We start from the raw sequence: 72,089 nt of genomic DNA, 5'->3' as shown, positions 1-72,089 counted from the left end.
TAGAACTCCAGCCCTGGAGAGGACAGGGTTGTGTCTGCCTTGAGGTCCTCTTTGTTGTATACTTTCCTCTGCATCAGCACCAAGAGTGAGCTGGCCTCCCTTTTGAATCATCCATGAACAAGCTTCACTTCCTGCAGAAGCTCCGTCTCCAGGCAAGCGAGACTTCAGAAAAATCTTTCTCTCTCCTTGGGTCTGAATTCTCCTCCCTGCAGCTTACTTCTAGTCCAGATCTGTCCTCTGGGGCCACCTGGACAAAGGTTTCCTTCATCTTTCATGTGGCAAGTGCATCCTAAATTCTTTGAATGAAACAAAGAGAAACAGCTTTCAACTAACTCTACACGCAGCACGTTAAAATCCAGATTAGACAACGGTAGCCCCCTACTGCATCCATTCATCACAAATGAATATGGCGAAGGAGGTACCATGCCACCTCTTGTTCAGGAACTTCCAGATCCATGTAAAAATGCTTATTTGTGGACTCAGTAGGGGAACTCAGTAATTATCTCACTCAGCTCCCACTTTTCAGAGAGTAGCATGATTCCGTCAGTCTAAAGTGAGGTCAAGGTCACAGTACACTAGTCATTAGAATTCTGGGAGCAGGACTGTAGTTTACCATTTCTGTCCTGCCTATTCTCAGAAGATATACTGTAACTATCATAAATTGTGGCCCAGGGAGTGGCACTATTTAGAGGTATGGCCCTATTGGAGTAGGTGTGTCACTGTAAGTGTGGGCTTTAATATCCTAGTCCTAGCTGCCTGAAAGCTAGTATTGTGCTAGCTGCCTTCAGATGGAGATGTAGAACTCTCAGCTCCTCCTGCACCATGCCTGCCTTGATGATAGCGGGCTGAACCTCTGAACGTATAAGCCAGCCCCAATTACATGTTGTCCTTATAAGAGTTGCCTTGGTCATGGTGTCTGTTCACAGCAGTAAAACCCTAAACAATTGTTTTCACATATATATGCTATATGTGTATGTGTGTATAATTCTTTCTTAACTCAGTTTATTGAAACTATTTTCTACTAATCCAACTTTTCATAGCATACATTAGAACTTACTCTTTTAGTTAAAATGTTTTAGATGTATTTATTTTTATTTTATGTGTATGAGAGTTTCGCCTGCATGGATCCATGTACCATGTTTGTCCAGTGCCTGTAGAGACCAGAAGAGGGCATCAGATTCCCTAGAACTGGAGTTACAAATGTAGGTGCTGGGAATCAACACCACCCTCCCCTTAAGTCCTCTGGAAGAACAAGTACTCCTAACCTCTGTGAAATCTCTGCAATCCTGGGACTTGTTCTTAAATTTTTATTTTTTCTAAAATATTTCAAAGCTTATATACCAAAAATCCCACCCAAAATGGCGCTAGGGAGATGGTTCAATATATAAAGTCTTTGACACAAAACAATGGGGACCTGAGTTTGGATCCCCCAATAACCACATTAAAAACCCAGAAGCAGTGGTCTATACAACCCATTTTGGGGAGGCAGAGACAGGTAGATCTTGAAGGTTATTGGCCAGCGGACCTAGCCCAATTGAAGAGCTCCAATCTCCATGAGAGACTGTGTGTCAAAAAATAAGATAGAAGTCAAAGAAGACAATGATATCTACCCTCACATTCACACGCATGAGTGCACAACTATGTATATGTGCCTGCACATACACATGTATACACCCACGTGAACCATAACAGAAAATTAAACAAAAATCCCACAAAGTAATAGTAGGGAAAAATATAACTAACCATTTTAAAATCTGCCCTCTCTTTCCCCCAGTCTATCAGGTCTTTAGGGACTCTGCATGCTTCAGGGACCATGAGCACACAGAATGATCCTGCTTCTCTACTTCTCCATTTTCCCCCAGAAACTGATTTTCATATAAATTCAATTTTACCATTACCAACAGCTATATGTAGTCAAGATACTCGGGCAAAGAGTCAATATTTGACCTTCCCAATGTTACTTTCTTGCTTGTTGCTTATTGTGATAAAATATCCTCACAAAAGCAACTTGAATGGCAAAGATCATTATAGAAAACCACAAACCAATCAAAATGGAGAGTTGTGAAGCCCAGTCCCAACTGATACATCTATGCCACAACTCCTGCATAAGGCTCAGGGTTCATTTAGAAAGATGAAGGAGAAAGATTGTTAAGAGCCATGGGAACAGGGAGTTTGCCATGAGATTGTAGAGTGTGCCATGAGATTGCAGAGTTTGCCATGAAATTTGTATCTGCTAGCATATCAGAGATGCTGCATCCATGAAATCTCATCAACACGGCTGCCTAATCATGACCTGAACAAGAATGAGCAGCAGATGTGGTAACATAAAGACAAAAAGCCCATGAGGCTTCACCCCTAGACAAAAACTATGGGCAACTAAATAGCTGAGCACACCAATTGGTTACCCAATACCACAAGGTCAGCCTGGAAAACATATACATATATGTGAGTAACATTATATAGACTGAGATAATTGTATTTGTGTGTTCAGCAATATATATATATATATATATATATATATATATATATATATCAACAGTTAAAAAGATGCCATGAATTTGAAAGAGATCAAGAGGGGCTTTTGGAGGGAGGAAAGGGAAGGGGGGAAATGTGGCTACATTCTCTCAAAAATGTTTTAATTATAATTTTAAAAAGCAATTTAAGAGAGACAGGGATGTTTTTGGCTTACAGTCCCAGGGAACTGTGGAAGGCAAGATGTGTCGGCAGGCAGAGACGATGACTCAGAATAAGGAAGGAATCTGGAATCTCAGAAGAGGAGTGAAGAGGAAGTGAGGCCAGGCCATAAACCACAAGATCTGTCCCTGGTGACCCAACTCCTCTCGAAAGGTCACTGGCCCAGTGCAAACGCCTATGGGGATATCTTACATTCCAATCACATGCAATAAACATTCAAATACCCAGAAGTTGCAATAAACATTCAAATACCCAGAAGTTCCAATCCAACATGGGGTATGTGTAGCCAACTAATACCTTGAACATGGCCGTGAATAGTTTTCGATAGGAATGCTGTGGTAGACACAGCATAGCGGCACACGAGAGCACCGGGCAGGCGAGTGAGAAGTTTTCCCAGAAATAGCTTCACCAAGATGTCCAGTGATGGGCAAAGGTTGGATGATGAGAGCCCCAACACCAGCAGTGGCAGTTCAGATGCAGACCAGAGAGACCCTGCCACTCCAGAGTCTGAGAAACAGGAAGAAAGAAAACCTCGGTCACCCAGAAGAAGAAAAACACCAAACTCTATAGCAAAATGACTGCTAGGTTATCCACTACTGCTGAGAGAATTCAGAGGGAGCTAGCTGAGCTCACCCTTGGTCTTCCTCCTAACTACAGTGCTGGGCCTAAGGAGATAACATTAAAAGAATGGAGGTCAACTCTACTTGGTCCACCAGGTTCTGTCTATGAAGGTGGTGGGTTTTTTTCTTCTTCTGGATTTCACATTCTCTTCAGATGATCCATTTAAGCCACCAAAGGTTACCTTCTATACCCGAATCTATCACTGTGATATCAACAGTCAGGGAGTCCTCTGCCTGGATATTCTGAAAGACAACTAGAGTCCTGCTTTGACTATTTCAAAGGTTTTGCTCTCTATCTGTTCCCTTTTGACAGACTGCAACCCTTCGGATCCTCTGGTTGGAAGCATAGCCACTCAGTATTTGAGCAACAGAGCAGAACATGACAGGATAGCCAGACGGTGGACCAAGAGATACGCAACAAAATTCACATAATTTGTATGCGGTGTGAAGGAGCAGAAGGCCTCTTCTCACTGTGCTGCGGATCTTTATAGCCTTTACAATACGGACATTGTGTGTATGTTACTCTGACTCTACTCTTGCCTTTATGCTCTGGAGACTAAGAGACCCCCCCCCCAAAGGTAAGCGCTACCAAGAGTAGAACTTCGTAGTTGTAGATTAGTTATGTTTAAAATGCCTACTTGCTTCTTTGGGATATCAAAATGTATTTTGTGATGTACTAAGGATACTGATCCTGAAGTCTACCAAATGTTACAGTGCACTTTAGCCTAATTCATTATCTGTACGAGGTGATAAAAGTATCTGTAGATGACTAGGAATTATGCCGTCTGTACTGAGCCCAGATCTATTTCTGAGTGTGTGGTTGATCCTGCTGTGAAAATGCTGTTTCACCTCTGTCAGTTTGAAATGAGCGGATTTCCTTCTGCCCTTTGTAGCTCAGAGAGCACGGATCTCAAACCCAATACACATGTGCCTGAAGGCAGAGTTTCTCCTCATTATGTTGAAAGGCTTGTCAGAGCGTGTGTCTGAGATGACCGTTGATGAAAAAAAGGTGTGGCTGTGAAGATTGATTAAGGACTCGTACAAATGAAGGAATTATTAAATTGAAAACTTTTTAAAAAAGGAATACTGTGGTTATTGTAACCACCACATTAAAGCAATTACACTCCCTTGCACTGCCACACTTGAGAATTTAAAATAATAGTAAAGAGACAAAAGGGCAGCGGCTGGCCGCTGCTTTCCACACATTTGCTTGTAGATCAATCTCAGTGCTGCAACATCCTTGCTCCTGCAAGAAAGGACTGGGACTGTAAATAAGGTAAGCTTTACTTCCAAATAGTATGCAGACCCCTTTCTCCTTAAAGAGGAACATTATTCCTCATAGATGAACATTAAAAAGCCAAGTCTGCTGCTCGAAGAAAGCAGCTAGCATGATTTCGACATGCTTGTCCAGTTTTCTCCCTGTACGTACATGTTAATATTTGCAAAAGCTGCATAGAACCATTGTCCATTAAACAGTATGTTCTATTTCCAAATCATTCATTTGTCTTCAGAATCATGACTCAGATTTTTCCCTTATGTAAATGCTTCAATATTTATGCAGCACATTCTTTGAGAAATCTATTTTTCCATAGTCTCGTTTCCTATTGTGTCAGACAAGGTCACTATTCCTGTGCCCTGTCCATCCCAAACTAAAACCAACACACACACACTCAGAGGAGGCGGGGGGGGGCAGAGAGACAGACAGAGAGACAGAGAGACAGAGACAGAGAGGACATCCTGTATCTGAGAAAGTTTCTTAGGAGAATTATACAATAGTTCTTGAAAAAAGAAATGTGTGTCACTCACTGTTTCTGGGGGGAAAAAAAACCAACAACAAAAAACCAAAAACTTGACTCCCAAAATTGTATGCCCTCAAACTGCAAGTGATAAAAGAGGAGAAATATTATGGTGAAAGAGAGAATAGAAAGTCCCCTGATGTCCCCCATGTCCTCAGCAACTGTAAGAAAGTGGGTAAATAACAACACAAAGGCTAACTACAGAGTGGCCTAGTTTCTGAGAGACAAAATAACCCACCTTGTCTTCAGTTAGAACAAACACTAGTGACTGGTGGAGAGGGATAATAGACACACACTTGACACTACACACACACACACACACACACACACACACACATCCCACATACTGTAGAAATCGGGAGAGTGGAAAGTGGTGGGTGACATACAATTGGGATGGAAACAATAAGAAGGGGAAATGTGGATAAAAAGCTTTGGAGACAAACTTGGCAGACTGTAGCTGCCAGTGGGAAATAAGAGGTAAGAAACAAGACTCTAGGGACACACTCAGGGCCTAGAGGACAAAGATTTGTAGAAGAAAGCTGCTAGAAGCCAATTTAGGTCCACAAGAGTACAGGGCCTGTTTCCAATATGACTCACCCTGATAGAGACTAGAGATGCCAAGTAAGTCGCCAATCATGGGGCCTAGAGGTTCCTGAGATTTTTTTTTTGGGGGGGGGGCTTCACAGAGTCTCTCCTGAGATGAAAGACGTGGTTGAGGTGGTCCTGGAAAGGTCACAGATAGAGAAAAGCAGAAGTTGAAAGACAGTCGGTTGGGGAATGTTAACATTTGGCTCGTGGCTTTCATACACTATGAGAAGACAGAGGCTAATAAACTCTTATCAGATAGTTGCTGGAAAGTGCATCATAAACAACAGGGAAGCTTGCCCAGCCTTCGTAGGTGTAGGTGTCCAGTTCCCTGGACAAAGACAGCAGCTCCAGACTCTGGTACCAAAAGGGCTAGAAAAGTGAATGACACAGGACTGAGCCACAAGGTTTGTCCAGCAGATACCTGTCGCAGGTCAGATTGGTACTTCCTTGTCTAAATTGTGCTGACTTACATTATAAACTGCTGTGAGCTATTTGTTCCAGACCCGTCAGACCGGTTTGGGATAGAGGATGGTTTAAATCTGTAAGACTGCAAAGCCTTCCCCATCTCTCTCAAATGAGTGCTTTGTCTCTAAGGTAATCTCCCTACAGAAATTGCACTTCACAAGTTTATCTCCCATGATCTCAAACTGACTTTTCCTCTGTTCATCATCCCACTGGTGACAGGCTTTCTTGTGTCTGCTTCAATAGTCTAAACTAAATAGAATCACTCAAAACGGTGATTTTGAAGGGATGAAAACAGCAACATTTTTTTTAAAAGCCTTTCTTTTTTTTTTTTTTATATTTTTTTTGTTTTTTGTTATTAAATTTTATTATTTCTTATATACATTTCGAGTGTTATTCCCTTTCCCGGTTTCCGGGCAAACATCCCCCTCCCCCCTCCCCTTCCTTATGGGTGTTCCCCTCCCAACCCTCCCCCCCTTGCTGCCCTCTCCCCAACAGTCTAGTTCACTGGGGGTTCAGTCTTAGCAGGACCCAGGGCTTCCCCTTCCACTGGTGCTCTTACTAGGATATTCATTGCTACCTATGAGGTCAGAGTCCAGGGTCAGTCCATGTATAGTCTTTGGGTAGTGGCTTAGTCCCTGGAAGCTCTGGTTGGTTGGCATTGCTGTACATATGGGGTCTCGAGCTCCTTCAAGCTCCTCCAGTTCTTTCTCTGATTCCTTCAACAGGGGTCCTGTTCTCTGTTCAGTGGTTTCCTGCTGGCATACATCTGTATTTGCTGTATTCTGGCTGTGTCTCTCAGGAGCGAACTGCATTCACATTTTGATCATCCGTCTTGAGTTTCATTTGTTCTAGGCATCTAGGGTAACTCAAGCATTTGGGCTAATAGCCACTTATCAATGAGTACATACAATGTATGTCTTTCTGTGATTGGGTTAGCTCACTCAGGATGATATTTTCCAGTTCCAAATTTGCCTCAACAGACATTGTTTTTGATAGCTGAGTAATATTCCATTGTGTAGATGTACCACATTTTCTGTATCCATTCCTCTGTTGAAGATCTGGGTTCTTTCCATTCTGGCTATTATAAATAAGGCTGAGAAATAGTGGAGCATAGATCTTTTATATGTTAGGGCATCTTTTGGGTATATGCCCAGGAGAGGTATAGATCCTCAGGCAGTTCAATGTCCAATTTTCTGAGGAACCTCCAGATGATTTCCAGAATGGTTGGATAGATCTGCAACTCCTAACAATGGAGGAGTGTTCCCCTTTCTCCACATCCTAAGCATTTGCTGTCACCTGAGTTTTTTTCTCACTGGTGTGAGGAAAATCCAAACAGTTTTGATTTGCATTTCCTTATGACTAACTATGTTGAACATTTCTTTAGGTGTTTCTCAGACATTCGCATTCCTCAGGAAAACAGCAACATTTTTTATAAAAGTCTCCATCATCATACATTGTATAAATGAACTTTTTCAAGGAATAAACAAATAGATAAGACAGGTAATAGAAAGATAGATAGATAGATACATAGAAACACAGATACATAGATACATAGATGATGGATGGATAGAAAGATAACAGATGGATAGATAGATAGATAGATAGATACATAGATACATAGATACATACATAGATAGATACATAGATACATAGATGATGGATGGATAGAAAGATAATAGATAGATGGATAGATAAATAATGGATGGATAGAGAGATAAATAACAGATAGATGGATAGATACATAGATGATGGATGGAGAAAGGTAAATACTAAGAGAGAGAGAGAGAAAGACAGAAATGGATGGATGATCAGACAAAAAAGGATCACAGAATAATTTTGGAGGAAGCCCGAATTTTTATTGAGACACTATGTTTATTCTATAGTTTCCAAAAACATAAATCCGGATTTGTAACATTGAACTTTAAATTCTCGAGGTTGTGCTTTTATAATGGTTCAAAAATATTTTAACAGCTAAAAGAAATTGTTTTTTGACTAGCAAAAAATAAAAGTTGAAGGTCTAGAGAGATGGCACTGATTTGGAGATTATATATATTTTTTGGAAATATTTATTCATTTATTATATATAAAGACACTGAAAGCAGTCTTGCAGACACACACAGAATAATTTGGAGTATCGGATCTATTTTCCACAAATGGATTTTCAACATTAGAGCCACCATGTCGGTTGCTGGGATTTAACTCAGGACCTTTGGAAGAAATTGTTTTTATTTGACTAGCAAAAATATCTCTCCATCCCAGGACTTTGGGATTTTTTATTGCAGAGGACACTGATCTGTATCACAGCACTGACAGATCCAAGTCAACCTTTACCTCCAGTTCCAAAGCCCTCTACTGACCCCTAAAATCCCAAGGCTTGTCTGTGGTGTACACACATGCACAAAGTCACAACACTCAAGGCACGGAAACCAAGAATGAAATAAATAAATAATTGTGTTAAGAAGATGCATTGAAAAGTGACTTGTTTTTTACAATAATTTGCCAAAGAAAAGATTCATGGCTTGTGCTTACACGAGAAGAAGGAAGTTATACAGGGAGCACATTGGGAAGGCCCATCAGAGATGCCCTTCCCTGTCGTGACAGAATCAGGGGCAATCAGGAAGCTGTGCTATTGATTCAGGTCAAGTCGGAAAAGAATCAGGTCGTCTCTGTGGATGTGCTTGATTATGAAGCTGTAAGAGAAAGGAATGAAGAGCTCTACAACTGTTGGTCCATGAGGACACAGCCACTGAGGAAGAACAGTAGGGTGAACTCCTCAGTTGCCAAGGCAACTGCTGCTCCCTACAATAAAACTCAGTCTGGTGCTGGTTCTGTTTCTTCCAAGGCAGAGAACAAAACAATTAACAGTGCAGTGAGAAGGTTCATAGCCTGAGTGCTAACCCACAAAGCCCCCTTCTAAAACAGCCACAGGACGGCCTGAACCGCTCAGGGCTCACTATCTGTGATGGCTAGTTTTGACTGTTGACTTAATACCATGTAGAAGCACCTGGGAGGGGAATCTCCAGGAATAGTCTGGATTGGGTCGGCCCGTGGGCAGGCCTGTGAGGGATTTTCTTAGTTGGAAGCCACACCCTGAAAGCGGCTGCACAATTTCATGGACAGGCCCCAAACTGATGGGAAAATGGAGACCCAGTTGAGCACTAGCGTGCATTCACTAATTCCTGCTTTCTGCTCTTGAACAGGAATGTGGGGTGACTAGCTGTTTCAAATTCAGGCATCTTGAATTCCCTGTAGTGGGAGTCTTGCACCTCCCTAGGAACTATCTTCGGATCCTTGAATGAAACATACACACTCACACACTCACACACTCACACACATCACTCACACACACACACACACACACACACACACATTAACTTTTTTAAAATGCCTTGACTACCTCAAAAGTTGGGTACTCCTAAACCTTCCCCTGCTACCTCAGGCCCATTAGGGGAAGTGGCCAATGGCTACTTACTGGAAATCTCACACAGCTGGTTGGCTTTATCCCCTGCCACTCCTGCATCTCATCCTTCTTCCCTAGGTCCTGGAAATTCTGTGTCCTCTCCCCTACAATCCTAGCCTGTGCAACTCTAAGGGTTACACCCCATCTCCCTTGGCCATGGGTTTCTGACATCTTTATTGATCAATCAAAAACCAATCGGGGACAAGAACCTTTAGCGTTTAGACATGCAGATTTCTGATTGAATCAAAACATTAGAACCGATCTCCAACATTTCCCTGTAGAGATGACTTGGAACTTGGAACTATGAACCAAATAAACCCTTTCCCATGAAGTTGCTTTTGCCTGTTGCCTGCTGGGTATGTTACCACAGCAACGAGAAAACAGAAACAAAAAGCTAAGACACTATCTAACACAGCACACTTCCGGGGATGAGCTAGACACCAATGTGCCCGACTGAGCTAGTCATGTGATGGGCAGTGCCAGGGTGTATGCAGGTTAGCACTGTGGTTAGCACTGTGCGTGCCTGTCTCAGATTGGGGAAGCAAGCCATGTAGGTACTGAGGCATGCGCATGCGCAAGGCAGGTGCTCAGAGACTTCGATCTGCTCCTTCTGATGTAGGTGCCAAACCTGAAGACCTAAATGGAGGGCAGGATCAAGTAACATCATCGCCATCACAATACTATGAGTAATATCACATAGTGTAGTCATAAAAGGTAATAATAAAGGAGTATAGAGTAAAATAAACTGTAAGTCCAGAAAACAAAACAAAACAAAAAACATGCACCAGCTTCTCAGCATTCTACAGTGGTCTAAGACGCCATGTCAACAAATATCATCATTCATTGTAAGAGAATATCCATTGTAAGTAGAAGTCCAAGAGAAACAATGGCTACATGCCGTATCATCACTGACATCTTCATATTTTTCCTTTATTATTCTTTGAACATTTTATGTATTACTCCTTGTGTGTGTGCACACGTGTGCTTATGTGAGTGAGCATGTATGTGTCTCAGCACGTGCAGAGGTCAGAGATGAGTTTGAAGTTAGTTTTCTCCTTCCACCGTGAGTCCTGGGTGTTGACCTCAGGTGGCCAGTCTTGGAGCAAGCTCCTTTACCCTCTGAGCTATCTCATGGGCACCTCATTTTGTTTATTAGCTCTCCATCCTAACAGCTGAAGCTGGAGAATTCCATAGGACCATCTATGACAAGCCAAGAGCAAGGATTCCTTAGATTTGTTCTCACGAGAAGTGTCAAACGTCACAGATAATGAGGTAATAATCCACTTACCTCCCTCTCCTCCCCACCCAGCACCAACAACTGCCACAGTTTAGATAGCCCTGTTTTCTCTCTACCCTCTATTTTGGCTGAGCTGTGGAACTCTCAGATAAAAATACATAGGCTGGTTTTTTGAAGCCCGGCTCTGTTTCCCTAGTCTACAAATATTCTTTCCATTTCCATAGCCATCATTCAAACTGCTCACGGCCAGGAGATAAATGCCTCTTATCATAACCTCAACTCCAGCCATCTTCTTTCCTCCCTGCCCCCAGACAAGGGACTGATACTCAAACCCGAATATTATGGCATGAGTTTCCAACTAGAGTCCACCCCCAAGGTAGCCATCAGTGTGACACAACACATTTGCCAATTACAGCAGGATGCACTTTCAATGGGTCCCATACCTTGCACACCCATAAAATGTAAAAATAATGTAAAAATAATGTCTATGCTCATTCTACCGTATTCCAGAGCTTCTGTCTCCTTGGTGTCGAGGTCCATTCCCATTCCCTTCACAAGGCTAAGAACTTCTGCTACTATCATATCTCAAAACTCTCAAAATTAAATTCTTACACCAAAATGGCGTACCTGCCCTGGCTACCAGAATGCCTTCACTGAAATCATTTCCCTCATGTGTCTTATGAAATGTAAACCAGGTCGCTTTCCCATTGATCCTACCCTGTTCAGCTCTCTTTTATGATGTGATATTTACTGGGCTCCTGACTTGTACCACTCAATACTCTAAAGTACGGCAGTACTTAAGATGAATTCCATCCGCCATAACTGTAGAGTCCTTGAACGGAAAGAAAAAGGAGCACCGAGTGTCTTTCCTGTTGGCCCAGGGTTCAAGAAGATGGGAAGCAGGCTAGTGAGTCTCCCTACCTCTTTTTAATCAAACGAGGAGATGGCTCTTTTGTTATTCTGGACATTGCAGTAGAAGTCCAGACAGAAGTTCTCTCTGGGCCACCCCAGTAGACGGAGTAAGAGAACTGCAGCACTATCCCTGAATTAAACCGTGTGATCTCCAGGAGTCCTCCTAGTGGAGCATTATAAATGCACATAGGTGAGTCCCTACCAACACCGTAACAGGACAGCAGCTCAACAGCATGGGATTCTTATCCAAAGGCCCGCAAAACATTACTGAATGTGTCGGGGTCCGATTCCGGGGAACATATAGTTTTTAAAAAGTACAGAGAACCCTGTGGGTAACTACGTTGTTTACTAATAGGGGTCGAAGGTTATTAGCTATGACACTGAAAGCAATTAACACTATTATTGCAGAAGCAATGATCTATGTCCATTTTGGGCTATCGCTTCTAAATTTCCACACTGCACTGTTGTGACAGACGCGGGTTTTGACTTGCTCCTTTTAGTTGTCTTTTTCACGAAAAACCCAGAACCTATGCAGTGACAGGTTGGACCTAATTCCTCCAATCCCGAGTCAGCCCACGTGCCCAGATACCCGGTAGAGATTTTTCCTTTACAGTGTGTTGTGGTCAGGATCAAAAGGGAAGAGTTAGGCTCAGGGTCACGTGGGTGTCACCACAGGTACTGAGCTGCGCTTGGGGCCCCGCCAGGTGTACCCGCCCAGAGGCGTCTCCCGCTTAGGGCCCTTCACCCCACCGGACACTGGAGTAGAGCGAGGTGAGAGACAGGAAGGTCATCCTGATTCCAGCCTCAGGCACGTCCGGGCGCGGCGATCGCAGGGGACAGATAGAGCGGCTACACCGCTTGGGCTCTGCCGCGCGCCCGCGCCGCACCGGGCCGACTCCGAGGCGCCCCGGGCTTGCGGTCAGAGCCTGGGGAGAGGTGAGGGCGGGACCACGCTGGGTGGGGGTCGCGGGAAGTCGCAGCTGCTGTCACTCTGGCTTCCAAGCCGCGCAGCTTGGCAGGAGGAGGTCCCCACGCGAGCCTGGGTGTGCGCGGCCTCGCGGCCGCATTCCAACTTCTCTACGGAGCCGCGCTCTAGCCCGGGAGCGCGCTTCTGTCTCGCGCGCACCCCTGCACACCCTCCTTCCCCCCCCCGCACCCCCCTCCTCACTCCCTCTCTCTAGTCCTCTCCCTTTCATTCTCACGTTCCTAGGCCGACCCATGGAAGTTGCATCCTGGACAGTCCGGGCTGCGACGCTGAAGAGCACCGAGCCAGTGCTCGGCCGAGCCTCCCGCCCGGATCCCCGGCAAAGCCCGCCCAAGACCTGCTGTTGACCTTCGTCTGCACTGCTCACTGGTGACCCGAGTCTTCGCTGCCCTAGTTGCAGCCACTTGGCATCCCCAAGACTGCCCGGGATCTGCAAACCTGGGTGAGTTACTGGCCTTCCTTGGCCATCCTTGTTATGGTGAAAGAACCTGTTTACCCTGCAAACTTGAGACGCAGAGCAGAGCAAAGCAGAGCAGCCTGCCTTGCAGGACATGCTTCAGACGGCAGGGAGGATAAACAGGCTCTCAGAGTCCAAAGCGACAAGCGCAGAGGTATAAAGGTGAAGACGGATTCTTGTTTCTGGTCGCACGTGTATCTTTCCCTTTAAAAGCCGTGACTTGGGAAATGGTTTTCTTCCCAGCAGGAGGCGGGAACTAAGATCACTCAGCAGCCTGAAAGTTTCCAAAGCTGAGGATGAAAATACAGTTTATTGGCAGGAAAGTCAAAATAGGATGGTGGGATCTATACAACGATACATGTCTCTCGTGTGCGCCTGTTTGCGTTAACTTGAGCTGTCGTCACAAATAACATGCTTGCAAGGATGCAAACAACTCCGGGCCCGGCGTCTCTTTATGTATTAGCTAGTGAAATCTTTAAAATGCACCTAGGAAATTTCGTGCAGGAAAAGGCTAGACTAGATCCGTGTCACTTGGAGATTAAAGTTATTCCCAATACACCAGCAAGGACTGGCATTTAACAACCCTCCCTCCCCGCCCCCGACTCCCAGATAAAAGCACTGTTATTCACACGACCCATTAAAGTATCTATTCTTTCTGCTTCCCAGAAAAAAAAAAAATGAGTGATTAATTTGTATGGAAGTTTAGTGAAGGGAGAGTTGTAGGATTCTTCAGAGATCAAGGACCCTGCCAGTGTAAACAGGGCAGTGTAAATAGCTCTGGTGGTGTGATCCATCACCTTATGGACGCTTAGGGTGGGTCTCTGGAGATGAGGTCTCTGGGGAGGAACGTCCAAGAGCCGCTGGCTGATTGTGTGTGTGTGTGTTATTTAAAAGAAGACCATGACAAGTTGCAAAGCATCTCATCACTAAGGAAACCATTCCAGAGAACTGCTGCTTTACCGATGCCACATTGGAAAAAGGGAGCCCTCTATAGGTTCCTTTCACCACCCACCAGGGAAAAGATAGCCTGCCTCTAGCAAGATCTGGTTGCTCTAGTGATGCTCTTTGAACATAGTTTGTCCTTTGTTATATGTCTTAGAACACCTAAGGTAGTTCAGGTATTCTGATGTTTTTCTTTGCCAAAGGGATTGTGACATTGAGAATGCTTGGTCTGTACCGTTAAGGATTTAACCTGATTCTAAACGTAGGGGCCAGGTAGCAGGGGAATCCCAGGAAATCTCAAGCCTCCATTTTGTGTTTTTGTTTGTTTCTTATAAAGCCTAATCTTACTGATGCTTGGAGGATTGTAAACAAGAAGTGCTAACTGGGCTTAGTCCTGAAGGGTAGGGGTGTCTGCTTCTGACTCTCAAGGTTCAGTCACTGCTTTGAAGACACCACAAGCCAGACCCAGCTGGCAATACACAGCATCTTAAGATGAGAGAAAAGTTCGTGATGGTGCTCTGGCTGAGCGTTTTAAACAGGACCTGAGCAAAAGATGTTATTGAAATGAGCCTTTGGCCTAACCAATTGTTGTGTTTCGTCGTCGTTGTTGATGGCCATTTGTACATTCCTGGTCTCACTCTTACACGAAGGAGGATTTTTTTTTTCCTCCATCTTTATTAACTTGGGTGTTTCTTATTTACATCTCAATTGTTATTCCCTTTCCCGGTTTCCAGGTCAACTTCCCCCTAACTCCTCCCCCTCCCCTTCTCTATGGGTGTTCCCCTCCCCGTCCTCCCCCCATTACCACCCTCCCCCCAAAATCACGTTCGCTGGGGGTTCAGTCTTGGCAGGACCAAGGGCATCCCCTTCCACTGGTGCTCTTACTAGACTATTCATTGCTACCTATGAGGTTGGAGCCCAGGGTCAGTCCATGTATAGTCTTTGGGTAGTGGCTTAGTCCCTGGAAGCTCTGGTTGGTTGGCATTGTTGTTCATATGGCGTCTCAAGCCCCTTCAAGCTCTTTCAGTCTTTTCTAAGATTCCTTCAATGGGTGTCCTGTTCTCAGTTCAGTGGCTTAATGATGGCATTCGTCTATGTATTTGCCATCGTATTCTGGCTGTGTCTCTCAGGAGAGATCTACATCCAGTTCCTGTCAGCCTGCACTTCTTTGCTTCATCCATCTTATCTAGTTTGGTGGCTGTATATGTATGGGTCACATGTGGGCAGGCTCTGAATGGGCGTTCCTTCAGTCTCTGTTCTAAACTTTGCCTCCCTATCAGAGGATGTGTTCTAAACATAGTAGCATGGAGGTGGGAAGCAAATCGCGGACTGTGTTGAAGGAGAGACCTGTGGACTAAAGCCAAACTGAGCTCAACGCATAATTTGGTCCCCGAGAAACCTGAAAGTGTAGTGACGCTAAGGGTCCAGTTGAGTGTCCCTTAACTTTTGTTACTCACTTCTCCAGAGAGCCTGAGAGAGAATTTTGCCTAAGGTCCTTTGATAAGAGGTTCTTCTCAAAGCGAGTAAATGCTGTTCGTTTGGGGGAACTTCTAAAGGAAAGTAAGCAAAGGAGCATGGAAAGAGGGCATTTTGTTGAGTTGTAACTAGGTGTCCTAAACCGAAGCCCAGCTCAAGCCTTTCCCTCCTCTGTGACTCGAGCATAACGGTTTCTCTGAAGGTGGTTGCGGGGAGTGGGGGAGTGGTGATTGTGAAATGCTTAGTTTGCCGTTAGTGCGAGGTGAGCAGTTATAAAGAGTGGGTAGAAGCACTGGGGAGATGGCTCGGTGGTGAATAGTACTCACCGATCTTTCAGGGAACCAAGAGGTCAGATCCCAGCATGGGAACACCGGGCAGCCATAAATGCCCATAATTCCAGGTGTCCAAGGGATTAGACACCTCCTTCTGTTCTCTCTGGGCACTTGTGTATACACACACACACACACACACACACACACACACACACACACACGGAGACGGAGAGGGGGGAGACAGACAGATAGACACCCCTGCACCGAGAGTTTACCTCCATTGTTGACTGAAGTGAAGATTTGCCTACAGAACCACCCGATTAATGGAATTCCAAAGTCAGCCCATCAAGATGCATGAAGGAAGAATATGTACTAGAAACCGAACACTACCTGTCCAAAAATGAGGGCCGGGAGAACTACTCAGAGCACAGGCATCTTTGACAGGAGCTGTGGGAAGGAGATAGAAACAGTAGAGCTGCCCTCAGAGAAATGTGTTTTTTTTTTTTTTTTCTTTTATATGATCTTAGTAGAAATCTTGTTATATGTGACTGTCTTTCATTGGGATTTATTCGGATTACACTATTAAACTATAAAAGGGAATTTGCAATGTTGAAGCTAATCTGAAATGAAATTTATCATAATTCATTTGCCAGTGGTTTGTACCACAGGTCTGGCCCTAAGGTCCCGTAGGGCTGGAAGTGTAACTCAGCAATCAAGCAAAGCCCTTAAGTCTACCCTGTTGTAGAAATTATTTAATCCCAACCCGGGGTTTCAACTAGGCCTTTGACCATTTAGTTCCCAGATAAAGACACACACAGCCTTATATTTACAATATAAAGCATAGAAGCTGGGCAGATACCGCCCCTCTAGGCTGCTAGATCTACTTTCCTATCGATAACCCTGAGTTATTGCCTATGTTTTTCCTCTGAGCTACTCTTGAGGTTCTCCTCCAACCCCAGTCCCAGGAAACCTAAACCCCACCTACGTCTCTTCTGCCCAGCTATTGGTTGTTAACATCTGTATTTACCAATCAGAAATAACATGGGGGCAGGGTCACATTAGCATCACGTGGGTCTAGTGCACACTCCTGGTCTAGCATTACAATAGACAGCAAGACCAATAGACAGCAAGACCAAACCTCACACCCCCAGAACCCTCTCCCAATGCTAAACAAGGTTTAGATTAATCTTTCTTGTGTGTGTGTGTGTGTGTGTGTGTGTGTGTGTATTTTTTTCCCCAGTTGGTCGCACAAACATTTTATTTGAATCTGGGGATCCATTAAGGATCCGTAGAACATATTTGTTTTGAAATTTCATGGGGAAGGCTCTGGTCTCTCAGAGGAAAGGACAGAGTAGAAACATGGCAACGTTCTCCCCTGATGGGCAGCTCTCCCATGGTCATTTGAAGGACTTGTGGTTGGTCATCTTCTGCACATAGGTGGATTCATTATTTTTCTTTGTCTTTCCTCTCTTTTCTTCTGTCTTTCCTTCCTTAGTTTTTTTCTCAGCTTGTCTAAGGATGTTTTGGCTTCAACTCCATCCCTTCATTTAAGTAACCCCACTCTGCTCTGTGGCCTTGTTCTCTAACACACAATTGTGTGTCCGATGGGCACAGCGCCCTTCATTTTTCTCCCAAAGCACTTCCTACCATCGGTGCAGTGAATGCTCCCTTTCTGGCGACAGTTAGAAAATTGTTGCAGTGACCTAAGCAGAAAGGGGCTTAGTGTGGAGATGAAGTGTTCCCAAGAAAGTTGGAGCAGGAGGTTGCTAACTGAAGGGAGAGGAGAGAGCCTTGTGGGCTCCATGAGATTCCTGCCAAGTGGCTGGACTGAAGTGGCCCTGGCGCTGCTGTCTTCATGGCCACCGTCTGAATTCCGAGACTCAGCCTCCTGCACAGATGCGGACTTCATGAACATGTCATTTTTCTGCATTCCACTAATCAGAGGAAATGCTGCGTTCTTTACCCCAGGAGCCAAGGGAGTGAACACTGTTGCCAATAGCAAAAACAGACCAGCCAATAGCATCCCTAGACACTTACTGCTTCCTTCCTCCGCCATTCTCTCTGGTAGCACGTGACCTCTGTCTTGCGCCCTTCAAAGGACTCTGGGAAATGGAGTCTACAGATTTCTAGCCTCAGAGTTGATGGAATGAACACTTGGAGAATGAGAGTTGAGTGACAGGCCATCACGTCTAGCACATATTTAAAATATAGTCTTCAGAGACAGATATTTCATTCAAAGTAGGCTAAGACTGACTTTGGGTAATATTTTGTTTTTTAAAAAGAAGTGAAAAAAGAAAGCAGTTGGTTAACAAGTTCCCTTTCAAATAGAAGTATATTGTAGGGATAGAGTTGAAATTTCTAAAAAAAAAAAAAAAAAAGCATTAAGTAAAACGTACTGACCAGTCACTATATATCTAAACATAAAAATATTCTTCCGTTGGATTGGTAATCAAAATAAAATATTAGGAAAATGAGTTTTTATATGTGACTGTGTGTTTCTATGGTGTGATGTGTGCATGCGTGTGTACAGGCATATGGGCCAAAGGTTGGTGTTGGGTGTCTTTCTTTGATGCTGTTCACCTTCGTTTGTTGACACAGGATCTCTCTGTGAAGCCGAAGCTCATCGGTTCAGCTATACTAGCTGCTCAATAAGCTTGAGGGATCCACTTGTCTTTCCAGTCTCTCCCAACCTGTGCTGGGACAGACACAAGCCACGATTCCTGACTTCTTACATGAGTTCTGGGGATCTCAACTCAAGTCTTCACGCTTCCTCGATAGTCACTATGGCTTAAGCCCTCTTTCTTGTCCCAGAAAAATGATTTTTAAAATGATCCTCCCCACCAAAGCTTCAGCTAACAGTACCCATTCATGACCCATAAAACAAAGGAAGACCACAGTCTATTTAGAAATCATAGTCTCTGGCTGGGTCAGTCATTAGATGAATCACCTGGAACTTGTATTTTTTGCTGACTCTCTCTTTCCTCTGCAACATTCACAGTACTCTTTTTAATGCTGACAAAGACAGAAATGATTTGTTTCTTGGAGAGTAAAATAAAAACATGCTTGGCGTTACTCCAATCACTTCCTTCATGCCCTGGCATTGATCAGATTCCCTCATTTTTTGCAAATCTCTTATCTTCTGTTAGTAAATTATGACCTTGTTTGCACTCAGAAATTGCATTAGGACATGAAGGAATAGTCTCTATCATTGAATAAAATCATCTTCACTTGGCTGCTAAAACTTGGGAAAGGAGAGATGGTTGGAGCATATTGGAGAGCGTAATGAATTTGTTAGTCTGTTGAATCAATGTTCTTGTATTGAAAATGTTATATCTTAAAAGATGACAACCATTTCATTATCTTCCCTAGTGATTGATGAGAAACATTTAAATGCAGAGTTTCAAATGCTACCTGGGTGAATCATACTCTCATGTGACTGTATTCTTCAGGTGTAGTGGGGACATCGGTAATTTAGCCACTCACCCTCTTGCCATCAAGAATGAACATAGCTAAATGTTGTTCCATGAATATCCCCTCAAGTCTTCTATCCCAAGGTGCCACAAGCTGTTGTTCACGAACCACTTTTGTTTCACAGTCTCTTGGTTATAGCTGTTTGACTCTAATACGAGTTGATAATTATAAAGGAAAAGTAGGAACTATTGACCTTTCTACTTTGTAGTGACATGTAAATGACTCTCCCCAAACCCCAAACCCCAACCCCCCACCCACCATTCCAGCTTCTCTTCCTTTCCCTAGTTTTCCTCTTTAAGTCATAGTTGAGCAAACACTGGGTGTAGAGCTCCTTGTTTCTTCCCCTGGGCTGTAAGCGTGATACATTTTTACCTTGTCCAAACATATTGAGTGTACTTGGAGATAACGGTGTTTACAAAACTGCTGTTGTGGACTGATAGTCAAAATGGGACTGAAAAGATGACTGGACAGTTAAAAGTAGTTGCTGCTCTTGCAGAAAGCCTAGCCTCAGTTCCCAGAACAACCCAGCATCTCGCAACCTTCTGTAACTCTAGTTCCAGAGGGTCCAATGCCCTCTTCTATCCTCCGTGAGCATGAGGTGCATACATAGCATACACACATACATGCAGGCAAATAGTCATAGACATAAAGGTTTAAGAAGTAATAAAAGAAAATCAAAATCAGTTTTTATTTGCTAAGTATTATATAATGTAGGCCATCTAAATGTGACTCTTCCTGGTTAAGTCACTGAGGTGCTGATTGAAAGGGAGGTGGTTTTGACCAATTAGAAATTCTGTTGGTGCAAGATGCATAAAGCATTAATTTGAGAGGTCTGAATGACAATCTGTCAAATACTAAGGGCATATATCTACGTCACAATGTGAGTAATGCCCCTGTCGTGTGCTCAGCAGAAAAGTCTCCTAGGTGACTCAGCACCTTCAGATGCAGACATTGCACCTAAGCTTTTAGCAGGTAGGGAGAGTGCACCCAGGCTTCTAAGTCAAGTAATCTCTCCTCGCCATGCAGTTTCATATTGGTTAAACACTTGGGGAGGAACCCGTAGAATCCATTTACTGATATGCATTAACCCAGACAAAATGCAAATCTGCCCATCATCTCAGCCTCCTGCCTGCTTCTGCAGGCCTGATCTGACTTATCTGGACCATTTCCTTTGGAGAAAGCTTGAGGCTTTGCGCCCAGTTAGCAGCAATGTGGGCAAGCTCTTATTTGGCGAGGGTGTGTATTGTGGTACCTATATAATGTGGGAAAAGCTGTCCCCAACATGAGTCTCATAAGCTACACAGACACCTCCATAAGGATACAGAATGCATAGAAATATGTGAGTAAAACTGTTGAGAGATCTACTGCTGAAAGTTTTTTTTTTCTCAGCCAAAGTAATTTATGGTCTCATGTCTGGTAGTCTATCTATTTTACTTGCTAAAATGTGGGCTTTTGGAAATGTATGGGCAGCGTGTGCACACAGAAGCTTTTTATCCTCATTATGGTGATGCATTTTCTTTGGTGGAAGCAGGACAGGTCTGTGTGTGACATACTATGTTACCGTAATTTTGAAATGTAGAAAGTCTGCAGGTTGCGGCGGCGCATGCCGTGAGGGTTTGCTGAAAGGTAGAAAGTCCTAGAAATCCCCATAATGGCACAACTGAAGAAGACGGACTTCATACTCCGCCATGTTTCACTATAGGCAAGAAGTATCTTGCCAATTATTTGTGAGACTACAAACTTTTCATGTGTAGCATGTATGCCTACTTGTATGTACGTGCACTGCGTCAGTGCAGGGGCCCTCAGCGGCCAGAAAGGGATATTGGATTCCCCGGAACTGGAGTCCAGGCAGTTGTGGGTGCTGAGAATCGAACCCAGGTCCGTGGCAAGAGTAATACATGCTCTTTGTCTTCATTGCTGAGCCGTCTCTCTGCTCTTTTCTTCAAGAGTGCCTTTTGAATTATCCCAGTGCTCCGGGGTCTTAGGATTTATCAATTTAAGTAGAAAATTGAAGATTAATTAATTGGAAAAAATGTAAATAAACAAAATATATACTGTTTCTTGACATGATTTTTCTTTTTATAGATCAGTAATGCTCCCTTAAAACATTAGTTACTGAATATGTGATACCTGTGTTAGGACTGTGCGTGGGTCACCCCTGCTCTCTGTTTATTTAAACCAGACCACTGCTTGGATACAATGAGCATTCAAGAATCCAGTGCTTAGTCCTTGGAACCTAGATGTGTGTTTTCTGTGCTGATGGCCTCTCTGGCATATGTGACCTTCACCCCTGGCATCAGTTTTGGTTTTGCATTCATTTGCCTATTTTTGACTTGCCTTTTCCCTGCATGAGCTCTGTGACATCTCAGTTCCTACAAGTTGAGGAGGCCAGGATCTGATGGTCAACATAGAATGTGGCACTTCCCAAGGAAGATTGAGAGAACCAAGTCATTCCAGCTCGTTTGTCAAGAATTTTCAAAAGTACAATGTCTTGCCACTGTTGAAACTACGCTTTTGCAACTCACCTGGTTAGTACACAACCGTGCCTTACAGTTTGTGACATATACTCTGCTTTCTTGACAATAAATAAATTATGCATAAGACAAAACAGATTGTAGCTTAGGTTCAACATAACGTTCTTTTCCGTCCGTTTGTGAGAAACATTTCTCTCTGCCTTGGGAGCTTCGGGTCGAGCGCTCTGTCTTGTTTTAAAGTTTTAAATTTGGAACCAGAGCTCTCTCACCCTGATTCCTCTGCTTGAAAAGTAGATTATAACAGCTTGCCCCGAAGGTTAAAAATGGTAGCAGTGGCTTTAAATCCGAAGTAATCAACAGCGTACAACTATCCCTGGGCTTATCTCTGAAGAAACCAAACACAGTCATAAAGTGCAACATGGAAACCGAAAAAAAAAATTATCTTTCCAAAACCGTCTGGTTTATTCTGGGCACCAACTTAATAACTGCCGCTGCTAGGAGAAGTGCAATTTGCTGCCACGGGAAGGCTTAAAATGTCAAACACGTTCTTGCAAAATACAATGCATGCTGCCTGCAAATGAAAGGACCCCTTCGACTGGCGCGTCTCCAACTTCAGTGCAGTTTCATAATTGTAGCACTTACTCAGAATTGAAAGCCTCACCGCATGATGTAAACAGTCACACCCCCGTGGCCCTGCGGAGGTTTTCATGGGTGCAGAGCAAGTGTGGGCAGCTGCAGACAATGGAGCCAACTGTAAGACCGTCCTACAAGGGTCCCAGTGTCACTACACAAGACAGAACCCAGAGTGTGGGAGTGGGGCGGGGAGCCGGACTGAGAAGCAGAAGGCTGTCAGGTCTCAGGGTGGAACGTGCGGCCAGCCTTTCAAGCATCTTCACCTCCTCGTAACAGTACAGAGCCAACACCGTCTGTACACAGTCAATATGGCTGCCGCCAAGTTCACTTATCCAAAGCTCTGTTACCTGTAAGTCTTTACTGTTGGTGTTTTAGTTAGGACTCCAACAAAACGGTCAACATTAAGCCCAAAGCAGATAAAATGTAGCAAATTAGAGAATGAAGGAGCCTGCTGGAGACCAAGGCAGGCTGCGGAGCAATGAGAACGCATCCCTTTTATCCATGGTTCCGCATCCACAGATTCGACCAATCTGAAACCAAAACTACTGTGCAGGGAAAGCCCCAAGTAAACTTTTTCCTTACTGTTATTCGCTGAACAAAAAGGTTTGACAACTATTTGCAGAGCATTAGCATCGAATTACTTACAAAGGACCTAGAGATGCTGTGATGCTTGCCGGGAGATGCGCGTCACCTGGGAGACGCGCGTCACCTGGGGTAGGTAAATGCCATTTTCTATGCCACCTGAGCATCCTGCTGATCTTGACACCCTCGAGGTGGGAGTTCTTGGATGATTCTCATAGATAATAACAGGTGATTGTATTCAAACCAGGTAAGGCCCTAGAGAGTTCCACTATTTTACAACTCGCTGTCCTAATTTGTCCTCAGTTGGAAAAAAACTGGTATTTATCAGCAGCTTAGAGAGAGTGAAATTATTTAGCACAAATAGAAAGTGGTTTTGTGAAAGCCCTTAAAATAAATAATACCTCAGTACGGAAACAGATCCATTTCAGCTGTTTCCTTCATTAAATATTGTGACAGCTTCTTCTTTAACTGATCTAAACATCAAACTCAGCACGAATTTATTTAGCAAGGACTCCAGATTAATACAGCGGATGGCACACGCCAACACCTTCTAACTTGCAAGAGCTGTGTTTAGTTTATTTTCCACTGCTGTGATAAGACACCATGACCAAGGCAACTTATAGAAAAAAGAGTATCTCGGGTGTGATAGTTTATATATGCTTGGCCCAGGGAGTGGCACCACTTGGAGGTGTGGCCTTATGGAAGGGAGTGTGTCACTGGAGGAGTGGGCTTTAAAACTCTCATCGTAGCTGCCTGGAAGCCAGTCTTCTCCTAGCTGCCTTCGAAACAAGATGTAGAATTTTCAGCTCCTCTTGTACCCTGCCTGCCTCAAAGACTCAACCTCTGATCCTGTCAGCCAGCCCCAATCAAATGTTATCCTTATAGGAATTGCCTTGGTCATGGTGTCTGTTCACAGCAGGAAAACCCTAACTAAGTCATTGGATTGTACAGTTACAGAGGGTGAGCCTGTGACCAGCATGGCAGAGAGCATGGCAGAGAGAGAGCATGGCAGAGAGAGCATGGCAGAGAGAGCATGGCAGAGAGAACATGACAGAGAGCATGGCAGAGAGAGAGCATGGCAGAGAGAGCATGGCAGAGAGAGCATGGCAGAGAGAGCATGGCAGAGAGAGCATGGCAGAGAGAACATGACAGAGAGCATGGCAGAGAGAGAGCATGGCAGAGAGCATGGCAGAGAGAGAACATGGCAGAGAGAGAGCATGGCAGAGAGAGCATGGCAGAGAGAGAGAATGGCAGAGAGAGCATGGCAGAGAGAGAGCCTGGCAGAGAGAGAGCATGGCAGAGAGAGAGCATGGCAGAGAGAGCATGGCAGAGAGAGCATGGCAGAGAGAGCATGGCAGAGAGAGCATGGCAGAAAGCACGGCAGAGAGCATGGCAGAGAGAGAGCATGGCAGAGAGCCTGGCAGACAGCATGGCAGCAGGCAGGCAGGCATGGAGCTACAGCACTAGATAAGAACTCACAACTCGAGCTACAACCATGAGTCAGAGAGAACTAATTGGGAATGGCAAGGGAGTGACATGCCTTCTTTACCAAGACCACACTCCCCCAATCCTTTCCAAATAGTTCCACCAAAAGAAAAAGGGACCATGTATCTCAACATATGAGCCTATGTGAACCATTCTCATTCAAAGCAGCACAAGATCAGGGACAAAAGTTTTCGGATGCCTAGAGAGCAGCTCGCTTTTGTCATCTGGATCAGGGAATCACCTATTGAAGATGGGGCTTGAGCCTGTGGTGTTCAGTACCATAGAGCTTGCATTTCATGGCGTTCCTTCTCATTTTTACCTTATGATAGTTTATAATCCAAAGACATTCTGGGCCCTGATAGTATCCAACATCATTAGACCCTCAAAATTGTTCATCCTCCAGAGATATAGAAAATGGTCTTAGTCAGGGTTTTATGCTGTGAATAGACACCATGACTAAGGCAACTCTTATAAAGGACAGCGTTTAATTGGGGCTGGCTTACAGGTTCAGAGGTTCATTCCATCATCATCAAGGCAGGAACATGGCAGCATCCAGGCAGGCATGGTGCAGGAGGAGCTGAGAGTTCTACATCTTCAATCTGAAGGCTGCTAGCAGATTACTGGCTTCCAGGCAGCTAGTATGAAGGTCTTAAAGCCCATACCCACAGTGACCTACTCCAACAGGGCCACACCTAATAGTGTCACTCCCTGGGCTGAACATAGCCAAATCATCACAGAAATGTAGGTAAGTAAATCATGGGCAACATGAAAACAAGTTTTTCCATAGCTCAGGAAGGATTGGATTGAGAAACAGACATGTTCTGCATGTTTTTACTCAAATACTGCTTCCCTCTGGAATCGTGAACATCTTCCCTGATGTCTTTGGTCACTTAAATAATAAGGTGGTGGGTGGAAACACAGAAAGAAGGTCACTCAAGGTTAGTGTCATGTGTCCCATGGTGGGAATGCATGGTGCCTCTGGGAGTTGACCCTGGGACCCCGAGTCTGTCACAAGCTCTTGCTCAACTCCGCAGCTCTCACACAAGGTTCAACTCCATTGGACCGCAGTTAGGTGGCAGGGGTGGTGACTTTAAAGGCAGGGTGGTGATATTCTTCTTGTGTTAAAAATGACACAAAAAGACGCCTTGTTCCTGTTAGTATTGGTGCATCTTAGGGTCTGGCCTTGAATTGTTTTTAACTTTTTCTCAGCAAAGCAGTAGAAGCAATGCATCTGTTCTAATTAAAGCTGCTCTTTAAAATTGGCAATGCCGCCCGATTCCTCTAGTTTTTCTGTTAAAGTAGTCACTTTCCCACTATAATGACAAACATTAATCCACCCAGTGCCAGATGGTATATTCTCAGTGGATGAGGGATTGCTGTGCTGTAATGTTTCAGAACATTGTATGATAAAGCCATGCCGATGGTAACCGGGACCAAGCTTAGCCACTGGATTTCAAGCATTGTTACAAGTTTAACTTTGCCACATCGCTCCTCAAAGGTCGAGGAGCCTTTTGATACAGCTGCTTTTTAAAAGATGGTTATGTGCACCGATGGATTGGATGGCTTAGCCAGGAAAGGTGCTTGCTAGCCAACAAGAGATCAATCCCCAGGTTCCACATGGTAGAAGGAGAAAGCTGAATCCCACAGCTTGTCCCGTGGCCTCCACAGGTACACCGTGGCACACAGGTGCACACACATACACACAATAAGGAACGTAATTTTCAAAAGTCAATATACACTATTTACATAGTGAACGAGAGATGCTAGTCCAATTATCAATGTTATCTATGATGTCAAGGGACTGTATGGAAGTCTGCAAAAGTAAGGAACCTTCCTGGGCTGTGGCCTGTTCATAAGGATAATGTCAGAAGGGAACAAGGTCCTCAGATCTTTCTGTGTCTGATCCTTTACTCTAGCAGCAGGTAGGCTGGCCCTTTAGATGGAATGACTCCATGTGGATTTTTCTCTTCTAAACGAATGCTGTCCAATGACAGACAATCCCAGTTTCTTTGTCATCGAGAACTAGATATTTCTAATTAAGTATAAAACAATTGGTTCTGGCTTTCTAATCTGCGGGCTGAATGTTGTTTACAAATTCAGTCCAGGAGAACTCCTCCCTCCACGTGTTTAGCTCTCAAGCTCTCACTGGATCAGGCAACCACTCTGGAAATCAGTGTGGCGGTTCTTCAGAAAATTGGACATAGTACTACCTGAGGACCCAGCTATATCACTCCTGGGCATATACCCAAAAGATGCCCCAAAATATAACAAAGACACGTGCTCCACTATGTTCATAGCAGCCTTATTTATAATAGCTAGAAGCTGGGAAGAACCCAGATGTCCCTCAACAGAGAACGTTGTATATAAGTTCTGCATCTGGATCACTTCTGCCCCTCCCTTCCCTCAACCCCTCCTGTGTCCCCTCCCAAGTTCATATGTGTGTGTGTGTGTGTGTGTGTGTGTGTGTGCGCATGTGCGTGTACAAACATGCCCATAGTGCCTGCTGCGTCCACCTAGCACACTTGTATGGACTCATGCCTAGGGTCGACCACTTGAGATTGTTGTTAGCACTTTTTTTTCATCACGCCAACATGTGACTTCTACTTTGAATTTGTATGGGGCTTAATATATATTGGTATTTCAAACTGTACCTTTGCTGGATTTAAAACGACTATTATTAAAGCACCTACCCTAAATTATTCCAGCATATGGCTGAGATTTAAAAGTATTTTATTAATTTATTGAGCATCGTATAGATAGCTTGTTGTACATCAAAAGAGAAACAAAACAAACAAAAAACTGGAGAAGGTGCTCTGACAGAAATTAAGAAATAGGATTTGGTTAGCAAGGTGGCTCGGCAGGTGTAGATGCTTGCTGCCAAGCCTGAGAACCTGCGTTCAATTACCAGATTCCTCATGATAGAAGGAGAGAGCCAACTTTCACAAGCTATACTTGGACCATCACACACATGCTAGAGTATATGTATACACACACACACACACACACACACACACACACACATACACACACGACACATGACACACACACACACTAAATAAATGTTTAAAATAGTAAATAAGAAAATAAATGGAAGGAAGTATAAAGTGGATATTCCTAGAAACTTATGAGCATTTTCCAAACATCTGAGTTGGAGGCAGGGGCTGATACTCAAGACCAGGGAATAGCAAGGGTCCCAGATCCACATCTCCTAAGAAGGCTCTTGGTTGCCCCTTGCGGTGTCTCTTAGGGGAATAAAGAGCTGAGTCTGGGAGAGTGGAAACAATTAGAGACGGACCAACTGCTCCTAGAAATGGAGGTTGTGCGGAAGGACTGTTGCCAGGCAACTCTGGCAGGAACAGGAAGCTAACAGAGAGAACTGCTCCTTTCTCCGACTCTTGCCTTTAAAGTCCCCTGTTGGCATTGTCACCTGGCAAAGAAGACCTGTTGTTTGTAAAGCCCTGCCCTCCAAACACAAAGCAGGGGAAAGTTTAGAGAGGGAAGCTTTTATTTTGATAACAGGCGTGGCCCCGAGTGTTTTGGTGGCTGTTGCTATCGTGATAAGGCCGGTGGCCACACTACCTAAGCAGGACTTGCAGAAGTGACTGAAAGATTTGTCTTTATTTTAACCATTTCTAGATGCACATTACAGTGGCATTACATACATTCATGTAACTGTGCAAGCATCACCACCAGGAGAGTTTTTCCCTGTCTGAAAGTCAGTGAAAAAGATCTGTGTCTCTGCCCAGGCCTCTTTTAACAGCAGCAGAATGATCCCCATAGATTCCATCTCCAGGTACATGAAGTCATCTACAAGTCCTCCTTGTCCACAGTTACCGTTTGGCAAAGGAACACTCTAACCGTAAGAAAGCTTTGGTGAGGAGTTGGGGATTTAGCTCAGTGGTAGAGCGCTTGCCTGGCAAGTGCAAGGCCCTGGGTTCGATCCCCAGCTCTGAAAAAAAGAAAAAAGAAAAAAAAAAAAAAAGAAGAAGAAAGCCTTGGTGAGAATGGAGGAGAGACTGTTGTAGCTTATGGTTGTTCTGCATGGGGTGAAAGCAATGATTTAGAGTGGGAGCAAAGGAAGGGGTGCTATGACACCATACACCTGGCAAGCAAACACATAGGTTCTCTGGTTTAAAGGGGGGAGAGAAAAATAGCAGTGATGGGGACCTTCTCTCCCCTCCTCCTTCCCCTTCCTATCTCCTCTCCTACCCCTCCCTCTCTCCTCTCTCCTTCCTTTCCCTTCCTTCCCTTCTGACCTCCTTTTTATCATTTTTTAATTCTTATTATTTTTCTCCACGCCACCCGGTTTGCTGGATGACAGCCACAGACCTGGCATTGCCAGGTGTTCTGTGATCATAAATGTAGGGTTGGCAGATGAGAGGAGAGGAAAGCCATCAAGCTGGGGCAGCTTAATTTAAGAACTTGGTCCTTAGAGGCAGCTATGAAACGAGGGCTTAACCTAGACCATGATCTATGTTCACACATGAAAGGACTGTTCATTTTTTTAGAGCTTATCGGAACACACTTTACACTAATGAGAGGATCTAGGAGCAAGGAGAAAATTGATGATTGAGAAAAAAGCAGGAGGAACTCGTTCACTGTCAGAGCTAGATTCAGGGTAGGGCCATGGGATGGCTTTATAGGACAGCATAGTTCATCTCCTGCCCTTTGAAGAAGATAGGAAAATCTTATGCAAATATGAAGAAGGTATGCAAATACGTTAGTGGAGTGACTCGCATGAACTTATCATCTACCAATTCCTTCAAGGGTGAGAAAATGAAACTCTTGGGAACTGTCGGGACTGAAGCGTCAAGCTGTTGGGGAACGCTCATCTAGCACCTGTAATTATCCTGGGTTTCCCTGTGGGTTTGGCTTTGTAACTGTCCTTCGAAGGATGCCGGACAGTTACCACAGACCTACGGGCTGTGAGAATCAGAGGAAACATGGGATTGATTGAGTTGCCTCTCATTGATAAACTTCTTTGGGGTGGGAGTAGGTCTGCCTGAAAGGTCTGCTCCTTATGCAGGAGAAGAAGGCACATGTCCCTAAATTCTAAAGTCCAGCTTTTATCCTGAATCTTAGAACTTCACCTAAAGTACTCGGCAAGGTGCGAACGCTCACGCCCTTTATTAACTTCTGAGTTCTTCGTCGTTGAGCTTTAGTAACCTAGTGCAACTTCAGTGGTTCTGGGAATCATGCTGACAGCTCGAGTTAACGCCTTAGTCATTAGAGTCTAATTTTCTCCTTAAGCTACTCAAGTGCCTTACCACCTCCTTAATTCATTCCCCCAGAGAGAGCAGCACTGACTCCTAAATGCTAACTCCTCTGTGTGGGCACCCAATTCCTACAACCCAAGTGGTTAAGCCACTGGAAGCCACCAGCTCACTCTCCGGGTCATTAACTATGCTGCTCGAAATTTGTATATTTCACCGAGTGGATTGGAGCACAACTGCCAATACTTTAAAACTTAGTCAAAATTGGGCTTTAGAGGTGTGTTTCAGCAGTTGAAAGCCCTCCTGTGCTTGCAGAGAACATGGGTTCAGTGACCAACACATGGGAGCTAATGACCATCTATATAATTCAAGTTCTAGAGAGCCTGATGCCTTCTTCTGGCCTCTGCAAGTGCTTCTCACATGTGGTACCCATGTGGAAGGGAATCACTCACATACAAAAATTAAAATAAATGATGAATAGGGTTTTTTTTAATCAGTTAAGATGGGCAGCGGAGATGGCTCAGGCCACGAGGACACTAGTCTCACAAGCCACGCAACTCAGGTTCAGTCTCTGGAACCTACATAAGGAGCACAAGACTCTTCAGTGGCTGAATATAGGTCTCATGACTACATCATGCTATTTGATTTCTAGGGATGCTATAATATAGGGCCACAAAGTGTGTAGCCTAAAATAATAGAAATGTCCTCTTTCAGGCCTCTGAAATCCAAAATCAATTGGTGAAATCCAAAATCAATTGGTGAAATCCAAAATCAATTGGTGAGCAGTGTCATGTACCATGGAAAGTTCCAGAGGAAATCCTTACCATTTTGATACCATTGCTAGTGGCTCCAGGCATCACCGTCTGTGTCACCGTCCCTGAAACCATAGTCTCCCATCTTCCCCTTCCTTCCTTCTCCTCTGCCATGTGTTGTAAGAACACCTCCCTTTGGATGCAGGCTGGATGTGGATAACCAGGATAATCTCATCTTGAAGCCCTTAAGTACATCCGTAGACTCATGTTTTCCAAATACACCAGTTCTTGCAGGTCCCAGTGATGAAGACATCTTTTGGAGGACCACCATTTAACCCACTAAAACATCCCTCCAGGAAACAGTGAATGGGGAAACTCCCCTGTTTCGGTGATTAAGGAGACAGACATGGCCCCCCAATCTCACCGGCTTTCCATACTATGAGATTAGTATGGAAATTACATACTATAGCTCAGTGTTGGACAACAGTAGAACCTCTGAGCAGCCACTGCGGTGGGAGTAGCCCAGTGTATCTGAATAACATAGGACGGTATAGAGAGCGTCTATACCGACCTATATACAGACCTGTACGGGTAGATGTACACATCTATACAGATAAGTGTTGCTTATCTGTGGGAGGGAAGAGCTCCACAGAGAAGGTAGCACAAGGTCAGCCTCTATTATGTGTCTGCAGTGGTCCAGGGGAGAAAGAAAACTGCAGGCAGAGAGGGAATCCTGTGAAGACACAAAGTGTATTCAGATCATAAGCAGAGAGTGAAGGCAGAGCTGAGACCGGAAGTTTGTGCCACAGTGTACATGGTTCTTCGTCCCAGCCATATCTTCTTCATGAGAGAAGCTGTGCGTTGATTTCTATCCTGATATGAAGTTCTTCTCTCCCTGAAACCAAGGGCGTACCATCTTCTGCCAGGGGCTACGGCAGAGTGCAGATGTCTAAGGCAGTTGAGTCATGAGCAGAGCTACCCAAGACCAAGCTGGACTCAGACTGGGGCAGCCTTTCTGTAGCGTGCTAATGTACTAGGATTTCTGTTCGTCAGCGCTGACCGTGGCAGACTACCAGGGCGAGCTTCAGAGTATAGGTCTATGAAAGTGGGAAGTCTGAGGGGGTGGGGGTAGGACGCCATTACCGTTGTTTCCCCAAATCCAGTTCTTTATGACAGGGTTAGTTTGTGAAAATGTTGTCGTCAGGGTACAGTGAGATAAAAACGTTTACAAACACGATTTCATTTATCTTTTCATGCCGTTCATTTTGAAAGGACTCTTCTTTCTGAAACGACAGTCTCTCACCTTCTGTGGAAGTGACGATCTCCCTCCATCTGAGCAATTATGGTGACGGGAAATGCTGAGTTTTAAAAATCCCTGTGTGTCAAGCTATCTGTCATCCGTGTGATCTCCCCAACTCCTGTCCCAGATTTCAGTGAAATACCAGCTTTTCCTAGTTAAGCAAATATCCCCTTGAGATTTCTCTGACTGTAAAACCGCCTAGAGAAGAGGACTCCTGGGCTAGGTCAGTACCTAATCTCAGGCTAAGGGAATGGAAAGGACTAGGGGAGACACACAAGAGGCAGGTTGGGGGAACCCACAAAATGAGGTCCTTGCCAGTCAGGTTTTCTGTACTTGGTACACACAAGGACTCATCCTGAGGTCCAAGTATGTTATGTCTTCAGCTTTGTGCTTTCTGTGAGAAACCCAGAGTGCCTGCTTTAAAGCTAATTGCATTATAAAATATATTCTGTGAAAGATGCTGACACAGCCTTGCATTTTCCCCTCTATTTCATTCTAGAAAAGAAAAAAATCACGACTATTTGTGCATTCCTTGTTTTCTAGTTAAGCCCTACAGTCTTCATTTAAATCTCTTTGAAGACCAATTCTCCATCCCCCAGCCCCGGGTGACCATTCATCCTGACAGCAAAATGGACCAGTGATGAATGGCTGTGCCTGGTCTAGCTGTCCAGAACATTAGAATCATCTTCTTGAGGGCTGCTCTTGTAAGATCTGGTGCTTTGATCTCTGCACAGACTGGAGGCTAGTTTCATCAAATTGACACCAGCAGCGGATGCCTGGGGGAAGCTGGTCACTCTGTTTCTATCTCCTTTAAATTTCATATTTGATTTTCTCGTTCTTCTCTGGCATTTCCTAGTCTGTGAACTCAGAGCAAATTAGATAACCTAGTTAGCATGAAAGAAGACCCGGCCACTGCCCGTGGAGGACCAGCTGCATATGCCCGTGTTCTCCACCCAGATGTCATTCTGCTGGCTTTGATTGTGAGGATAATAGTCCACCCTGAAATAGAAGTCCATTTAGACAAAGAATCCTGGGAATTTTTGAAGAAAAGAATAAAGTTTTGTTGGGGACATGTCAGGTCTTTTTTCCTTAATAAAAAAAAAAAAGAAGCACATTTCCTATTTGACTCCTTCACTTCGATATGCATCTGATAGGCATTGTGATTGCAGGCAGAGCGTATTCCCCCTGGGCCCTGTATTTTGTTGTTGGAAGCCCCACTTCGTAGGCTTTCCGTTGTTCCCTTTGCTGCCATGTTCACTGGGATCTTTCTGGCGGATCTCAGGGAGTTTCTGTGCAGAGTTCTCAGCATTAATGAGATCATTTCACTAGTCTCCCTACTTAACAGAATTAGAGTTCCTGTCACGCCCAACTGTAGAAGCAGCTCTTGCCTCGTGGGCGAGATCAGTCAGTCCTTGCTTACTTGTTTTGTACACAGCCATTCTTGAATGATCTCTCTCAGGCTAGACTCTCAACAGTGGGAAAGCTCACTTCTACACACCTTCCTTTTCTCGTCTCATGGTCACCAGTGGAACTCTTACCTTGTATCTGCCCCCTCATTCTTCTTTAATGGCATTGAATCCTCTGTCACTCTAGTAGAGGTGGCCAGCTGACATCTGTGGAGATCAAGTGTTAGCAGCCCGTGTGTTCACGCCTTATTCTTGCTCACTCTGGATGACTCTCCTCTGATAGAGCGTATTCCCATGACCCTAGTTGCCAAGTGCGAGGATAATGTTTTATTTTGTTTCTTTGTTGGGTTTTATTCTTGTTGCTGCTGCTGTTGCTGCTGTCATGATCTCTAACCAGTCCACAATCCAAAGCCTCAAGTCCCTTTTACGTGTTCTTCAAATTCCACAAGAACCACCTGCCCAGGCCTACACCCAGAACCTCCTCTTATATCCCCTCTGATGGTACATCACAGCATTGACCATCCTAGAGCCCTGACTGGGAGGAGGGTCTGTTTAATCTTTATCCTTGGTGTTTTATCTGTACACAAAAGCATATGAACCCTGAGAATACTCCATTAGTTTTCTGTTAAATAAATGATAGCTTGGTGCTAACTCAGTAAAGAAAATCCTTTAACCCTAACACTGCCTTTGCTCTGTGGTCAAGATCTGACCCTCTTCCTGGACAGCTCACGCACATGCTGCACCTCATCATTTCAGGAGGTTTGTGTCAGAAAATTGTTTCCCAGTAGCACAAGGAGAAGTGGAGACAGTGTATTTATTTTAATATCAAATGCCTGACAGAGCTCAAGGACTCATTTGAATTCAGACTTATAAAGATAGATACTACTGTGTTTCAGTTTTACTTGATAACTTCCTGGAGGAGATAACAGGATTCAAATACTTTAGAGAGAGGCAAATTTGGATCTAACTCAGGACAACTAAGTCAGTAACGTAGAGGCATATGGAGAATTTGAATGGAGCCTATAGAAAATCCAGGTTGCTCACCTGTACCTTCTACATCGCTTCCAACTCTTTCCATCAGCTGCTCTTACTGAGTCCTTGGAGAAGGCTAACAGGTCTGCCACTAATGCTGAAGAAAAAGTGCATACAGAGCCAAGCCAAGGTAACAATGTGTGACCAGACTTGGAAGGGTCATCCAGGTGGGGAAACTTTGCATCAGACATAGCCTATGTAACAGATTTATCTTATTATGACTAAAGCACTTTGGGAACAGGTACGTAACTATCCAGGAGTTTCTCAAAATCTCTCCCTAATGTACTCCCTAAGGAGTCCATTTTTGATGCTCAATAGCACAAACTAGATTCTTGCCTGTGACTTTCAGATATCTCAAGTTCAAATGTCATTGCAAAAGACCAGAGACTCCTCAGAGATCCTTAAATAGGGATGGTTCTGTGCAGTTTAGAGAATGACCTACCATACCCATTGTATTTTGAGTTTTGAATAAGTTTATTAATTATATAGCAAGCAAAAATAATAGAACAGTAATTAGCAGAAAGAGAGAGAGAGAGAGAGAGAGAGAGAGAGAGAGAGAACAAATTATTAGCAGACTGAGTGTTCACAATGTCTGGCAGACAACCAGAATAGCTGGACTGAGGGAAAATTGCAGTCTTATAGACATGCACCAGAAACTGACCAGGAAAATTAAGGGAGTCAGCTAGAGTTCCTGACCAAGCTTTCTCTCAGTGGCTGAATGGCCAGCTTCTTTCCCTCTGTGGGCATTTTTAGGTCATGGGATAAACAATAATAACCATGTTTGGTAGTGGGTTACCTTCTAGCTGTTCTTGAAAACACAATGTTTTTATTCTTGAGGCATTTTGCTCTTCTCTTTCCTCCTAGTTTCAGAATTAGGGGAGGGGGGCAGACAGTTCCCAGCGGATGGGTCTGGAGAGCTCTTTGAGATGAATCAGCTTGAGTCTGAAATGGAGGGACCAATCCCACTTCCCGTGTCAGCTTCTCGGTGAACTCAGAAGTCACTTGGGAATAGGTCAATACAATGTACACTGCAGAGACCAAGATTGGGGTGGGAAAGAGCAATAGCAAGCTGGGGGAAGCCACGTGGGTCCCACTCAGTCACCTTGATAATCGTCGCATGTACCAGAAGGCATATGTTGTGCCCTTTCATGTGTGCAGAACATAGACGAAGGATCCGCTCAACACAGACAACAGTGGCTGATGGAGATTGTAGTCTGGTGACCTCACTTCTAGATAAGCAATGAAGACAGAGTGTTTACTAGAGAGTGGGCTCTGTCTTTGATGTCAGGCTGCTCTTGGAATCTCATTCTCTACCCCACAATTTCTATGTTACAAAGAGACTTTTGCTATGTGGGTTACTTTTTTTTTTATTGTTGAAAGTCTTTTAATGAATTTCATGATAATATTATAAAAATAAAAACAAAGTATGAATATTGCTGGTTGACCAGGAGGACTTGTCACAGTAGCTGATACTGTGACCGGAGACTGCTGCCCGGTCTCTGTGAGTTCATGTATGCTGTGTCAGTCCTGTCTTGTTTGGAAGGTGTGTTTCCTTAAGTGTCGTACAACCCACTGTCTCTTATAATCTTTCTGCCTCCTCTTCTTCAAAGTTTCCTGAGCCTTGAAAGGAGAGGATTGATGAAGACATCCCATTTAAGGCTGAGTGTTCCAAGGTCTTTTCTATTCTGGACTCTGTCCAATTGTGGGTCTCTGTATTCGTTCCCATTTCCTACAGGAGGAAGATTCTCTGATGATGGCTGAGAGACAGTGGTCTATTGGTGTAGCAGATTGTCTCCAGGGGTCATTTCATGGCTACAATCCTGTAGCAAAGCAATAATATCAAGTAGTATACATCTTAAACCACTGTGTTTGAGATGACTCTCCATGCTTAGAATTTAGCGTTAAAGTACTTTTGTTTACAAACTATCTTGATAATTCTAGTATATTCCACATACTGGCCTTCCTTTGTAGCCCCCTCCTCCTTTAGTGGGATGCATAGGTCAAGAGACCAACTTGACAATAGCAGGTTTTATATTCTTATGTTGTTAAGTGACCCGTTTTTGTTGTTTTTCCTCATAGGGCTTGGATTCTCTTCAGAGACTCATACTGAGTGGTGGACCTTGTGAAGGGCTCACTAACTCAATTCCTGCTCCTTTCACGTGTGTTATATACTGAGAGCCCTGAGAAGCAACTGTTCCTCGCTGAGGAAGGAAACTGCCGTGATTTACCAAAACCAGAAATAATCCACATGATCACAAAATGAGTCAGGTTAGTAGCTGCCTTTCTTATTGTATTTCAAAGACTGTGGGGGGATTGAGTGGTGGGCATATGTATCAAGTCCCATTAGTCTAGTGCCTATAGTTTAACATGTATGCTGGAAAGTAGATTGAAGCTTCATTTTTGCACTGTGTAAGGGAAGGAAATAAAAACTATACAAACCTATTTGGTATTTGCTAGTGCTTTTCTAAGATAATATATATATACACATATACATATATACATACACACACATATATATACATACATACACACACACACACACACACACATATATATATATATAGTGTTTTGAGATGGGTTTTTTTTATCCTGGAACTCACTCTAGACCAGACTGACCTCAAACAGATATAGCTGTTCTGCACCCCCGCCCTACACCAGTGCTGGGATTAAAGGCATATACCACCACTTTCTGGCCTAATATAAACATTTTTAAGTGAGAGGTTTTGCAAACAGTAACAGAGATGTTTGAAGCGCCATGTGTTTGAAATAGCAATAAAGGCCACCTATTCTAAATAAGTCTTATCATTGCTCTGATCAACTTAGAGTCTTACTTCAGAATTACAGTTGGGTATTTTCAATATCTTGGAAATTTAAAGCAGATTTTGATGCCAAATTTTTATAAAAGACTGTGTCTCTGGCGTTAATAATAATATTTATATTTATTATTTATTTAAGATATGTGGCAGCTATATAGCTAGGTGTGTCTATAAACCTTGTCTTTCAATAGACAAACAATAGTACAACATAGTCCCAGGGAACCTGAGTCTTAGCTCTGCTCCTCTCAGAGCTTTCTGGGCCTTGGGCAGAATATTCACAGCTTCAACCTAAGACCTCCTTGCCTCAAGTAAAGTATTATTGTCTGGTGAGGGGAGTCAAAGCAACAGCTATTAATTCATTTACTCTGTAATTATCTAGTGAGGCTCTGAATCCATACCGTCTGAGGCAATTTTGTTGGTGTATGTATTCTATATGTGTCATGCATATCATGTATGTGCAGCACATATATCTCCCGTCCCAGCGCCCACATTCTAAGTTTATACTCCAGTTGAAAACACACACAATTGCAAGTTGAAAATCCTTCAAGGGTCTCTCTTGCCTCTGGGGTAAAGCTTGCATTCCTCATTCGCCCGTTTATGTAGCCCCTGCATCTGCAATGGCTTGGCTAAGATATGAGTGTGTCTTTTGACGGTTCACAGGCTGGAGCCTGGTCCAAGTGTGGCTACGCTGAGAGATACTTCAGGAAAACTGCTCCAGCTTTTGCAAGAATAGAGATTCCAAATTCATGGAGGGAAAAATGACAGATTATAGCCAGCAAGCCAGGGATGTCACAAATGCTGTCATGGGACTGGAGAAAGAAGTGCTCTAGGGAACAAGACTAATTCTTCCCAGAGTTCTTTAGACATCTGTGGGTTAAGGGTGATGTCCGCCTCCTTGATGGACCAGCAGGAAGGCCTTGTCTTGGGAGCATGTTCAGTCTTCCTAGCGTGTTTACCCATGTATGGAAAACTGGGTGTGTTTTTATGGACCTTCAAGAAGTGCTATACCTGGGTGAAAGAAAGCAAACCTCTCATTTTGTTTTAATTTTGGTCATATCATATACCTAGAGCTTGCCCTTGAAATTGTGGCTGTTGCTCCTCCCTCTTTTTCTCAGCCCAGGAGGCTGGCATTCCCAAAACTAAGCACAGTGAGGGTGGAAGGTAGTGCTAGCTACAGACCTTCCTACACAGGAACTGAAGGAAGGACACCCTTGGGTCGAGAGGTAGGGTCATTGTCTTAATGGTCTGTGCGGCTTCCTCCATGGCTACATGTAACCAGACTTAACGGATTAGGTACTTTCGTTCTGTGCAGGGTTTTGCTTGTCAGCCAGGCCTCTTTTAAAATTCAAAAATTAAAAAGAGAACTCGCTGAGTTGCCTTGAGTTTTTTTCTTTATTTCCTCATTAAACATGTTATAGGATGAGGTGTGCAGGTCAATGATAGAGAAGGGGTGAGGAAGGGTGAGAGCAGCAGAGTGCAAAGTGTACGTGAGACCCTGTATTCTGTTCATGTGACACCCCCCCCCAGAGAGACAGAGAGAGGGAGAGAGAGAGAGACAGAGACAGAGACAGAGACAGAGAGACAGAGAGAGAGACAGAGAAAGAAAGAGAAAGAGACAGGCAGACACAGAGAGAGACAGACAGACACACACAGAGACGCAAAGGCAGAGAAAGAGACAGAGACAGACAGACAGACAGACACAGAGAGAGAGAGAGAGAGAAACACAAACAGAGACAGAAACAGAAAGAGACAGAGACAGACACACACGACATAGACAGAGAAATACACACAGAGATAGAAAGAGACAGACAGAGAGAGAGAGAGAGAAAGAGAGAGAGAGAGAGAGAGAGAGAGAGAGAGAGAGAGAGAGAGACTATAGACTGAGGGAGTGTTAGGGTTGTACATCTTAAAATAATTCAAATTGATATGTTGTCTCTTTCACACTGAAGTCTGAAGTCACTATAACTTCAGAAAGGGCCATTTGGCAGCAAAACATAAAGGTTGTTTTGAGGGACATGCTCTGCCTACCAAGGCTGGACAGAAAGTAGCCTTGTTACCACAGAACTCACTGGAAGTCTAACACATCTGTATAAAGGCTTTGAAGGAACCCTTATCTTCCACACATACTCTCCCACCCTCACACACATCTCTTGGTAACAGCCCTGGCCTTTACTCCCTGGCTCCAGTCTCTCATTTGTCCTGTCCTTCCTTCACATGCTTGCTGCTCTGTGTCTAAAAACCATAAAACCATCATGGGCTCTCCCATAAGGATCCTGTTGTCTGTGCAAAATTAATAAAACTTCCCTTTTGGAGACAAGGGAAAGGGATCCAGCAAGCCACAGGCTGCTTAAAGATTTTTTCCACTCAGAAGCCAGCCTCTTCTTTTTGGATCATGATTGACACCCACAGACAGTCACGTGACTTTGCCTGACTGGAGAAGATGAAGTGTTTAATCACACATGCAGAAGAGATAATCCAAACACTTGTGATTTCTTAATGAGGGCCCTGCTTCCAGGAGCAGGAATTGCTAATGTCCTAGCCAGTCCCCAGCCAGGCACCTGCTCTGCTAATTTCCCATTGTTTCCTCTTCTCTCTTTCTTGCTCTGAGGAAGGTTGAAGCTCTTCCTGTCAGGAGTAGCTGGACTGACAGTGAGAGATCAGAAACAACAAGCTTACATTGAGGAGGCATTGACTCTGCCCTGGAGGGTTAAGATTAACTTGTGGGGCCACAGGACCCCAAACCACAGAGACTGGAATACTGCAAGGCAGTATCCCGCTACCCGGACTCTCTCCTCTCCTCTCTCTTCTCTGCTTGCCTTCCCTGACCTCGTTGCCTCTACTTGGAGATGAGTCCTTTCCATATGGTAGGAAAGATGGAGCCACAGCTTGACCCTTTCATGTTTCCAACTGTGACATCAGAGGGGAAGCCACTTGCTGCTCATCTCCACACTGAGATAATCCTCAGAAGGACCCACGAGAGCCTGGCTCACCTGCTCACCCTCAACAATGAAATGTGTTCAGGGATGTGGGACGCGTGCACAGGGACATCGCAAGTCCATCTGAGTAGTGCAAGATGCAAGAGATCAGAAGAGGGACAAAAAATAGTTCTGGGTTTCAGCATGTAGTTTATTATGAATCCTTCCTACTTTTCCCATCTCTCCTGACTCACCGATGAGTACCACGGGGGCCTTTGCTCCCCAAACGTGTTTCATTCTAGAGGGCACTGAAACCGGGCATGTGCCTTACCCTTACAGTCACTTACTTTCTCATCATGAGTGGTCCCCCCTTCTTCCCTCTTCCTCCCTCCTCCTCCCCCCTATTACACACACACACACACACACACACACACACACACACACACAAAAGCAAGCAACAACAAAACAAGCAATAGCGAACAGCTACAACGTCATCACCAAAATGGAGGAGTGAAACATGATATAGTTCTTTCTCTTCTTACCTGCCAGTTCTCTCTCTACCCCGAAACTCTGGCAAAGCACTGATCTCACTTCAACTTTATTTTATTCCACTGTACTTTTATAATTAGAAAACACAGTTTACATATCCAGAGTTTAAAAAACAAACAAACAAACAGACAACAACAGGAAAGGAACTCTGGACCATAAGCAAGATGTGAGCAGTCGATGGAAGCCAGGAGACCCAGCTTTTCTAGAACCACCATGGGAAAGAGATTTATTAAAAATAAAAAGTGGGAAGCATAAAAAGTAGCAAGCAGCAGTGTGATCTGAACACAGCTTCTGAGACCTATGGTTGGGTGGGGGGTCATTGTGAAGGCCAGTGGGGTTTGAGGTCAAGGGAAAAGAACACAGAGATGTCAACATCCGTGAACCTTTTCTGGACTTTTCTTGCATTCTTCCTGCCAAATGCCCCTTTTGATGTTGGTACCAGTTGGATCTGGGCTGTCCCTAAAGTCATGTATTGTGGTGATTTGAATAGTTTTGGCCCCCATAGATTCAGATTTTTCAAAGTTTGGCCACAGGAAGTGGCAGTATAAAGGAGTATGGCTTTATTAGAGTAGGTGTGGCCTTATTGAAGGAAGTATGTCACTGTGTAGGCGGGCTTTGAGGTCTACTATGCTCAAGTTCCACCCAGTGTAGAATACAGTCTCCTCCTGGCTGCCTTTGGATCAAAATGTAGAACTCCCTGCTCTTCCCACACCATGTCCCCTGAACACTGCCATGCTGCCTGCCATGATGATAATGGACTAAACCTCAGAAACTGTAAACAGCCCCGATTAAACGTTTGCCTTTATAAGAGTTGCCTTGGTCATGGTATCTCTTCACAGCAACAAAACCCATAATTAAAACAGCAGCTTAAGACTTGGGTGCTCCTGATGGCAAAGTGGGATTGGAAACCTTAGGGAGCGGGTTCTGGTTAGAGAAAGTGGGTCACTCTGGGTGTCCCCTTGAGGTACATATTTCATCCCAGTCCTTTTCTCTAGCTCTTTCCCTTGGCTTCCTGAATACCATATGGTGATACTGCCTAGCCACGGGCTCCCAGCCGTGATGTTCTCCCTCGGCTTATGAGCTCAAAGTAACTGGGCCAAATGTCCATGGAAATGTGAGGCGAAAGAAATCCTCCCTCCTTTTAAGTTGTTCACATCAGGTATTTTGTTACAGAAAAGCTAACACATCCATGGAGTTGCTTGTTTTTTGCCATCATCATATTTATTATTTTCATTATTATTATTCATGTTTGACTTTGTTTGTTTCTACCAGGGTTACATTGTAAGTTTTATAGATTGCTTAACTAGTGACACTCGCTGTCACTCTCCCTGGAACACGAGTTCCTTGAAGAGGAAAGCAATCATTTCTAAATTTCTGTCATTTTGAAAGAAGCAATTTAATAGTCTTGTTTCTCTTCAAATAGAAGAGAACAAAGTAAAAAGAATCAATTTGTCTGTCTTAGGGAAGATGAGTTGCAAGGGACATAATGAGGCTGGAAAGAAGAACGCCGTGGGGCTGACTAGAAGGCACTTGAAATTCCAGGTTAGGGACTGAAGAACTGGACTCGGCCAGCACTGTGAAGTAACATTTGTCTTGGAGTCAGATGACCTCCAGGCAACAGTCCAGACCCCACAGAGGAGCTAGAACTAGGTCATAGAGTAGGCTGTCCGTTCCTCCTGCTCTCTTCCCACCAGCCTCTCTGGTCTCCTGTGCTATTTAAAAGCTACCTTTATTTTACAGGATTTTTTCCTCTCCCTTGTTCTGTTTATGTGTGCATGGTTCAAACTGGACTCTGAAACCCCAGAGGCACCTGTGCTCATATGATTCTCCTGGTTCTTTGAGATTTTCAAGGCTGAGCCACTTCCACCTATGACCTTGTTCCCATGTCACCCTGGACCCAGTGAGTGTAGCAGAGAGAAGCCTCTCTCAGATTGCCAGGAATGACAGTGCAGAGTCTACAGGCACAAGGGCCACTGAAATGACATGGGTGGAAAGGGGGTACTCAGGAAAGGCTTCCTCGGTTTTAGGCACTTCCTTGAAGTGGAAATCACCGGAGTAACATTTCCCAAACACTTTGTGCGGAGTCTTAGTCTGTGGGAAGAAACAAACAGTAGTGTAGGTCCAGTGGGTTTGAGAAATGGACAGTTTTGCAAACCAACTTGGACTCTTTTCTGAAACCCACAGGGCGCTGGAGGGCTTTTACATCTCACAGGGAAGACACACCACTGGGGCTTTGTCTACTGAGCCCTTTGATCTAGAATATTTTGCAGGTCTGAAATTTGGTAACACACAGAACAGGAAGCCTGGCTAAGATCACGTCCACATCCCATTCTCCAGCTAGAATCCACTGCTGGCTTCCCCTCTGCTCTCATTAGCTTCAGAAGCTACCAACCTCAGAAGGAACTGGCTTGTTCAGCATCTATCAAATTCCCTTGGAAATTACTCTCAGAAATTCAGGCCCACAGAATTTCAAGCGTGTTACACTCACAGCCGATGATTGACTGCAGCATTTAAACCTTGCGTGTGATACAATAAGAACAGAATGGATTCGCCCCACTCGCCCAATCGAAAACAGCAGTTTCCAAGGCTACTTGTTTTTGGTAGAAGCCAAGCAATTTGGGAGAGAACTCAGAGAAAAGTCTCCAGGGGGGTGTCATTCAGACTAAATGCTCTGCACTTAAATTGGAGTCATTCCTTTTGAACTGATATTTTACGTCTGGCCTTTTTTAAAAATTCTTCTCTTGTTCATTACATCTTGAACTCAGTTTCCCCTCCCTTCACTCTTCCCAGTCTCTCCCTCACCTCCCTCCTCCCCCCTGATCCATAACTCCTCCATTTTTCCTTCTGAAAAGAGCAGTCCTCCCATCAGTATCAACCAAAACATGGCATAGCAAGTTACAATGAGACTAGGCACATGCCCTCATCTCAAGGCTGGACGAGGCAATCCAATAGGAGGGAAAGGATCCCACACTCAGGCAAAAGTGTCAGAAGCGCCCTCCACTCTCACTGTTAGGAGTACCAAAGAACACCAAGCTAACAATCCCTGTATGCAGAGGACCTAATTCATAGCTGTACAGGGTCCGGGTTGGTTGCTTCAATTCCTATGAGACCCTGTGAGCCCTGCCTAGTTGACTCTGAGGACTGCACTCTTGCCGTGAATGTGCATCCGGGAGGAACCCAGTCTATGTCATTCGCCATTTAAATTTTGCCTTATTGTGCTTGTCAGTGTCATCTGTTTTAAGGGTCTCCAAAATACACAGGGCCTGACTGCTTCTGTAAAAGGGGTTTGGCGTTCAAATAGACAAATTCCTGAGATGGAGATTTTTTTGACTCGAAAGAAAAGTATGCAGGGGCTGGGAAGATGGCTTGGTGGGTGAAGCGCATGCAAGATGGGAGTTCGGGTCCCTCACATCCATATAAATGCCAGTGTGCGTGTGAGGAGGAATGCCTATAACCTAGCACTTGGGAGGCAGAGATGAAGGGTCGCTGGCACAAGCTGTCTAGCCAGCCTGGCCAAGTCTCGAAACTCTGGGATAATGAGAGCCCCTGCTTCAATATGTAAATTGAAGAACTATTAATCTTATCGAGTATACCCATCATCAACCTCTGGCTTCTACGACTGTGTGTTCGCACACGCAAACATGCATATATAGAAGCACGCATACTGCACATAACACCCATAAATAGGTAAACAAACAAATGACCAAGCAGAAGAAAAGCATGAAGAAAGTTGAGGTTCCTCCTGTGTGGAGCGCGGTTTCCCTGCGTGGCTGCAGAGATGAACCCGAATAGGATGATGAGGGAACAGAGAGAATGTGAACCCAAACAGATGGGAATAGCTGGGCTCAGGTGGACTAGGCTCTGGGATGGAGAAACCACAAACAGAGTTCTGGAAGCTCCGTATGTTTATTATTCGGCGTTGAACATGGAGGCGGGGTTATTGCTTACAGCTGAACGAGGAGGAGGAGTTTTGCACACAGATTAACAAGGAGGCATTGCATAACCTTCTGAGCCAGATGAACTTAACTGGATAACTGTAAACACTTTTGAGGATGCCCAAGCTGAGAAGCAATGTGATTGGATGTACATTTCAACTTCAGAGATTTAAGTAGCTATTATATAACCAAAATGGGGCGAGGGGGACATTAAAGGGCCAGAAAAATCTGTTTGTGGACTGTTGATATCACTCAGGTCAAGAGCTATTTACTCAAAAAGAAGAAGCAGTAGACATAGAGAAAGTTTTAATATCCAAGCATCTTTTTAAAAAGAGAGATAATTCCCAAAGCCCCTTGCGCATGCGCTTCTGTGCCTGCGTGCCTGCGTGCCTGCTTGCCAGCCTGCCTGCGTTGCCAGCCTGCCTGCGTGAGTGCCTGCGTGCCTGCGTGAGTGCCTGCGTGCCTGCGTGCCTGCATGCGCATATAGGCCAGAGGCCATTCTCAGATGTCATTCCCCAGTTGCTGTACTTGCCAATTAGGCTAGGCTGGTTGGCCAGGGAACTCCAAGGATCTACCGGTCTAAGTGCTTTTACCAAGTGAGCCATCTCCACAACCTCACAGTGTTTCTCGTTTGGAATGATAGCATCCCATTATGACATTTAAAAATCTACCTCGAATTAGATAGAATTTTTATCCAAAGGAAACCATTTGATACTCATGACCCCCATGCTTCCGAAACGAAGAATTAATTGATCCTGAGCAGAAACTTTCGGTGATTAACCCGTCCCCAAACCATTGGTTTCTGAAAGTGGGCAGACGAACACTCCACACTTGACAAGGTTAGGCTGTTGGTATTGAAGCGTCAGTGGTGGTACCAGAAAGTACAAAACCAGCCTAACTTTTGCAGCGGTAGGTTCCATTATCGGGAATGCTATGCACCCCTTTATCTGTGTCTGCTTCATTCTCTTACCTGTGCGCCTCGTGTTGGCCCTGCTGTCCCCAGGATGGATCCCGAAGCGGTGCAGCTGGAGAAGCAGCACGTGCACAAGGTCTATGAGAGCACCGCCCCCTACTTCAGTGACCTTCAAAACAAAGCTTGGCCCCGCGTCCGCCAGTTCCTGCAGGACCAGAAGCCAGGCAGCCTCATCGCTGACATTGGTAACCCACACTTTTGTTTTGCCGTATGTGATCTCTTGTGTACCCATTTACACCGACCCAACCTTCCTAAAGCCGAGATCCTTTAATACAGTTCCTCGTGTTGTGGTGACCCCCACCCCAACCATACAATTATTTTGTTGCTACTTCATAGCTGCAACTTTGCTACTGTTATGAATCGTAATGTGAATATCTGATATGCAGGGTATCTGAGATGTGACCCGCAGGTTGAAAACGGCTGCTTTAAAGTGTTCACTTTAGAGCAAAAATTCACCTCATCAAAGTCACCAAGCAGAAAACATCTCCCAACCTATACGCAGAGATCCTTTATGTACATCCTCCATCAACACCAACCTGTCACAGATAGAATCAAATAAGGACGGAAACGATGCCACGTTAGACGTTTTCAGTTTAGAGACTCTCACATTTGGAAGACGAGTTTTGTATTCTTGGCTCATGTTGAGTGGTTCCATATTCTTTTATGAAAGAACCAGACTTGTGAGGTTATGAACAAAGTCTTACACCCTTTCATTTCTCTGATGGATCTCTCTCCTTCCCCAACCCCTGTTTATAGGCATCTTATTGCTAGGGTATGCCTTTAATTGAGTAGTACCTCCATAATTGTTGATTTATCTGGAGAACTTCAGCATCTTTCTGAATTGAGAAGTAGTCAACCACAGTTGAAGACTGAGGTTTAAGGCGTGATTGGACTCCACGTTCCAGGAATCACAAGCTTGCTACAGTTAACTCACTCTTAGTCTGGGTTGACATCAGTCTTAATACTGACTGATTAGGAGAAACTGCTGGGTGTGTGCCCAGCATATGACAGAGGATATAAGCAGTCCAGAGTTTAAAAAGAGGTACCTACCATGCTGAAGGTGGGAGTCCAAAGAAGCTTGCTAGCATGTCAGTTTTTAAAACCAAATACGGTTTCCTGGGGTCGGGAATGTGGCTCAGGGATAGTATGTGTGCTCTCTGTGTTCAGAGCCCTGCGTTCAAATCCCACTGCCACAAAATGGAGAAAGGTATCTGATTTTAGAGACTGCAACAAGCTCAAAGGTCCTACTGTCCACCGTCCGGTGTCCATGCAAAGTGTAAGACTTTCACATGGCTGGGGAGGAAAGGGGCAATTCACTAAGGAGGTTTGGGAGAGCAGCATATAAAATAAGGTGGTGTTTTTCTTTTATCTTATGTCTAAATAAATTCTAAAATGCAGCAAAGGTTTAAGTGTAAGAAAATGAAATTAAGAAGGTTAGTGAAATTACCTTTAAAATTATCCTGATACAGAAGGCTTCTCTGTGCCGTTTGTATGTTTGTTTGTTTGTTTGTTTGTTTGGTTGGTTGGTTGGTTGGTTGGTTTTTGGTTTTGGGAACGGGGCTTCCCTGTGTAGCCCTGGCTGTCCTGAATCCCACTACCCAGATCAGTCTGGCCTCTCTGCTACAGAGAACCTCCTGCCTTTGCCTCCCAAGTGCTGGGACTAAAGGTGTGCACTACTCTCTCCCAGTGCCTCTCTCTACCTCTATGCATCTCTCTTGCCCATGCTTTAAAAAATCGTCTCTAAGAAAAATAAATTGGTTGTCATACTTGTGGTGTGTTCTAAATGTATCATAAACACTGGATTGGCGAACACTAACTCACTGTCCTGGGGAAGCCTCTGGGGAGGGAGATGCAGCTATGCATTGATCATGCATTCTTGTCAATTACCCTTGTTTGCTTGGGTTTCTATTTCAGGGTTTCTTATTCACTGTGTCTTTCTGATTTGTTGGCACTGGACTCTCGGTCAACATATTCTACTCATGCTTGCACAAAGTGTTGTCTCACACACTCTACCCACAGACACTGTAGCCTTCAATCAGGGAACACAAGAATGCTTCAAGGAGGAGGGGTACATCTGTAAAAAGCAAAAACGCACAAAAAAATTTGCAAAAACTTAGGCATGAAATAAACTGTGAGAAAGACACTTAAATAATATATATATATATATATATATATATATATATATATATATATATATATATATATTATTGTTAGCTGACATAGACTCCACTTAGCCAAGGCCAGAGGAACCTTTACTTATCTGGGCTTTGTTAGGACAGCAATGTTGGAGACACCAGATCCAGAGAATATACTCTGAGGTTTTATGTAAGTGTCACTGGTGTTACCAAAACTGTGAGGAAGTCATCAATTATACCTCTATTTTCTGGGCTTGTGACTGACATGGTAAGAGTTTACAGGAGAGGAATTAGGCACAGTCTGTCTCTGGGCAGTTTGTGAGAGTTTCATAATCTTTTACAAGCTGGTGGGTTTCATCGGGGAAAATAGCAGTTGGCATGAGAGCATGAGATCAGCCTGAACCTGGGTGGGTACCAGATAGATTGGTTCCAAAGTTCACCTGTGATGGTCCTGATACATGCATGGCTCAGCCGGGCCTGGCAACTCACTAAGTGTCCGGAACTAATTAGTGCGCTTGGATTTTCTTCCCGGACAACAATCTGAGGGCCACAGCAAGTCACATTGTTGTCTTATAGTGCATCTTCCACAATGACCAGGCAAGGGCTGTCAATGCTGATTTTAGGGATAAGAATAAAGTTGCTAGAGAAACAGCTAATATGGAATGAGTCAGTAGTGTAGAAAGACCGTATTGAAAACCTTGCTCCTATAAACATTTTAGTCTAAAGATCTAAAAGCCAGCAGAGAAATATATAAGCAGTATTTCTAATAGAAACCCACATGTACAATGAAGGTACGCTAATGAAAATTCAAAAATGAATTGTCGGAATACTAAGGAAATATGCTAATGCAACCCCCACTGTGACCCTGTCCACAACCAGAACAGGAAAGAACAAAATCTTTTCTTATTTCACACGATGTTTTTAAAAATTTTTGTAAAGTCCCAGATCCTGTCATTGGTGACAACGTGTCCGAACACAGAAAACATGATGCTTAATGAAATAAATCAGACACAGAAAGACAAAGGTTACATGACCACCATTAGATGTGTGACTTAAAAGCTCTGAACTCCCAGAGTCTAGGGAAGTGATTATCAGGAGGTGGGACAGAGATGGGCTGGGAAGAAGATGTGAATTGTGAGGCGTTAGTCTAATGATGCCGGGGTTCAATTAGTCAAATCGAAATGATAAAAAGAGATGAAGCAGCCCAAAGCCAAATGGTGAAAGGATATAAATAAATAATTCCATGAGGTTGGAGAATTCAGATGTGCTTTAAAATATCTTGGCAGATAATCTACACACAGGGCTTTAGTTACAAAGCCATGGAAGAGTAAGCAATGGAAGAAACCACTCCAGCACATCATGTCTCCAGTCACTAAGTAACCCATGCTAGGGACAACCCTTCTGACCAGCTCGCTATGCAATCTTGACCTGTTTGTGTGACTGCAAGAGCCTTGTGTCGCTGGAGGCATGTGGCTGGATTTCCCTTTCATGGACACACAGATAGTTTGTCCAGCTTCAATATATCACATATTCATCCGTGTGAGCTGCCCAGGATTAAAAGCTGCATAGGATACCAGACTATTTTTTCCCTGTATTTTGACACCACAAATTATAGGATGACTGATAGTCCTTGAATCCCTCTCTACCAATCACTAGATATATCTGTAGTAAATACATTTTTTACCCATTCGATTCATATATGATTTAAGTATTTAAACGAATCAGAAAACAGTAACTCTTTGATTACAAAATGAAGGGTGTGTTTTAAAGTAAAATGGAAATTCAAGAAGAAATAATGTTATTCTAACCGGCAATTCTTCCGCTGTGCTGGATTTAGCATAAATAGTTCGGCTGGTTGGGGAGGGAAGAGCTCCGTTACTAACAAGGCAGAAAATTCAAAGATGGGCACGTTCTCCAGACCCAGGTCCCTTAGCTAGGGGTTTTAGGCACAGAGCTTTTGCAGGATCTTTTAAGACGCCGTATTAGTAAGGCAGGCACTGAAATAGCTATAATTTTAGGGTGGTCTGTGTTTTCTGATAAATGGTTGTTGCTATCTGTAGATCATTGAGTGCACTGGGCTCTATAAATCTAAATAAAAGTTTTTAATTAGAAAGCTGTGGTTCGTCTTCTATTTTAATCCCTCCCCGCCCCCGGAATAGCTAATTCTGCAGCTAACGGTTGGGATAATATGGGTAAAGTGTGTGGTGTATCTGAATGAAAGCACCATGAAAAACATCACTTTGTATGAAATAGCCTAATAAAAATTAAAATCAACTTGTTGGAATATAGAAAGTGTGTATCCCCCACCCCCACCCCTCTCTCTTTCCTACACACACCCCACAGGAAAAAAAGAAAATGGCTGCTTTTATCACAGGGTGGAAGAAGACAGAGGAAAACTGCTTTCACATCCCCTGTTTCACATGGTCCAGAGAAATAATCTATGATAGCTGTGTTTATGGCTTGGAAGTCTGGAGCAAGCAAAAGGACAAGGACACGTAGCAAGTGGTATCGAGACAGAAGCAGAAAGTAGGTAGAAAACATCATGAAATCAGTTTACAACATCCAGCAGCGGCGTTGGGGTGAACGAATGTCTCACCGTATAACCCAGACTAACCTGAACTGGCCATCCCCCTGCCTCAGCTGAGATGACAGGTGTCTGCCCCCATACCATTCGGGAAACTGGATAGACATTAAGGGAACATGGAGACTAGCATGAACAACGCCTTCCGGGGTTCAACAGCAGCAACACTGAGACATACAGGAAACAGTGCAACTGACCCATGTGGCCTTGGCAGTTTACCCAGAGTGGGCTGGTCCATTTCACGTCTATTGTGTGTAGCATGGAAGGAAGCGTGTGGGTTGAAGTTGTTACCTAGATGAGTTCAGAAAGTAAGAGAAAGACCAGAGCTGGATTCTTACCCAGCTAGATTCTGCTCATAATTAACTCCGGAAAAAACACTTGCCCTAACGACACCGAAAATGATATTTTTGTGCAAAATAAGACAAATTAAATTCTTCAGTCACTAAGACTCCTCTTGACTTTTATCTGGCTGCCTTCAGTTTCAACGGTCATCTCTCATTGGCACTAATTCTTTAACGATTATTCATTCATTTGATGCAATGAAAGGTATATGGCCAGTGACAGATCTCTTCAACTCTGGACTCAAAAAATGAACTTAAAATGTGCATTACATTTGTCTCTTACAACAACAACAACAAAACAGAAAAAGAACTCTTTTAGGTGAGATATTAACAAAGAGCAAAATGTTAAATGTAGTTGTTGTTTGTCTGGGGATGTACCTAGGTGGCAGAGCCTTTGCCTAGAGATGGGGTCCTGGGTTCTATTCTAAGTACAAATGGAAAGCAGAGTGTTTTTTTCCCACAAACATTAGGAAATTTTCACTTTTGTTATTTTCAGCAAATATTCACCCATCTTGATGGAAAAGACTTTGATGAATTGGAGCTGTTAACGTCCGTAGACACTTTCTGGTACAGAGTACAGAACTGAGAAGATGTGAACATTCAGACACTCCCCTGTGTCTCTTCAGAACTTGATTATTAACGAGATTTTGAAAGGAAACAGAAGCATTATGGACTTGCCGTGGTATCACGGATGCTCAGTGTACATCTGAGATCACGGGAAGACCTGCCTTGTTGAAGGACTTGACTTCCTTGTTACCGGGAAGGCTTCTCCTTGCCAACATCTCAGGCTCAGAAAGGCGTCATGTTCAGAGGTTCCGTTCGAAGTGATGTCATTAGAAAAGGACATGGGAGGATGAGTCGAGAATACTACAGAGCTGGGCACCAAGAGAAAAGAAACCGAGCCTCTTTGTTATGAAAGGCTTTCTGAATATCCCCTACCATCTGTCATGATTTATGAACATGCTCTCACCAGAATCCCCGAAGCAATTTCCTCTTTCTTTGCTCAGAGTGTATCTCCCAAATGAATGAAAGGAGAAATGAATTTCCAAGATACTTATTAAAATGAGGCTATCATCTTTGACGTGGACAGGACTTGAATGCTGAAATACAGTGTCACTTAGACTTTCCCTGTGACTGCCTTCAAATAGCAGATACTTTTCTCCCTAAGCATTAGGAGCGGTGGCTGCAGGATCTAAAGTGAGCATCTAAGCCCAACCATTTATATCATAAGGATAACACTGGGAAGCTTTTCCATTTATTATTCACCTCCTCTCGTCACAGCTGGCACCAGGGAACCTTCACGTTTTTTTTTCTTGCCTCGTCATTTTGAAACAGTGTATTAAGGTGGAGTTATTAAAGGCTGTCCCAGACTTATGACTCAGAAGCAGCAAACTCTGCATTTAACTAGTGACTGATCTTTTTCGTGTCCCAGAAAAAACCCCAAATAAGAAATGCCAGTACATTAAAAAATCAGCTCACAGGCTGGAGAGATGGCTCAGCGGTTAAGAGCACTGACTGCTCTTCCCGAGGTCCTGAGTTCAAATCCCAGCAACCACATGGTGGCTCACAACCATCTGTAATGCGGTCTGGTGTCCTCTTCTGGCATGCAGGTATACACGCAGGCAGAACGCTATACATAATAAATAAATAAAGCTTAAATTTAAAAAAAAAATCAGCTCACTTGATTTCTTCACCCACTTGTGGGAAGGGCTTAATTTACATATCCGAGACTAAAGGTCATGCTAGGAACCAGGTGCATGCCCCTAGCATGCCAACTTCTAGGAAGAAGTGAATTGGTAAAACTCACTTGAACCCAGGAGTTCATCCTGGGCAATACAGAGAGATCCAGTCTCAAAAGAGAAGTTGATGGCAGTACGAGAAGGGTGTAGCAATTCGTCATCCATGTTACTCTCTGTCATACTATAAGATTTGATTGACCTCAGTCGTTGGACCAGGTACTTGGACTCCTGCCACTAGGAAATGAATATCAAAAATGGTCTTTTTCCCCCTAGACTCCCTGTTAGAGCTGTAGACTGATCCAACACAGATGCCTTGTACCTACCATTAACCTGAGAGCGCATGGAAAGATGTCTCCAGTCTCAGCCCTATTTTTAAAAGCCGCATTTTATTGTCTAGATTTTTCTATTCATAGACATCGAAAAGTTGTTAGCAGTCATTTGTTTAACACGGTCAGAGACTGATAAGACCCGTTGAAGCAGATATTTGACACAGCACGCAGGCACGAAGTGAAATGTGTACATCACCATGACGACACCGACCCCCTCATGGTCCGCCTCAGTTTCTGGATGCTGGAGCTTGTGTTTCCCAGAGACAAGCCAGCTCATGAGTTTAGGTTGTGCTGATGTGCTGCACTCCATGGGCAATGCTTCAATAAATATTCCATATGTGTTTCTTATGTCAATACTTGACTTTCCTCTCTTCTGTATGAAACTATGTCATTCTTCTCTGAAATGTTGCATCTTGGTCATTTAATATAAAGTTTATCCGTTATAGCACACATTAACTTGCATTGTTCCAGTAAGGACAACATGTGACACTGGCTTTTCTCTTACAGGTTGTGGAACTGGAAAGTATCTTAAAGTGAATAGCCAAGTACATACTCTGGGCTGTGACTACTGTGGCCCTCTGGTAGAGATTGCCCGGAATAGAGGGTGTGAAGTCATGGTATGTGACAACCTTAATCTCCCCTTTAGGGACCAGGGCTTCGATGCTATCATCTCCATAGGAGGTAAGGCAGCCAGGCCACAATCATACTTTGCCATGAAAAACCACAGTCACACAACTCACGTGACTCAATGTCCATTCCGTGTAGAGGTCTATGCAATGCATTTTTGTCTAATTTTAAAATATGTGCACTCTGCCGCATGACTTATTTGACTCCTACCTAATGCAGTTTTGATATGTAAGTGGTTTTAACTTTCAACTTTCAGGCAGTTGCCGTATTATTTTTGATAATTCTGTTCCCATGTGTCTTGCTACCTGCAAAAAGAGTGTTGGGCGCTTACTCATTGAAAATGTACTTTGCTCTATTGAGATAAGGTCAGATCCTCCTGACACAAAGGGATTGATTATTCAGGTTTCATATCAACAAAAACAGACTCCAGCAGTGCCCTTGTTAACAGAAAAGTCTAGAACTAATGTATTGACCATCCCCTGAACAAGTACGTCATCCACTGTCACTCAAGTTCCTGGAAAAGACAGGCCCTACCTGGTCTTAGATTTCATTGTTTTACCATGTCTTTCTGTTCCTAATTCTAGAAGTTGATGATGAGTACAGGGAATTTTTTTCTCACATTTCACAAGCCTCCCAAGTAAACTCCATGCCAAAGCAAACAAAAGAGCAGAAATACCTGCAAAGTCCAGGCTTGAGGCATGCACAGATGCATGCGATTAGCTCATTTTACCCAGTACTCCTTACTGGGAAACCCCAAATTCAAGCAATCTTCCAGCCAGGCATGGTGATACACATTTCTCCTCTCAGCATTTGGGAGACAGAAGCAAGTGGATTTCTGGGAGTTGAAGCTGGCCTGGTTTACACAGCAAGTTCTAGGACATCCAAGACTACATAGAAAGACTTTGTCTGAAAAATCCAAAAACTAGAAACAAACGAGTCTTCTGCTAAGTTCTTTTCAGTGATAAAAATCTTTTGCAGAGCAAATTACTTGATTCACCATATTTTTTATAACTAGCCTTTTGACAAAACAAACTTTACCAAACTACCAAAACAAGGTGATCTTATGGAAGTTGACTACCAATCATGATAGTTAATGGTCTCCTCAGATGAGAACTGTATCTTGGAAATGGTCAGGAACAATGGAAGACGGTTGCCATGGGAACCGCCATTATGCTGTCTTCCGGAACTTAAAACTGTTAGGCGCCTTTTGTTGTAAGCATTGGTCTGTGCAGGTTACGCTAACAAAACCTCATGGATTCCTGTGTTTTAAACAGTAGACTTTTATTTCTTCCCTCAAAGAACAGCCATGCCAGCTCCACAGATGAGCCTTCCCAAGGTCCCACTTCCTGTGGACATAGTCTTTGTTGTAGTGACACAGATATATCAAAGGGTTCATTTTGACCTACGCAACACCATGCTGAGCTCTGAATCTTTAGCAGGAAAAAAATATTTTTATTTAATCACCTTTCTAAAGAACTAGAAATTAAAGAGAGTTTGGGAAAAAGTTGGAGTCTTTGTTCTCGTAAACACAAAGCTGTTTGGGTTGGTTTTAGAGTCCACAAGGCTCAGTGCCACTCAGCTACGGTGACAGAGAGGGCGGTGTTGACTCCTTGTCTGTTTTGGAGAAATGCTCTATGTTCCCGTGTCCTCAGCCTAAGGGTCCCACCTTTCCCTCGCAGAAAACAAAGGATGCTACACTCTCATTTGTGTCTGTTCCAAAGCTTATGTTAGAATTCATCACGGCTCTCCTGAATATATGAAGCCCGTTATAGAAGTGGGTTCATTACCACGAGGTAAAAAGTCTCTAAACCACAGAGTTGGGGAGAGATTGGCATAACTGTTTCCAGAAAGAGGTGAACCGCAGACAGGACATCTAGTACAGTCAGGTTTCTGACAGGAGCGTGGGAAGATTTATTTATTACATTTGTCTCTCAAAGGCAACTTACCACTGAGAAAGCCCGCCCAACATAGCTGATAACTCATAAGTGACTCATAAGTGAGTGTGACAATGTTCAGGCAGCTTCCCTGAAGAGTCTCCTCTCTACCAGCCACTACTTAGTCTCTGTATAGTCTCAGCGAGCGGGTCAGAAGTCTTGGAAATTTTGTGAGCTTCTGGTCTTCCTGAGTCTCATACTGCACCTCCCTTCAAGTTTTCAATTCAGACGAAATATCTACAGTGTCCCCCAAGCTCCCCACACCTCACTCAGTGCCCTTTATTATGTGTGCGCTAAACTATAGGAAGCAAGCCAGAATCCCCTCACCCAAGCTAACCCATTGGTTTGAGGAATTGCAATCATCTGGAAACACAACCCGAATAGATTTCTACTGTTTATAGTTTACGTAGTCTTTAGCATTCGGCTACAGTAACAGAAATGTTCTGATATACCCCATTACGATTTAATTGTGAAGGTCTTCTGAGGCATGGTAGTAAGCACCTATAACCCCAGTCCTGGGCAGGCTGAGGCAGGAGAATCATGAGTTTAAGGTCAACTTGGAGTACACAAAGAGGTGTTAACTGAAAATAAATTAGACAAACAAAAAATGTCCCTTTAAGTTCCCAAACACGCTTTTAGGAACTATAGCTAGGAGGTAACATGATGAGGTCATCTTTATATTTCCCATGTAGAATAACACGAGAAGTTTCAAAAGTCACTCTTACATTCATATGTAGTCGTTCCCAAGTTTGAATTGCATGTTTTGGCATTTCTTGCTTGTCCTGACATGAAGACATATCTTTTTCCCCCCTTCGTTATTTTCTTGCTTTTTGGATTCTCTCAATAACAGAAAGGCCGCTGTCATCCCCGGCTATATACCCATCATCCTTCCCTGGCAGGTTCCGAGAAGGAATACGTTTTGCCCTTAGAGCAATTTGGCAAAGAAGTCTAAAATAATCCAGCAATGTAAACTGGTGTGAATCAAATACTCACTTCACACCAGGCTCTCCAACACCCATCCCACAGGGAATATCGGGCAATATCCGGTGACATCTGGGGGGACTCACAAGTGGACAGGTGTATGTGTGCTACTGTCATTGACAGGAGGCCCCCCATGAATGTCAGCCGCGATACTAATGTTTAAAAGCCTGCTTGCTGCCAAACCTGTAAGCTCCGAGTGCTTAATAAAACCTATGCACTTAGGGGTTGGGGATTTAGCTCAGTGGTAGAGCGCTTGCCTGGCAAGCGCAAGGCCCTGGGTTCGGTCCCCAGCTCCAAAAAAAGAAAAAGAAAAAAAAAACAAAAACAAAAAACCCTACGCACTTGGAAAGTGGAAGAAGAGTAAGTCGTAAAGGGTGTTAAAGGAAATCTGGTGTCACCATTTTGGATCTGTAATGGAAAAAATGGGTTCAAGTTATTTTTTTAGCCTCTCCACCGGAAAATTGCTCTAAAGTACGTATATGCAGCATATGTATAGACTGTATATATAGAATGCTATTTTTGCATTTGAGTTGTGATTATGATTCACAAACAAAAATGTTCTTTTACTTTTTAAATTTTCAACGTAGTTTCTCAGCAGTGACATTTTTGGATAGATCTCACTACGGTGACACTCAGGGCGCTTCCTAACAGACCATGTATATGGCTGTGTGTGTGTATATATATAGCACTTTGACATGTGTGAGGAAACCTCCCTCCATAAGCTTCCTTTTCCTCCAAAACACTTGGCTTAGAACTGGAGAGACGGCTCAGCTGTTAAGATCACTCACTACTTTTGTGGAGGACCCGGGTTCGATTCCACAACCCAGGTTGGGTGGATCACATCTGCCTACTGCAGTCCCAGAGGATCCAACACCCTCTTTAGCCTCCCTAGGCAATGGCATACACTTAACATTGGCTCACACCGGTATACATGCCTAAATAAAATTTAAAAACACTTGCTTTAAAAGTTTATTACCTACTACCTGTTAAATACATATTTTAAATACAAGAGTCACTTTTCTGCATAAAATTATATTTAAGAATGAATTGTGTTGTAGTTACAGTAAGTGAAGATGCTGTTTCCTATACAAAAAACCCAGTAGAGCCCTGGAGCATTAAGAGCCATTGTCTACTGCAATGCATTTAATGCATTTCTCCTGTCCCCTTTGGGCTTTACAAGATCAAGGCAGTGTATTGTCATGGGCCACGGAAGCTGTGTTCTGGAGAGTCTTGTGGACCCTGCACGGCAGCTCACAACTGTCTGTGACTCCAGTTCCAAGGGGTTCGATACCCTCTTCTGGCCACCACGCAATTGTGGTGTGTGCGTACACCTATGCAGGCGAAACACCAACCCACACACAAATAAAACGGACTGTAGATAGGATAGAGGGAAAAGAATGCAAATTGTATTCTTGAGTGACCTCCCTCCGAAAACGTTTTATATAAAGATCAGACTTTTGAGATCGATCAGACTTCCCTTAGATATTTGATGCATGTCGGTGGCAGGTAAACCTCAGAGCTCACTCGTTTAAAACCCTCACTAACAGCTAAATGACGTGAGCGCCAAGAGGACAGATTCACCTGCTCTCTGCCAGCGCCGCCCACGTCAGAGCCAGAGTCATTCAGCTTTGCTTGGAACCGGTCTCCTCTCTGATCTATGTAGAGGCTCCTGTTTCAAAGCAGAGCTTCCTCTTGGCACAGCGTTGTGATTAAATGCCTCCAGGACCTAAATGACCAGGACATCCTATGTACTGGTTTGGTGAGAAGATACCTAATAAAACCCAGGGCACAGTTCAAAGGTAGAGCATTGCTATCGTGATCAGTCCCCACTTACCTAGCATGACATAATCATTACTATTGATAAAATGCACCCATAATAACACACATACATGTAGGGGAAAAATGGACTCCATTCAGGAAATATGCCAATCTCCCTCTGACTTTTCTGGGATTAAAAGTAAAACAATAACTAATACATTTTTTTAAGCACACACAAATTATTGTAGTTTCTTCAGGAAGGGCTACATTAGCATTTGCACTTGTGTTTAGCTGGCTTCTCTATGCATCATCTAACTAAAAAGAATATAATATGTAACCCTCTTCTATATCTTGTTTTATTAAAATTACTAACACAATGATTCATGGTGTGCATCCTTTGTTTCTATAGCAGTAAGTTATTCAGTAAGACAATGACTTATTTCACAGACTCCAACAGAGAGCATTGCCTCACTTAATGCCCCTTTCAGATTTCAGTAATTCACATGCATTTTCTTTGTGATAGCCAGTTTTCAAATCTCACAGGCTTTGGGGCTGAAGAGAGCTTGCTCTTTATCTCTAGGGTTTTTTGTTTGTTTGGTTGGTTTGTTTTGTTTTTTAATTAGAATTGAGGGAACTTAAAACCTACAGAATTTGCTCAAGTCAAAACTCTGTGTCTCTGAAAACCAGACCCATGTTGCTTTCCCAGTTTGTTGCAATAAGGCTCATTCTAGGCCAGAATTTCATCCGCAGTATGTATGTGTTTATGCATATGATGTATGCTCGATGACATCTATTTTTTTTCTTTTTTAGTCATACATCATTTCTCTACAAAACAGAGAAGAATCAGAGCAATAAAGGAAATGGCCAGAGTCTTAGCTCCCGGAGGCCAGCTGATGATTTACGTCTGGGCAATGGAACAGAAGAACCGACACTTTGAGAAACAGGATGTGCTTGTGCCATGGAACAGGGCACTCTGTTCCCGGCTGCTGTCAGAATCCCACCAGTCGTGGGGGCATTCGTGTGAGCATCCCACGAGCCAAGGCTACCAGGGCCCTGGCTCCGCCTGCAGCTGCGCAGTGTGTTTTAAGGGCAGATGTGATTCCAAGAGGTCCCACAGCATGGACTACGGGCCTGCGGTGGCCAGAACCTGCTGCGAAGCTATTTCGAAGGAAGGACAGGAAGAGAATGGATTATATAGCAATTTTGGAAAATCCTTTCGCTCCTGGTTTTTTTCCAGGTCTTTGGATGAATCAACCCTGAGGAAGCAAATTGAAAGGGTCAGGCCGGTGAAAATCACAGAGGGCTGGGCCAACAGCACCGTGTCCCACCAGCCTTCCCGATACCCCAGCTTAGACTTGCATGCCCAGGAGCCGTTTTCAACAAAAGGACCGAACTTAGATGAGGTGTTCGTAGACGCATCTTCTCAAAGACACGTGGGCTGCCTGGGAGTACCCAGCACTTCAGACGACTTCACCCGACACAAGGGAGGAGAGAGTAGGAGGAAGGAGGGGGGCAATTTTCTGGACACCACTGATACCGGGGACAGTGTGGCTGCAAGAAATGGCGGTGATCGTTCTGCCAGAAAAACATTAAGGAGGGTTTCTGCATTCGACTCCACGGACTCCAACTCAGAAGACCCAAGCTTTGTGGAAGGGCAACAGGATGCTCCAGATTCCAAAGCCTTCATGCGTTACTACCACGTGTTCCGGGAAGGTGAGCTGTCCAGCCTGCTGCAGGAATGTGTGGCTGAACTGCAGGTCCTGAGCTCCGGCAATGACCATGGTAACTGGTGCATCATCGCAGAGAAAAAGAGGAGCTGGGATTAACTACATCGCTCAAGGCAGAGGCTACAGCCCATCATCTGCTCAACGGGCCTGATGTGGACACCAGAATCGGCACCCTAGTTCATTGCTTTCAAATCCAGGTACGAGTCCGAACGTGAGCACTGTGCCCTCATCCTCCGAACTGTTGAGTAAGCAGGAAGGCTGGCACGTCCTGCCTCTGCTGCGGGATCTGCCTGCTGACGTTTCAGTCAAAGGATCCGAGGAAGCAGTAGAAAGTAAACTTGAGTACAGACTTGATCTTATTCCTTCCAGAGATGAAATTATTACGATACGTGTACGTCAAGTGTCAGTATTATCTTTTGGTTTTTAAATATTCCCCTGTTAAATATACCTTTTATAAGTAGTAATTTTTAAAAATAAATTATGTTGGTTCTCAGGTAGTTACTTAGATCCCTGTGGAAGGTAACAGAGACACCTGTGCTGTTGCTGGGCGGGTGTTTAAGGCTCGCTGTGGTGGTACCTCGTTTCTGGACTTTGTTGCTAACTCCATCAACCCTTCCAGTATCGCCCAGACCCTCTAAATTACATGCAAACGCCCTTAGGGATGATCGATGTTACTAATACTGTCTTCAGCATTGCTCTGAGGCTTTTACAAGGCGCTGTTAGCAGAGGGTTGGTGTTAAAGCAGGCAGTTTGCATGCCGTGGAATCAGCATACATCCATGGCACCACTGACAGAAGAAAAAGTAAACAAAGGATTGTTAGCGTGCAGAGTGCATTACATGGATAGCAGATGGTATGTCCCCTGGTCACATTTTCCCCAAAGGCATTAAGAGCATAAATATCTAACTGAGGTTGTGCCAAAATTATCCAGAATTTTCAACTAGGAAGTGCATATCTGAGTTAGCTAAGAGTCTAATTGGAGCCGTTTTACTTTGGCTGTGAGGACAGATCTGGAAAGCGTCATGTATTTAGTGGACACATTACTGGGATCCGCTGCTGCATGCCGTGGCATTTATTCCCTTGAAGGTGACCACATTAGATCATTGTATCAGTGACCTGGACGGAATCAAAGCTTGGTCACAGGTTGAATTGCTGGTACTCTAGAGTGCAATGATTAGACTGGGTATGGTACAAATCAATACTCTTTTATTTTTAAAGACTTAATCATGAGTCTGATTAATTCTATGTTGTGGATCCCAATAACAATTATGACAGAACTCAAGACTGAACTCAGGAGAAACAAAAATAAGTTGGCCAAGGAGTATGGTTCCAGATAATTCGTTAACAAGCAGGAAATCAAATAGTCATTGTACTTTCTGGACCGATATAATGATGGAGATTGGATTAAAATCCAATCTTCACTTTCTTTTTTTCTCCCATTACAAAGTTAACAAAAATTGCAATGGATCATATTTATTTGGTGTTTACCCTCTTCAGAGATTTTGCTGGACTGTAACGAAAATGAAGCTACTTTTGAAAAACAAAACTCAAAGGTGCTTTGAAAATGCAAAGTGTATCTTGTAAACTTTAGAATGAATCAGATAATTCCTGAGGTTCTTTCAAGTCCAAGTTCCGTCTCTTCAACCCCGCTGTGGAAGTGGCATGTGTGTCTTGTACTTTCCAGTGTACACTTTGTACAGGGAGGTGTGAAAATAGGCATGGGGTAAAGCATAGATTAAAATTTACTGTGCCTTCCACTTCTTCAAATGAAGATATTAAACTCCATGTACGGTGGCTTCCTGGGAGAAGCGGTGACTCTGAACTAGTCAGCAGTAATGACCTCTTTATTATGGATTCCCGCTTCTCTGAGGTCTGTGTCACTTTGACTTGGCTTTCGGTGCTGGATGTCTGAGCCTGACATCACCCTGGTTGGAATGTGCTACCTAAAGGTCATTCTATGGAACTCAGTTCATCAGGCTGTGGTGACAGGATGGTTTACCAGCTGATATGTCTGAACAAGCTCACAAAATAAACACACACCCCGTCTAGTATTAAAAAGCCTTCGGAATGGTTATTGGGATAGAGAGAGATTTTTCCTACAATGATAGAGCTGTGAGTGCTAATAACAGCAGCCTTGTTAAGTGCAAGAATTCTATGCATCCAGATGTGTTATTGTCTATTTAGCAAAATCTGTGGCTGGTAACCTTCCTGGGATCCTTGTGCAAAAGCACTCTCCCATTCAATGTTTGCCTTTGATGATAAAAAGCCATTGAGAACTAATGTAAATACCTTAACCGTTTAAAAGCTTGTTCTCCTTTGGGATTGTCCTCAGAAGGAAACGCAAGTCCTAAATGTATGTAAATGGAGACGGTATGTGTCCGTTGGCCTTAATCAGCTTGTGGGTGGATCTCACTGATCTGTCTAAAGTGATCGAAAAAACCTTCTCCATGTTAAGACAAAACGATGTTCTTCTAATTCCCTCCTGGCATCAACACATGAGTCCCACTGTCTGACGGAGGGAAAGTTCAGGGAAGTCATTAGATAATTGTTAGAGGTTGGACTAGCGGTACCTCCCCAGCTTGTGTGGGGCACTTTGTGGAAACAGACAAGTGATTTGGGGGGGAGTGCATTGACTTGAACGAAAGATGCAATCAAAGTAACAGTTTCCTGGGAGGCGAGTGATCGCGAGCTTCTCTGGTTATTGGGTTTTGGGTGTTCATGTGGGGGTGGGGGTGTTACTTGTTTGTTGGCAGAGAGAGGAAGTATGACCAGAGTGCTGCAGTGCTGCAGGCTGGCTATGCACACACACTGGCTGCCATGCTGATTGATCCTTTCCTCTAACCTTGCTGTACGCCATCCCCATACTGTCTGTCACTCATCTTTGCCTACCCCTCATCCTGATTCTAGAGGCCAAAGATTCCCGTGTGCTCAACTGACCTTCATTTGAGTCAGCAAAAAAAAAAAAAAAAAAACAAACAAACAAAAAAAAAAAAAAAAAAAAACCTGAAGGTGATCCAGGTGGGAAAGGATCCAAATGTAAATCAGGAATTCAAACGTACTTGACTACTGTTGGCCACGGGACAAATGAATGCTGGTGCATCTTTCAAATACATGGGCTCCCAGGAGAACAGGAAATGGGACCCTAGTTGTCCTCATTATGGGAGTGAATGCCTTAGAAACAAGGTATGAGGGCCTAGCGGGTGGCTTGCTGGTTTACAGTGCCTGTTGCACTGCAGACGGCCTGAAAGTGGCTCCTAGCACCCATGTCAGACAGCTCACAAGTGCCTCTTCAGGACGCCGAGGGTACCTGCACTCTTGTGTACACAGACCTAAGCATACACACACAGACACACAGACATACACACACACACACACACACACACACACACACACATAGACAGGCACCGACACACACAGACAGACACAGACACACACAGACAGACACAGACACAGACACACACAGACAGACACATACACAGACACACAGACACATACACACACAGGCACACACACACCAAAAATAAATATTTTTAAAAAACAGGCTATGAATGCCCAGCCTGAATGAGGAAACTGAAGTAACTGTTCACTACTTGGTTCTTCAGAGCCTGTTGTGATGGTGCAGAAAAAAGTAAGCCAAGTCTCACTTTTCCTGTACAGAAGAAGGGATGGGTAACAATAGCAGCTGACTAATATTTATCACTTTATGTGTGTAACCCCCAATAGCTGTCTCAAACAAATATAATCCCCAATTTGCAGATAAGAAAGGCAGAAAAGGAAAAAGATAATAATGTGCTAAGTTATCAGAATCTACACAAGCAGTAAACATCACACATTTAGTGAAAAACAGCTAAGATTCAGTCCTAGACCGTCTGGATCCGGTCTAAGTTCATAACCACCTGCCTGGTCCCAAACTCTATGCCAAGCAAGCAACAGAGTGTGCAAGGTTAAGTGTGACTGTCCCCTGCACAAATGCATTAAGCAGGTTAGGAAAAGACTACACCTCTCTTTCCCCTTTGTGCAGTCTTTTCAGTATTTCACATGTACTTGTCTGTGCATCTGTCCCTGCGGAGGTTGGAAGACAACTTGGAAGAGTTAGTTCATTCCTCTAAGATCTTTATGTCCCCTGAGCCCTCTTGCCAGCCCTGTTTTGTTTGTTTGTTTGTTTTATAATTCTATTTCTATTTGACTAGAATTAAAAAAGCTCTTGGTCACAGGGCACTCTGATCACTTTCTACAATTCCCTAACCCTCCAAAAAGCATAGCTCTGTTTTCCTGTTTTAATCAATGAAGAACTTAGGGGCTAACACGGGTGTTCCTTCTTTTTTTAATTTGTTCAGAACCATTTGATGTCCCTAGATACAAGTGATGAAAGCCAGGACATATCTGGGGTATTGGGTTATACACAATATGAAGACTTAATGACCAAAAATTCAAGTGTTCTGCTGGAACACATTTTGTTTTTGCTGTATGTCTGTGATCACATGATATTGTTAGTTTTGTAAAACACAATATTCAAACCCCCTTCCTGGGGTAGGGGAGGAGAGGATCACGATGCATATAATTAACATGGAGAATGCCCGTCTGACACACTTAGATTTCATTTAACTGAGGCTACCCTGGGCCAATTGACGCAGCCTCCAGCACAAGTGCTCAGTAAACGTATTTCAGAAAAGGATGTGTCCTGTAGGGTAAGATATGAAGTCATTCGGAAGGCATGCAGGCCCCTAGTAACCAACTCAAGTTCTGTTTCAGACTCATTTCCTACAATTGCACCTGTTTTCTGTTCTGCAATCAGCTATTTTAAACAATGATTTCATTAAAACTACATAATAGCAAGTCATTATCCCATCCCTTGAAGGGATCTAATATATTCAGACTTGAAATGCTGTTAATTATAAACTTTCCTCAAAGACAGACGCACCAGCAGGCTCATTCCGTCAATAGACACAGGAATGCTAGCACTCATCTGGCAAAGGGAGCCCCTGGGAAAGTGAGAGGATCAGAAGCCCCACTTGATATTTCAAGTCCTCTGGTCCCAGCCTTGGGTCAGAAACCAGGACTCTGTTTTGACACCATGGACTCCATCCACAAGTCCTCAGTTAAATTCAAAACTGGGGTAAGAACTTAAAAAAAAAGCTCTTAGCAACCAAGAACTGAGATCAAAGCACAAATAGCATTCCAAGGGAGAGAAGACTGGAAACCCAAGAGAATGATGAAACAGAAAACGCAGACTATGAAGTGTCCAATTTTTCATAAACAGGGTCTCATGTATCCTAGGCTGGCCCTGAACTTGCTGTGTACTTGAGGATAACCTTAACTTCTGATCCTCCTGGTTTCTATGGGACAGAAGATCCAGTGCAGGGCCTGATGCGTACTAGGCAGGAACTCAACCCATTGAGCCTCATCTCCGGCCCCAAGCTGTGTAATGCATTATTCACCCTGAGTCCCACAGTGTACCCCAGTAGTAGGAGTGTTTCACTGGCGTGTTACCCTGCAGTCTGCCCCTCCAGTATGACGGTTCTCCTTCGATGGATTATAAACAGACAATAGATCACTTCATGTTGGTATGTAATCTGGCTAATCCAATGGACCACTTGTGAGAACTGATCTCCGATCAGATGCTCAACTGGCAAATACACGTTTTGTCTCCTTTCGACTAGAGCTGGGAAAAAATAAAGCAGACTCTAGTATAATTAAGTGTTAATTCAACCACATGAAAACACCTGATTTTCTCCTTAGTTATTTGTCGAAGGCTCCTATCTCATGGGGGAAAGTGAGTGCCTTAGTTTCGGTTTTATTGCTGTGAAGAGACACCATGACCATGGCAACTCTTGTAAACGTAAACATTTGATGAGGGCTGGCTTACAGTTTCAAGGTCCATTATCATCATAGCAGGAAGCATGGCAGCAGGCACAGTGCTGGAAGAGCCAAGAGTTCTACATCTTGGTCTGCAGGTAGCAGAAGGAGACTGGCCTTCTCAGGCAGTCAGGAGGAGGCTCTGATTCCACACTGGATGTAGCTTGAGCTTATCTATGAGACCGGAAAGCCCGCCCCTACAGAGACACACTTCCTTCAACAAGGCCACACCCACTCCAAGATGGCCACACCTCCTAATAGTAGCCCTCCCTGTGGGCCAAGCACTCAAACGCATGAATCTATGTCAGTCAAACCTATTCCAACCAGCACAGTGAGTCATGGTAATTCCTCTATGGCAAGTGTAGCCAGATACCAGAAGTCCTTAGACGAAGTATCCACAAATTTGCATTCATACGGGAGAAAAACTATGAAACACAAGCTTTCTCTTATGCACTAATCCTAAAACTTCTCCTTAGATGGTGTATGGTAAGAACTCAAAATTTTCCTGTTTGTTTATCCAGGACATTGGCAATATTTAAGACCCACATGTAAGATCTAAGACATTCTGAATATGTATGTGAACATGTCCCATGTTCTTCAGATGCTCTTCAATATGTATGTATGTAAATATATATGTGCATACTCATATTTGTAGACTCCCAGTGTTTGTTGTCATTACTGACCAGGAAAAGAGTTCTCTTGAGCTCTTGCAGAAGACATTAAATTAGCAATTACCATAGGAATGCATCTCATTGAATTGGCCTTTGTTGTTGCTTCAGGAGCATTTAAGGAGACTGCTAGATGCTTTCAGGCCTTCCCTGGTGTTGACATATGTATTTGTGTCAAAAGTGTGAAGCTTTTTTTTCCCTTAAATATAGTTATTTCAATCTTTTTCTCCCCAGGGGGAACTAGCAATAGATCTAGAGCACAAGTTGATGTAAGACATCTTGACTCTTACAATAACCTAAAGATATTTATTTACATGAACCAACAGTGGCCAGGATCTTTTTGTAACAGATATTAAAAATAGCATAATTTGTATGCCTGTGATATGTAGTTGATTATTTATGTGTTTGTGTATTCTTTAATAATAGTCTCAAATAAACAGGATTGGAGTTTTCTTCCTCCCGAATGTGTCAGGGCAGGTGCTGTTAGGCTCGCTCACACAATGCTTGTTACACTTCAACGAAACTCAACCAGTCTGTACTTGAATTCTGTTCCCGTTGTCTGGAAGCTGGGTTAGCCGTCTAATGATACAGCATCTTTTATGGGTTGATAGAAAGGATATTATCTACTTTTTAAAAGACATATTTTAAGACTAATAAAAGACGTAGTAGACCACCCCAAAGTGACACTGTGGTGATGTGTATTTTATATTGCTGGACCTTCCACTGGCTCCATCCGCAGGTTGACAGGTGGTTCTCTTTGGAGAATGGTGAAAGGGATTTGCACCTGGCCCCACTGTGACTCCCGCAGATCTCCTAGGAGACGCAATCCAGGAGCAGATGGTACTTAGCATCCTGCTGCTTGGCAGCCCCTCACCTGAGCTCTCAGGAGGCATGGCTATCATCAGAGTGTTGCTTGGCCCTGGTGAGATAGAACAAAAAAAAAAAAAAAAAAAAAAAGGTGAAACAGGAACTTGGGGACATGTGCTCTGCAATTCTGCAGAAGTCTTTTTGGTCAAAAAACAAAACAAAACAGAGCATAACACTTGTCGCTCTGGTCTTTCAAAGCTGTCAATTCTTTCTTTTTGTGTTCCGTTTTTGAAGTATTAATTACTAATTGAGCTTCAAGGCTGTCTGTTTGCCAGGCATAAGGCAAGTGTTACAGTTTTCTTGATAGTTCAGTGGGAAGCAAACTTTCAGCTTCAACTTTCCAGCTTGGTTCCCCACACCCCACTCTTGAGAAATCAGGCTTATGCTGCCCCCATTCCATTGAGATGCTCGTCCTCAAAGGGTTAATCAGCAGAGAGGGACGTTTGCACAGCTTTACTAGCCAGGATCCTGTTGGGACATGAGCAGGCCCCTACATGCTGTCCCATGAGGAGAAGGAGCCTGATCTGGGGTCGCCCCTCCTGTCACAGTGACTCTGGTCAGGGACAGGTATTTGAAAAGCTGGGTAGAACATTCTTACAGCAAAACTCAGCCTGTGAGTAGAGCCACCGCCTATCAGTGGCACAGTGGGCCATCTGGGCTCTGTGCCACATGTGAGACAGCTGTCTCCATCCCAATGCACACAAGGGGCTCACTGCCTGAGGCCAGAATCCACAGATGCAGAGGAGTTTCTCACAGTTAGCAATGTAGTCACACATCAGAGCTCCACAACAAGAAGACGCAATGAAAGCCGACATTAAAACTGGGAATTCAAGCGACTTGTCCTCCACATGAGCATTGTGCTAGCAGTGGTGGGTGGTGGTGGGGAATGGTCCCTCCCCACACATCCCTTAAGTCTTCAGTCTCACAGGGAGGAACTTGAGGGCGAGCTAAGGTGCTTTGTCACAGCAATGGCCGGGCTCAAACATAGCTGCATCAAGAAAGCAACATAAAGCATAGAATGGGCAGAATTCAGTTCCCTATGAGGGACATGGCGATTTAAATACCACGTTTCTTTACGCTTTTGTTGAACAACTTACAAACATTCTATATAGGCAAGGGGCTTTTTAGAAACCTTTGAAGACTTAATAGGAGTCAAATTTAATTCTCAGACTTAACTAATTAAAAGCCAGCAGGGTATGCGGCTGGAGAGTCGGTGCAGAGGTTAAGAGTACGGATTGCTCTTCCAGAGGACCTTAGCTTGACTATCAGCACCCACAGAGTGGCTCATAACCCTGTTTAACACCAGTTCCAGGGGATCCCACACCCTCTTCAGGCACCCATGTGGTACATATATATGCAATGTAGACAAAACACTCATACAGTAAGGTTAATGATTTAAATTGAGAGAGAGAGACAGAGAGAGAGAGAGAGAGAGAGAGAGAGAGAGAGAGAGAGAGAGAGAGAGAGAGATGCAAGGCTAGTTAGTCCAGAAGACAAGGGGTTGGACAATTCTTAAAGGTGTCTGGGACACTCCCGAGTTATTTGTTGATGGCAACAGTGGTTCCTTTCATGATGCAGGCTCTACAGATCAGAAATCTTTACAGTACCACCTATTTCTGATGGTAGCTGTCACTGATAGCCCTGTAGAGACAAAAGTGAAGCTCTCAAAGGCTATGCCACTTGTGTGGACAGGGAAGGCACTTGGCTTGGTCCTGAACTGTTATTACAAAAACCACAAGAAGGTAGTTTTGCAGGGGACAGGAAAAGGCAAAGACACCTGAGAAACAGGTTGTGACCATGACCACCAGGGTGATAAATTCAGGCCTTCCCTGTTTGTTTTACACGTTCATTTCTCTCATTGCTAGAGAGGCGTTGGGGTTTCTGGACAGGTGCTTCATAAACACTCTTTGGATAAGAGAGCAGCTGGGAGTTGGAAGGGGAGGCAGGCATGGGGAGACTCAGCGCGAGCTCAGGGAGTAAATTGCTAAGTAGAAATAAGACACGTGAGGATGAAAGAACGTGGAGCCTAATTAAGAGAGCCCATGAGGAGAGGAAAACTGGCCCAGCCGGTTTTAACCCAGACAGGACCATGATCAGCAGGAAGTGTGGGTAGGAACTGTGAAATGTGGAGAGACACTGCCCTCTTCTGGACAACCGAAAGCTTCCTTTGAAGCCCTGACCGACCGAAATGCTGTTAACTAAAGGGGAATCAACCATCACTGTTCTTTCAAATAAAAGGTAACTAATAAATGGACTCCAAGGTAGGAATTCAAACGGACCCCACAAGAGTCTATAAAGACAGACTGATGTATCTTCAGTGTGGATCACTGAAGAAGAGTCAAGCCATTTTGGAATAGAATGCCACTTAGTAGATTAGATTAGTACTCATAGCTGGGTGGTGGGGGCGCTCACCTTTGATCCCAGCACCTAGGAGGCAGATGTAGGCAGATCTCTGAGTTCAAGGCCAGCCTGGTCTATGGAGTGAGTTCCAAGATGGCCAGGCCTACGTGGAGAAACCCTGCCTCGAAAACAAACAAAAAACAAACAAACAAAAGAATAGTAGTGAATAGTACTCATGGAGAAATGAAGGAAAATGTTTTGGGAAGGTTGATCTAACCGAAGTGATCATTGTCTGACCTCTGGCTGCTGGTGTTGATGCTAAACTACTTAAAACTATCAAGCATTGAAAATGTGAGGGTTTGAACAACTTAAAACTGGGGATTAATAGCTGGATTGAATCCACAAGACCACTGGGAGGTGTCCCAACGTCTCCTATCTCCCCACTGCATCAGTTACCCATTAAGGGTCTGCTCTCCCACAATACGCCCCTGCGGCTTCCAATTTCGGAGCGTCACTGAAAAGTCTATGCACCTGGGGAGGGTCAAATGAGGGCAGGGTCATCTTGCGATGCTGGATAGCATGGCCGCTCTCAGGTGCCTATCATAAGGAAGTTGGCCAGGCCATTCAGAACCTGGTTGCTCTCCTCTCACCCTCTCCCAATTCTGCTCCCTTGATTTCTCAGCCCTGATATTGCTGGATTCTCAGTAAAGTATTGCTCAAATGCTTCAGGCCTCAGGGCATTTGCACTTCCTATTCTCTCTCCTAGGAACACTTCTCTCTGGAATATACAGAACATTCAATTCTCCTCGCCTTCTTCCAGCCTGGGCCCAGAAGAACTTGTTCTGAAAGTGTTCTCCCTGGAGCCATTTTGCAGCTGCTCATAGACGTCCGTCCTTACCGAACCAACACATCCCCAAACTCCCTGTTCCCCTTGGGGCTGTGTTTTTCTCTGTGTTGCCTCTGATCGAGTTTGTTTCTCTAGTACAGCGGTTCTCAGCCAGTGGGCCCTCGCAGCACTAGTCAGGCTGAGAACCACTGCTATAGTATGATTTTCTGCCTTTTCCCAAGACTCGGGGCTTCTCGGGGACAACTGGGGTTTTATCTCATTGGCTGCTCCACCCCCACCCCCATGTCCCTGCTATCAATCATTCCTTGAGCATTACTGGGTATAATAAGGGATGGGTTCACTGTCCACACCCAAACCTTTTCCAGACAATTGTCATTAACCCCTTTCCAAAGCCTGGCAAATCCATTGCAGGGGTGGAGAGAATCTTCAAAAAACAGGAATTGGAGACTTGGAAGGCCAAGCTGACGTTTTTGCTTTTCTGGTTTCAAGCCCTTCCCTTCCCCAACAGCTGAGCATTGATCCTTCCCAACTCTGTCTTGCAGAGAAATTTCTGAGGCTGTATGGAGAGCCTTGAGAGTACAGTGAGCTGACACCTAGAGGGGACAAAGGGAACAACTGCTGTTTCTGTGTGTCTTAGTCAGGGTTTCTATTGCTGCAAAGAAACACCAAGACCCAAAAGCAAGTTGGGGAGGAAAGGGTTATTTGGCTGACACTTACCTCCATATTGTAGGCCATCACTGGAGGAAGTCAAGACAGGAACTCAAGCAGGGCAGGAACCTGGCGGCAGGAGCTGATGCAGAGGCCATGGAGGAATACTGGTTTACTGGCTTGTTCCCCCTGACTTGCACAGCCTGCCTTCAGGACCACCGGTCTAGGCATGGCTCAACCCACAATAAACTGCCCTCGACCTCCGACACTGGTCACTAATTGAGAAAATGCCTTACAGCTGGATCTTAAGGAGGCATTTTCCCAACTGAGGCTGCTTTCTCTCTGATAACTCTAGCTTGGGTCAAGTTGACACACAAAACCAGCCAGTACAGTGTGAAGCCTTGAAATCCTAAAACGCAAACACTAAAAATCTGAAACTGTGACCTTTGACATGATGCCACAGGCATGAAATAAGTTCCGTAAACAAAGTTTTTTTTTTTTTTTTTTAACTGCCTTTGGGCTATAGTATAGACATATGAAATGTAAATGGATTTTGTGTTTAGTCTCAGGTCTCAACCCCAAAAGATCTCATTATGTATATGTAAATATTCCCAAATCCACAGAAGTCTTAAATCTCAAATACTTCTGGCTTCCAGAATTCTCGATAAGGAATCTTAAAATGTTTCCATCCTTCCATTCCCTACCTGTCCTTTGCTGATATCAACACTCACTGTCTTAACCAAGCTGCTTGAATCCTCTGAGCCTTAATTTCCTCACATGTGCAATTGTTTTCGCCTATAAAATCAGATTAATGGTCACAATGCTGGGATTATTAAATAAGATGGATCCTTGGCTGGAGACGCAAAGCCCCAGGATTGGAAACAGCTGTGGAGATCCCCCAGCACATGGTCAAGTAGGTTACACACTTCCCCATCCTATGAGGGAGCTAGCAAGGACCTCAGGGTGGATCAACACTTGACCTTCTCCCTTCTTGTTATTGAAAAGAAACATATTGGATACCAAATTTCAAATCCAAAGAATACCTGAAACAACAACCATGTTTAGAATCAGCAGATCAAATTCTGAATTTCCAAGCATTTTTTATTTTGGCATGACATGTATAACACCTACATAAAGGTGTTAGAGATAGAGTAGAGTCTGAACCACTGACTCTCTGTCAGTATCCTCAGGCTCATTCCACTGGTGTTGCTATGGGTCCCCATCAGGGGTTACCAGTGTTAGGCTACTCCTAGAAGCCTGGAGACTGAAGGA

General features: G+C 44.0%; 1 protein-coding gene and 1 pseudogene across 3 annotated transcripts; both read left to right on the top strand.

Moving 5' to 3' along the window:
* The first annotated feature begins 3,107 nt into the window (after positions 1–3,107).
* On the top strand, positions 3,108–3,813 carry LOC116914769 (annotated as a pseudogene).
* Positions 3,814–12,401: 8,588 nt separating this feature from the next.
* Positions 12,402–61,644, top strand: Trmt9b (tRNA methyltransferase 9B (putative)). Of its 3 annotated transcripts, none has more exons than XM_032919017.1 (6): positions 12,402–12,543; positions 12,983–13,199; positions 36,332–36,520; positions 45,471–45,625; positions 53,073–53,246; positions 58,676–61,644. In XM_032919017.1, exons 4-6 carry the CDS (start codon positions 45,472–45,474, stop codon positions 59,689–59,691), a joined length of 1,344 nt encoding a protein of 447 aa, XP_032774908.1. In that variant the 5' UTR covers positions 12,402–12,543; positions 12,983–13,199; positions 36,332–36,520; position 45,471; the 3' UTR covers positions 59,692–61,644. The 3 variants fall into 3 exon arrangements, with proteins under 3 accessions (XP_032774908.1, XP_032774907.1, XP_032774909.1); XM_032919016.1 differs by having other exon boundaries at positions 12,539–12,708; XM_032919018.1 differs by lacking the exons at positions 12,402–12,543; positions 12,983–13,199; positions 36,332–36,520; positions 45,471–45,625 and having other exon boundaries at positions 53,130–53,182.
* The last annotated feature ends 10,445 nt before the right edge of the window (positions 61,645–72,089 follow it).

This window comes from Rattus rattus, chromosome 13, assembly GCF_011064425.1.
Source record: "Rattus rattus isolate New Zealand chromosome 13, Rrattus_CSIRO_v1, whole genome shotgun sequence".
Taxonomy (NCBI): Eukaryota; Metazoa; Chordata; class Mammalia; order Rodentia; family Muridae; genus Rattus; species Rattus rattus.
The sequence above is the reverse complement of the archived record's forward strand: the minus strand, read 5'-3'. Positions and strand labels throughout refer to the sequence as shown.

Excerpts from the sequence above, each read along its gene's own strand:
- Trmt9b (XM_032919017.1), top strand. The coding sequence starts at position 45,472 with ATGGATCCCGAAGCGGTGCAGCTGGAGAAGCAGCACGTGCACAAGGTC. Across the intron at positions 45,626-53,072 it reads CAGCCTCATCGCTGACATTG|GTTGTGGAACTGGAAAGTAT; the intron begins GTAACCCACACT and ends TTTCTCTTACAG. Across the intron at positions 53,247-58,675 it reads TGCTATCATCTCCATAGGAG|TCATACATCATTTCTCTACA; the intron begins GTAAGGCAGCCA and ends TTTCTTTTTTAG.